The sequence below is a fragment of the Delphinapterus leucas genome, chromosome 9, assembly GCF_059928025.1.
Source record: "Delphinapterus leucas isolate spDelLeu-1000000601 "Yukka" chromosome 9, BTC_Dleu_Yukka2, whole genome shotgun sequence".
In the NCBI taxonomy this organism is placed as follows: domain Eukaryota; kingdom Metazoa; phylum Chordata; class Mammalia; order Artiodactyla; family Monodontidae; genus Delphinapterus; species Delphinapterus leucas.
The window spans coordinates 56427788-56494065 of record NC_143137.1 but is presented as its reverse complement, the minus strand read 5'-3'; the positions used below and the strand labels follow the sequence as shown (position 1 = coordinate 56494065).

At 37.8% G+C, this 66278-nt stretch overlaps 1 protein-coding gene across 12 annotated transcripts; it reads left to right on the top strand.

Moving 5' to 3' along the window:
* The first annotated feature begins 7385 nt into the window (after positions 1-7385).
* Positions 7386-55092, top strand: LOC111180960 (sterile alpha motif domain-containing protein 9-like). 12 transcript variants are annotated; one of them, XM_089917639.1, is made up of 9 exons: positions 7513-7698; positions 17629-17801; positions 18180-18247; positions 21360-21436; positions 22881-23013; positions 25126-25455; positions 30666-30747; positions 32259-32348; positions 49015-55092. In XM_089917639.1, exons 7-9 carry the CDS (start codon positions 30672-30674, stop codon positions 53772-53774), a joined length of 4926 nt encoding a protein of 1641 aa, XP_089773765.1. In that variant the 5' UTR covers positions 7513-7698; positions 17629-17801; positions 18180-18247; positions 21360-21436; positions 22881-23013; positions 25126-25455; positions 30666-30671; the 3' UTR covers positions 53775-55092. The 12 variants fall into 12 exon arrangements, 11 of the variants coding, with proteins under 11 accessions (XP_089773765.1, XP_089773763.1, XP_089773766.1 ...); XM_089917637.1 differs by having other exon boundaries at positions 17624-17801; XM_089917640.1 differs by lacking the exon at positions 18180-18247 and having other exon boundaries at positions 17624-17801.
* Positions 55093-66278: the final 11186 nt, after the last annotated feature.

The window sequence follows — 66278 nt, the reverse complement described above, 5'->3', positions numbered from 1 at the left end:
ATAGGAACATACATATCAATAATTACCTTAAATATAAATGGATTAAATGTTCCAACCAAAAGACATAGACTGGCTGAATAGATACAAAAATAAGACCTGTATATATGCTGTCTACAAGAGACCCACTTCAGACCTAGGGACACATACAGACTGAAAGTGAGGGGAAGGAAAAAGATATTCCATGCAAATGGAAAACAAAAGAAACCTGGAGTAGCAATTCTCATATCAGACAAAATAGACTTTAAAATAAAGACTATTAGAAGAGACAAAGAAGGACACTACATAATGATCAAGGGATCAATCCAAGAAGAAGATATAACAATTGTAAATATTTATGCACCCAACATAGGAGCACCTCAATACTTAAGGCAAATACTAACAGCCATAAAATCGACAGTAACACAATCATTGTATGGGACATTAACACCCCACTTTCACCAATGGACAGATCATCCAAAATGAAAATAAATAAGGAAACACAAGCTTTAAATGATACATTAAACAAGATGGACTTAATTGATATTTATAGGACATTCCATCCATAAACAACAGAATACACTTTCTTCTAAAATGCTCATGGAACATTCTCCAGGATAGATCATATCTTGGGCCACACGTCAAGCCTTGGTAAATTTAAGAAAATTGAAATCATATCAAGTATCTTTTCTGACCACAACGCGATGAGACTAGATATCAATTACAGGAAAAAATCTGTAAAAAATACAAACACATGGAGGCTAAACAATACATTATTTAATAAGCAAGAGATCACTGAAGAAAACAAAGAGGAATTCAAAAAATACCTAGAAAAAAATGACAATGAAAACACGATGACCCACAACTTACGGGATTCAGCAAAAGCAGTTCTAAGAGGGAAGATTATAGCAATACAATCTTACCTGAAGAAACAAGAAACATCTGAAATAAACAACCTAACCTTACACCTAAAGCAATTAGAGAAAGAAGAACAAAAAAACCCCAAAGTTAGCAGAAGGAAAGAACTCATAAAATCAGATCAGAAATAAATGAAAAAGAAATGAAGGAAACGATAGCAAAGATCAATAAAACTAAAAGCTTGTTCTTTGAGAAGATAAACAAAATAGATAAACCATTAGCCAGGCTCATCAAGAAAAAAAGGGAGAAGACTCAAATCAATAGAATTAGAACTGAAAACGGAGAAGTAACAACTGACACTGCAGAAATACAAAGGATCATGAGAGATTACTACAAGCAACTCTATGCCATAAAATGGGCAACCTGGAAGAAATGGACAAATTCTTAAAAATGCACAACCTTTCAAGACTGAACCAGGAAGAAATAGAAAATAGGAACAGACCAATCACAAGCACTGAAATTGAAACTGTGATTAAAATTTTTCCAACAAACGAAAGGCCAGGACCAGATGACTTCACAGGTGAATTCTATCAAACATTTAGAGAAGATACAGCACCTATCATTCTCAAACTCTTCCAAAATATAGCAGAGGAAGGAACACTCCCAAACTCATTCTACGAGGCCACCATCACCCTGATACCAAAACCAGACAAGGATGTCACAAAGAAAGAAAACTACAGGCCAATATCACTGATGAACATAAATGCAAAAATCCTCAACAAAATACTAGCACACAGAATCCAACAGCACATTAAAAGGATCATACACCATGATCAAATGGGGTTTATCCCAGGAATGCAAGGATTCTTCAGTATATGCAAGTCAATCAATGTGATGAACTGTATTAACAAATTGAAGGAGAAAAACCATCTCAATAAATGCAGAAAAAGCTTTTGACAAAATTCAAAACCCATTTATGATAAAAACCCACCAGAAAGTAGGCATAGAGGGAACTTACCTCAACATAATAAAGGTCATATGTGACAAACCCACAGCCAACATCGTCCTCAATGGTGAAAAACTGAAAGCATTTCCACTAAGATCAGGAACAAGACAAGGTTGCCCACTCTCACCACTCTTATTCAACATAGTTTTGGAAGTTTTAGCCACAGCAATCGGAGAAGAAAAGGAAATAAAAGGAATCCAAATCAGAAAAGAAGTAAAGCTGTCACTGTTTGCAGATGACATGATGCTATACATAGAGAATCCTAAAGATGCTACCAGAAAATTACTAGAGCTAATCAATGAATTTGGTAAAGTAGCAGGATACAAAATTAGTACACAGAAATCTCTTGCATTCCCATACACTAATGATGAAAAATCTGAAAGTGAAATTAAGAAAACACTCCTATTTACCATTGCAACAAAAAGAATAAAATACCTGGGAATAAACCTACCTAAGGAGACAAAAGACCGGTATGCAGAAAATTGTAAGACACTGATGAAAGAAATTAAAAATGATACAAATAGATGGAGACATATACCATGTCCTTGGATTGGAAGAATCAACACTGTGAAAATGACTATCCTGCCCAAAGCAATCTACAGATTCAATGCAATCCCTATCAAACTACCACTGGCATTTTTCACAGAACTAGAACCAAAAATCTGACAATTTGTATGGTAACATAAAGAACCTGAATAGCCAAAGCAATCTTGAGAACGAAAAACAGAGCTGGAGGAATCAGGCTCCCGGACTTCAGACAATACTGCAAAGCTACAGTAATCAAGACAGTATGGTACTGGCACAAAAACAGAAATATAGATCAATGAAACAGGATAGAAAGCCCAGAGATAAACCCATGCACATATGGTCACCTTATCTTTGATAAAGGAGGCAAGAATATATAGTGGCAAAAAGACAGCCTCTTCAATAAGTGGTGCTGGGAAAACTGGACAGCTACGTGTAAAAGAATGAAATTAGAACACTCCCTAACACCATACACAAAAATAAACTCAAAATGGATTAAAGACCTAAATGTAAGACCAGACACTATAAAACTCTTAGAGGAAAACATAGGCAGAACACTCTATGACATAAATCACAGCAAGATCCTTTTTGACCCACCTCCTAGAGTAATGGAAATAAAAACAAAACTAAACAAATGGGACCTAATGAAACTTCAAAGCTTTTGCACAACAAAGGAAACCATAAACAAGACAAAAAGACAACCCTCAGAATGGGAGAAAATATTTGCAAACGAAGCAACTGACAAAGAGTTAATCTCCAAAATTTACAAGCAGCTCATGCAGCTCAATATCAGAAAAACAAACAACCCAATCCAAAAATGGGCAGAAGACCTAAATAAACATTTCTCCAAAGATATACATATTGCCAACAAACACATGAAAGAATGCTCAACGTCATTAATCATTAGAGAAATGCAAATCAAAACTACAATGCGATATCATCTCACACCAGTCAGAATGGCCATCATCAAAAAATCTACAAACAATAAATGATGGAGAGGGTGTGGAGAAAAGGGAATCCTCTTGTACTGTTGGTGGGAATGTAAATTGATACAGCCACTATGGAGAACAGTATGGAGGTTCCTTAAAAAACTAAAAATAGGGGGCTTCCCTGGTGGCGCAGTGGTTGAGGGTCTGCCTGCCGATGCAGGGGACGTGGATTCGTGCCCCAGTCCGGGAGGATCCCACATGCTGTGGGGTGGCTGGGCCCAAGGGACATGGCCGCTGAGCCAGCGCGTCCGGAGCCTGCGCATCCGGGGCCTGTGCATCCAGAGCCTGTGCTCCGCGACGGGAGAGGCCACAGGAGGCCTGCGTACCGCAAAAAACAAAACAAACAAACAAAAAAACTAAAAATAGAACTACCATATAACCCAGCAATCCCACTACTGGGCATATACCCTGAGAAAACCATAACACAAAAAGCGTCATGTACCACAATGTTCATTGTGGCACTATTTACAATAGCCAGGACATGGATGCAACCTAAGTGTCCAACAGATGAATGGATAAAGATGATGTGGCACATATGTACAATGGAATATTACCCAGCCATAAAAAGAAGCGAAATTGAGTTATTTGTAGTGTGGTTGATGGACCTAGAGTCTGTCATACAGAGTGAAGTAAGTCAGAAAGAAAAAAACAAATACCGTGTGCTAACACATATATATGGAATGAAAAAAATATATATATGGTCATGAAGAACCTAGGGGCAAGACAGGAATAAAGATGCAGACCTACTACAGAATGGACTTGAGAACATGGGAAGGGGGAAGGGTAAGCTGGGACAAAGTGAGAGGGTGGTAGTTTATATATGGACATATATACACTACCAAATGTAAAATAGATAGCTAGTGCGAAGTAGTCGCATGGCACAGGTGATCAGCTCGGTGCTTTGTGACCAGCTAGAAGGGTGGGATAGGAAGGGTGTGAGGGAGGGCGACGCAAGAGGGAAGAGATATGGGGACATATGTATATGTATAACTGATTCACTTTGTTATAAAGCAGAAACTAACACACCATTGTAAAGCAATTATACTCCAATAAAAACGTAAAATAAAATAAAATAAAGTCTATTTTATCTGATATGAGTATTGCTACTCCAGCTCTCTGTTGATTTCCATTTGCACGTAATATCTTTTTCCATCTCCTCACTTTCAGTCTGTATGTGTCTCTAGGTCTGAGCTGGGTCTCTTGTAGACAGCATATATATGGGTCTTTTTTTGTATCCATTCAGCCAGCCTGTGTCTTTTGGTTGGGGCATTTAATCCACTTACATTCAAGGTTATTATCGATATGTATGTTCCTATTACCATTTTCTTAATTGTTTTGGGTTTGTTTTTGTGGGTGTTTTTCTTCTCTTGTGTTTCCTGCCTAGAGAAGTCCCTTTAGCATTTGTTGTAAAGCTGGTTTTGTTGTGTTGAATTCTCTTAGCTTTTGCTTGTCTGAAAAGCTTTTGACTTCTCCAAGGAATCTGCATGAGGTCCTTGCTGGGAACGGTAATCTTGGTTGTAGGTTTTTCTCTTTCATCACTTTAAGTATATCCTGCCAGTCCCTTCTGGCCTGCAGAGTTTCCACTGAAAACTTCGCCAATAACCTTATGGGGATTCCTTTGTATGTTATTTTTTGTTTTTCCCTTGCTGCTTTTAATATGTTTTCTTTGAATTTAGTTCTTGTTAGTTTGATTAATATGTGTCCTGGTGTATTTTTCCTAGGGTTTATCCTGTATGGGACTCTTTGCTTCCTGGATTTGGGTGACTATTTCCTTCCCCATGTTAGGGAAGTTTTCCACTATAATCTCTTCAAATATTTTCTCAGACCCTTTCTTTTTCTCTTCTTCTTCTAGGACCCCTGTAATTCGAATGTTGGTGCATTTAGTATTGTCCCAGAGGTCTCTGATATTGTCTTCAATTCATTTCATTCTTTTTTCTTTGTTCTGCTCCTCGGCAGTTATTTCCACCATTCTGTCTTCCAGTTCACTTATTGTGACTTGTGAAAGAGAAAATCCCACTTAGTGGGATTGTGTTCCTGTCTTACTGGTTGTTTGGCCTGAGGCTTCCAACACTGGAGTTTGTAGGCTATTGGCTAGAGCTGGGTCTTGGTGCTGAGATGAGGACCTCTGTGAGACCTCACTCCGATGAATATTCTCTGGGGTCTGAGGTTCTCTGATAGTCCAGTGGTTCAGACTTGGGGCTCCCACCACAGGAGTTTCTGCCCAACCCTGGGCTCTCAAATCAAGATCCTGCAGGCCGAGTGGGGTGGCCAAAAAAAAAAAAAAGAACAATAACAAAGTAAAAAATAAAATTAGACTAGCAAACTAACAGATGTGTTAGAAAGAACATAAAAATAAAAATAGAGATGAATCAACAACCAGAAAGTACATCAGTACCACAATAGTAAAATAGAGGAGGAGGGAAAAGAAAAAAAAAGGGTGGGGGGAGGGAGAGGCCTTGGCCATGGTGGGCAGGGCCTAAGCCAGGGCGAGGTTTGGACAGTGGTGGGGGGGGGCGATCCAATGCTTAGGACCCACAGGGCTGGAAAAGGCCCTGGGAGATGTGGGAGCTGGGGCTTAGGCTCAAGGAACAGAAGGGGCCCATGTGTGCCCCCACCCCTGGTCTCAGAGTGCAGGTGACATCACCTGGGAGCCCAGCAGGCTTCCTGGGCTAGAGTGGGTGAGGCAAATGCCTTCCTCTCCTCTCTTGCTCCTCTGGTCTGGGAGGACCCCTCCCACCTGCCTCTCCTGATCTCCCCAGCCTCCCTGCCATGCCTCCAAGGATCCATGCAACCTGGAGAGGGCTTTGGAGGGCAGGGGACCAGCCTGGGAGCTCAGCAGGCTCTGTGGGTCAGAGTGGGTGGGGCAGTCGCCCTCTCCTCCTCTCCCGCTCCTCTGGATGGCTCCTCCCACCTGCCTCTCCTGATCTCCCCAGCCTCCCTCATATGCCCCCCAGGTCCCATGCAGCCTGCACGGGGCTTTGGAGTGGGGGTACTGGCTTGGGAGTTCAGCAGACTCCCTGGACCGAGTGGGCCAGGTGATCACCCTCCTCTCCTCTCCCACTCTTCCCAGAGAGTCCCTCCTGCCTGCCTCTCCTGATCTCCCTGGCCTCAGGGGCACCGATCCTCTCTGGCTTCCACTTCCCCTCCCCCCTCAGTCCCCCATGTCCTACCAGTTCACTTTGGGGCTCCTCCCATCTTCAGTGTCAGAGCTCCCCACCAGCAGCTGGCAGGTGCCCCAGTTGTGGGGAGATGCTAACTCCACATCTTCCCATACCGCCATCTTGTGTGTGCCTCCCTTGTTGCATTTAATGATTTTTCTTTGTTTTTAATTTTTGTCAATTTGATTACTATGTGTCTTGGCATATTTCTCCTTGGGTTTATCCTGCCTGGGACTCTGCACTTCCTGGACTTGGGTTGCTATTTCCTTTCCCATGTTAGGAAAGTTTTTGACTATAATCTCTTCAAATGTTTTCTCGGGTCCTTTCTCTCTTCTCCTTCTGGGACCCCTGTAATGCGAATGTTGGTTCATTTAATATTGTCCCAGAGGTCTCTTAGGCTGTCTTCATTTCTTTTCATTCTTTTTTCTTTATTCTGTTCCGTGGCAGTGAATTCCACTATTCTGTCTTCCAGGTTGCTTATCTGTTCTTCTGCCTCAGTTATTCTGCTATTGATTCCTTCTAGTTCATTTTTCATTTCAGTTATTGTATTGTTCATCTCTGTTTATTTGTTATTTAATTCTTCTAGGTGTTTGCTAAACATTTCTTTCATCTTCTCGCTCTTTGTCTCCATTCTTTTTCCAAGGTCCTGGATCATCTTCACTATCATTATTCTGAATTCTTTTTCTGGAAGGTTGCCTATCTCCACTTCATTTAATTGTTTTTCTGGTGTTTTATCTTGTTCCTTCTTCTGGTACATAGTCCCCTGCTTCTCATTTTGTCTATCTTACTGTGATTGTGGTTTTTGTTCCACAGGCTACAGGATTGTAGTTATTATTGCTTCTGCTGTCTGCCCTCTGGTGGATGACGCTATCTAAGAGGCTTGTGCAAGCTTCCTGATGGGAGGGACTGGTGGTGAGTAGAGCTGGGTGTTACTCTGGTGGGCAGAGCTCAGTAAAACTTTAACCTGCTTGTCTGCTGATGGGTGGGGCTGGGTTCCCTCTGTTGGTTTTTTGGCCTGAGGTGACCCAGCACTGGAGGCTACAGGCTCTTTGGTGGAGCTAATGGTGGACTCCAGGAGGGCTCATGCCAAGGAGTACTTCCTAGAACTTCTACTGCCAGTGTCCTCGTCCCCGTGGTGAGCCACAGCCAGCCCCCACCTCTGCAGGAGACCCTCCAACACTAGCAGGTAGGTCTGGTTCAGTCACCTATGGGGTCACTGCTCCTCCCCTGAGTCCTGATGAGCACACTACTTTGTGTGTGCCCTCCGAGAGTGGAGTCTCTGTTTCCCCCAGCTCTGTCAAAGTCCTGCAATCAAATCCCACTAGCCTTCAAAGTCTGATTCTCTGGGAATTCCTCCTCCTGTTGCCGGACCCCCAGGTTGGGAAGCCTGACATGGGGCTCAGAACCTTCACTCCAGTGGGTGGACTTCTCTGGTATAATTGTTCTCCAGTTTGTGAGTCATCCACCCAGCGGTTATGGGATTTGATTTTATTGTGATTGCACCCCTCTTGCCATCTCATTATGGCTTCTCCTTTTTCTTTGGATATGGGGTATCTTTTTTGGTGAGTTCCAGTGTCTTCCTGTCGATGATTGTTCAACAGTTAGTTGTGATGTTAGTTCAACAGTTAGCTCTCGCAAGAGGAAGTGAGCACACGTCCTTCTACTCTGCCATCTTGAACCAATCTCCCTATCTTTTCTTATTTAACTTCTACATTTTTCATAATTTCTTGTTGTATTTGTGGATATTATCTCTTCATTTCTCTTTGATAATCCTAAACATGCTTATCAAAATTCTAATTATTTTTGTTTGGAATGTATGTATAGTTAATTTTGTTGTCCGTCTCTTTGACATTAGCTGCTTTCAGTGTTTTGGAATCTTGGTTTGTGAATTCATTTTAAGTGAACTCGTTCCCTCTCTCTCTCTCTGTCTCCCTCTATCTCTTTCTTCTCCAGCTTATCATTACCACTTTGGCAAACTTGCAGTTGCTTCCACCTGGCATCCAGAATCCCACTGTGGTGATAAAGTTGTCACTGATGGAGTCCTGGGCCAGTTGTGTTGGCTCAGTTCCTGGTTGGTTTCTGGTTATGAGACGATATCTGTGTTCTCCCAGTTCCCTGAGTAGGCTCAGCTTCACAGAGAGTCTGATCCCATCCCTGCCTTATGTGCTGTGGCTGTGCAATTACCTTGTGGCCTTTTCTTTCTGTGTGGGTGATTCTCAGTGTTAGCTAGAGAGTGGCCCATGGGATTTCCTCATAGCTCCCTGGTGGGAGTGATCTTGAAGAGTGGGCAATATAAACTGATCCCCCAACATCACCTCTTATTTATCAAGTCACCTCTTGGTGCTGGCACAGTGGAACCCTTTGCCAGCTCACTTCACAACGCTTGAAATTACAATCCCTTGGGGGCCAGAGCCTATTCCTTCCTGGCTATCAGCCCCATGCCCTGGGCTCTACTCCTACTATCCCAGGGAGTAGGAGGGAGCTTCTCCCTGCCCTTCACTCTCTCTCCTGAGATTGTCTCAGGAGATACTTTCCTCCAAACCCTTCTCTACCTTCTCCCATCCAACTCCTAGATATCCTTGATTCCAGAGAAGGGTAATTTCTAAAAAATGATTTGACCTGATGCCATCTAATTTTAAATTCTCAATAGTCTGCACTATCCTTTGAAGCCTGACACAGGAAAATTGAACTTTTTTGAACATTGAAGCTAAAATGAGTAGTACCTTTTGGTTGCGGGGTTCTAATAGTCACTGCCCTCAACATATGCTCCAGGGAAAATAGTGATAATGGATCCCCTTTCCTCCAAAAATCATGATTTGGCTGGGAAACATCCTTGGCAAGGAAGAAAAGTACAGTAGATCATTTTATTTTTCCAGTTATTTGTTTCTACATAGCTTAGCTTGCCATTTAAATAAAACATGCACAGAAACTCACATGAAAAGTTTGATACATGCCATGTTTAAAACTGTCATGTTTTCTGAGAGGGTATTAATACATTTATTTATTACATTTAAATCGTTGAGTCATCTGCAATTTAATTTAATGTAAGGAGATTTAAGTGATCTAATTTTATTTGGTCCTATATCAGGAAGCATGTTATGTAATGGACACCATACGGAAGGGGTACTATTAGCATAATTCTCTTAATCAAGTTAAGCCCAGAAACATTAATTCCAAGAGAGACCATCCCCATCTACCCTGAGATAGATTCCATAATTATTGTATTTCAAGTATATATACATATTTTTTTCAGAGTATTAGGTCACCTTTAAAGTGCCTTTTTTTTCACTTGATTCTTCATCAACTGCTCTCATTCTCTTCATAGACAAAGAGAGAAAAAGAGGTGAAACCTATAGATTATAATTACTGATCTGAACTGTGTGTGAAAAGATAGACTTAACAGAAGCTCTCCGTGTACCATACTTTCCAGTGTGTAATGCCCTCCGTGGATCTTACCTATTACTTTCCTTTTTCGGCTTTCATTGCTAGAGATATTTCACTGAAGTAAAAATCTGATTTTTCTGCCATCTCTTTACTCTCTGTTTAGGGTAAGGATGAAGACATTGAGATGATAAAAAAGGGCTTTTTCTGCATCATTCCTCTTGGTTGCCTGCTGACCTATTTGGTTCTCCATAGGCTAATGAAATTTTCCAGATTTATTTTACTCATTCTTCCCTCATTTTGAATTTTAAAAGTAGATGCCACATGTAAATTCTTTTATTATTGTCTCTTTCTCTTCATGATTAACACTTTAAGTTTATGGAATAAGCTTGTACCATTTCCTTTGTCTGTATGTGATTAGAGATTTTTCCTCTGATTTTTATTTTCTCTTACTCATTTTATTAAGCTTTGAAAAAGGAAAATTCTTTAATTTGGTTTAAAACTTCTATACACAAAATTAAAAGTCCAAAATAGCCAAGACAATTAAAAAAACACACACAAGCTAACAGGACTTTCCTTACCTGCCATCAACACATAAAGTTGTCGTAATAAAGTCAGTATGATTTTCATGCAGGGGTAGTCAATATACAATTGAACAAACTATGAAGCCCGGAGATAGGCCTACAAATATTTTGATACTTGAAATATGGTATGATTTTGCAGGTCAGTAGGAAAGGGATGGATTTTTAAAGATATGGTGCTGGGAAATTTTGTTAGCCACGTGGAAGTGAACCCCTTACTTCATGCCCAGTAGAAGGCAAAACTAGAAAGCATTTACAAAATAACATGGGAAAATATTTTATGACCTCAAAGTAGGGAAGATGTTCTAAATAAGACACAAAAAGCATAAGCCGCAGTAAAAGACTCATAAATTTAACCACATTGCAATTAAGAACTTCTGTTTATCATCACAAAGTAAGTGAAAAGAGAAACTAAAAGCTAGAATTAAAATTGCAACACATATAGTGAATAAAGGATTAGGATTTAAAACATCTGAAAACAAAACAAAACAAAACAAAATATGACCAAACTGATGTAAAAATGTGCAAAGAACAGGAATTAAGAGGAAGCATAAATAGCCCCAAACATATGAAAAGATTTTCAGCCTATTAGTAACGAGGGAAATGGAAATTAAAATCACAGCAAAATGCAGTTTCACACCCACTTGAATGACAAAAGTTAGAAAGTCTCATAATACCAAGAATTATCAAGGACGTAGAGTAAGGAGAACTCTTAATCCACTACTAATAGGAATGTAAACTGGTACAACTTTGAGAAACACTTGAGTATTATTTAGGAATGTTGATCGCGTGCATCAACCAGGATTCCCCTCCAGGCAATATTTTCTAGAATAGCTCTTGTTCATGTGCATCAGAAGACATGCACAAGAATGTTCAAAACTACATTATTCCACCTTAATATTCATCAACAGAAGCATGGATATGTCAATATGACAAAGTCAAACAATAGAATATTAAATAGCAATGAAAAAAATTAACTACAGTTACATCAATGTGGATGAATCTCAGAAGAAATGCTGAGTGCATGAATACATACAATCCAGTTCCAGTAGACAAAACTAAGCAGTATATTGTATGTGGATATTTTTATGGGTGGTAAAATCTCCAAAGAAAATCCAGGAATTCTAAACCTCAACCTATTTGCATACTGATGCGAAAGATGCCATTTAAAGTGAGAAATTTTAATTTGGAGTTAAGTCCCTGAGAGTGAAGGAGAGAATGAACTTCAGTTTACTTCTTTCTTTTATTGGGGATTATGAGTGTTATTATACAGGTGATAATTGTATGATTCCTTTTTTATTTTTAATAATCACCAACTTGTAACCCACCAATCAAAAACTTATAGATTGATAGGAAATGCAAGGACAACACTTTTTAATGAACAGTTGAGTAAGATATTGAATCACCCTCCAGTATTTCAGTGTGTATTTCAACAAACAAGGAAATTCTAGCCACAGTATAAGGAAAGCTAATCACAACACAACCATCCAAATCAAGATGGTTAACTTAAGATGGACACTTTTTTTTTTTTTGGTTTGGTTATATTTTATTTCTTAAAAGAAAAATCTGAAGCAAATAATGCAAAATGTGCAGATTTAACAAAGCTGGATTGTATTCGCTGTTAGTTATATAATTTCTGAACACTTGACACATTTATTTTCTTTTGAATGCTTTTTTTATTTAATTTATTTTTATACAGCAGGTTCTTTTTTTTTTTTTTTTTTTTTTTTTGCGGTACGCAGGCCTCTCACCGCTGTGGCCTCTCCCGTTGCAGAGCACAGGCTCCGGACACGCAGGCGCAGCGGCCATGGCCCACAGGCCCAGCCACTCCGCGGCACGTGGGATCCTTCCGGACCAGGGCACGAACCCGTGCCCCCTGCATCGGCAGGCGGACTCTCAACCACTGTGCCACCAGGGAAGCCCAATACAGCAGGTTCTTATTAGTCATCCATTTTATACACATCAGTGTATACATGTCAATCCCAATCTCCCAATTCATCCCACCACCACCACCACTGCCGCCCTCCCCACTTTCCCACCTTGGTGTCCATACGTTTGTCCTCTACATCTGTGTCTCTATTTCTGCCTTGCAAACTGGTTCATCTGTACCATTTTTCTAGATTCCACATATATGCGTTAATACATGATATTTTTTTTTCTCTTTCTGACTTCACTCTGTATGACAGTCTCTAGATCGATCCACGACTCTACAAATGACCCAATTTTGTTCCTTTTTAATGGCTGAGTAATATTCCATTGTATAATAACTTAGATATTAATGTTGCTTGCGTTCATCTAATCCTCACACTTCATTCAGGTTTCACCAATTGTCTCAACAATGTCTTTTATACAAAAAGACCCAGTTTGGAAGCACATGTTGCACTTAATCTCCTCCAGTCTGGAACATTTCCTTAACCTTTCCATGATATTTATGACCTTGACACTTTTTAAGATGACAGGCCAGTTATTTTGCAGAATATCCCTCAATTTAGGTTTGTATGATGTTCCAAGATTCTTAGATTTAAGCTATGCATCTTGGCAGGAATATCACAGGAGTGATGCTATGTACTCATTCCATCCCATTAGGTGGTACATTATTCTCATTTGTCCCATATTGATGTTGTTCACCTCAGTGACTTGAAAATACCACTGAAAAAAGAGCATACAGGCCAGACTTCTCCACTGTAAAGTTGTCTTTCCCCATTTGTCATTGGTGGAGAGGTAATTTGAAACTTTGTAAATACACTATTTCTTACCAATTTTCCATCTATTCATTTACTTATCTGTATGGACTCGTGGTTTTCCATTTCATTCAGTGAATTATCTGATTATTCAGTGGATAATCTGTTACTACACTATTTATTTTGATGCTCCAGTTGTCCTAGATTTGACTAGTAGGAGCTTATACAAGTTGACTAGACCTTTTAATGTTGTCCATATCTTTCTTTGACTTCTTCCTTGCTTTCTGAACAAAAGATGTTCCAAGCTTATCTAATACTTTCTCTGTCCCATCTCTGGAATCAGCTGCCTTTCCAAGGGGCCCTGGTTCTTCAAAGAGAAAAATGGCATTTAGAAGACACCATCTGAATTCTAGTTGTGTTCATTGCTATTGTGGTGTCTCTACTCCCTCTCAATCAGCAAGCCTAGACAATATATTCACAGCTATATTTATTTCTGTACCTAAACATATTAAAAAACCATGAGTTCACACATGTAACCATGAGTTACTCTCTTCTCATATTTGTAAGCCACTTCTCCAACAGTGAGAAATATGGCTTTCATTTCCTTATATATTTCCTTATTTGAGCAGTCCCTCTGTGTAATCTTCTATCTCAATGCCCAGCAGTCCCCTGCCCATCACAGGTGTGTTCCTCTCTTAACTCAGATCTGACTCTTGACCAAAGTGGCCTTTAACGATCCCCTAAGCTTTACTAAACTTTGGACAGGCATCTTCTAGATTATAGGTCCCTGACTAAAGGCCTCCCTTTCCTTAAGCATTTACTTTAGAAAATTTGTAATTGCAAATTTTTTCTCTGTCCCTTTAAAATGTACGTAAATCTCGGGACTTCCCTTGTGGTCCAGTGGCTAAGACTCCACACTCCCAATGCAGATGACCCAATTCGATCTCTGGTCAGTGAACCAGATCCCACATGCCACAACTAAAGATCCCACATGCTGCAACTAAAAAATAGCCCGTGTGCCACAACTAAAACCCGGTGCAGCTAAATAAATAAATAAATATAATTTTTTTTTAAATGTTAAAATGTATGTAAATCTTCTCCCACCCTGTTGCCAGTTTTATAACCCAGGATTGTCTTTCTCAAGCACCAGGGAACCAGGTATTTGAAATGTAAACATCAAAGAAGATAGCACCCCTGTCTCCCAGTATCAGTAGGAGGGTGGAAACCTGACTTGGATGCACATCAACTAGCAAACCCAGGTGACCTAATCAGAGAAAAACGTTTGCAAACTGAGGAGCAATCCATGCGCTTGACACACCCCACTGACCAACCTACCTGATGGTACTCCAGTTCTTTTCCACTAGTTCATTCCAGGGCTTAAAAACCTTCCCGGGCTTTCCTGGTGGTGCAGTAGTTGAGAGTCCGCCTGCCGATGCAGGGGACATGGGTTCATGCCCCGGTCTGGGAAGATCCCATACGCTGCGGAGCGGCTGGGCCCGTGAGCCATGGCTGCTGAGCCTGCGCGTCCGGAGCCTGTGCTCCGCAACGGGAGATGTCACAACAGTGAGAGGCCCGCGTACCCAAAAAAAAAAAATTCCCATGTTTTACTTCAGCTGAGTTGAGTTCAGTCTATCTCCCCTCTATTACCATAGTCTTGAATAAAGTTTTCCTTGCCTGTTTAACTTTGCTCAGTGCAATTTTTGACATTCTTCATTTTAGGATCTTCTCCCAGAAGAACATTGTCTTTTCTGCTTGACCTCTGATATCCCACACCAGGCCAACTCTCCATTTAGACACTTTGCTCACTGTGCTTGGGCTCTGACACCCACACCAGGCTGCCCCTGTACACCCTCCACGCCTCCTTCAGGCTCTTATTCCCAGCACTGGCTCACTGTTGCAGATGGATACTCCCTTCACACTGTCCAGGTTCTGACTCCTCACCCCAGGTCACCTCTCTGAAGGGCCACCTTCCTGGGCCCTGACTTCCCCACTCTCCCACCACAGACACCTACCTTTCTCTGCATATGTAATGATTTTAGGACGTAATTGTTTGAAAATGGAAGATAAATAAAAAGATAAGGGGAAGAGGAAGAGTTCATTTTATTCCAGACATTCTTGCCCTGTCTACATATTAGAGCTGCTTAGGAAGCTTTTAAAAATTTATTGATATTTGGCCCTATCCCTAGAGGTATATGATTGCCCAATAGCAGTCCTGGGCACCATCTGCCTTTTTATTTAAGTGTTTCTTTTTTTTTTTTGGTTGCGCCAGGTCTTAGTTGCAGCTGGCGGGCTTCTTAGTTGCGGCAGGAAGGCTCCTTAGTTATGGCATGTGAACTCTTAGTTTCGGCATGCATGTGGGATTTAGTTCCCTGACCGGGGATGGAACCCAGGCCCCCTGCATTGGGAGCGCAGAGTCTTAAACACTGTGCCACCAGGGAAGTCCCATCATCTGCTTTTTTTGAAAACTCCCCAGATGGTGTTATTGTGGAGTCTGAGTTGAGAACTGCTCTATTAGGTACAGAGAGGAGAGGAATGTAGGGGCACATGTGGGTTTAGGGATCTGGAGAATGGAGCATGTGAGAAAGCCCACCTGATACCTTCAATTTTGTTCATTAGGTAGGAAGAGTTGTCATCAGGTGAGAGTGATGGAGGTCAAAATTTTCAGGGGGTGGGAAGTGGAGAATCTAGGAAACTATGCTTATTGAGAGAGGGAGACAAACTGAAATAAGAACGAAAGACTCTGAAAATAATGAATTTGACAAAAACTGTAGCAAGAGTCTTACTGGGGTGAATTGTTCATCTTTAGAATGTTGTAGTACACAGGAGCATGCACATTCTGAAGACCCACGCCTCACTTGGCTTTTAGAACAGCCAGCCAGTTTGGTAAAACAACTGGGAGTATCAGTAGACATTACAGCACCTCTAACAGCTATAAAAATTATCTTCATTTAATAATGAAAAAATGTTCAAAACATTCTTAGAGAATTTTGTTTCTTAACAAGCTAACCAAGATTGTGCGTGTGTGTGTGATTCAGATTTTATTGCTTATTAATTATATCATTCCATACAATTTTAAGTAAACAGACTGAGAAAATAAACTGGGAGTATTAAACAGCTGATGGCAATATTGATGAGAATGTTCAAGTGTTTTACATAAGGTAGTAGGAGGCACCACTGTCACTATCACTCCCCCAAAATTTGTGCATTTCATATAAATGAGTAAAAATAATTCTTTGGCATTTAACTAGCATTATTCTTTGTAATCTATGCACCACGATACACCTGAACAATTTCAGAACTTCAAAGAAGAACAAAGCATTTTCTTCCACTAGCAGATGTAGTAGTTTGTTTCTTTAAAAAAAAAATTAACAAAAACTGTACACACAACCCCAAAACAAAAGTTGGCATATTCCAGTGGTCCTGAATTTTGATGTTCATATCATATTAATTCAAGAAATAAAATGTAATTCAGCTTTTACCTGGCACTGTTCACTACCTATTTGAAGTTATATGTTTCAAGGTTTGGTAAAATTTCCCAAATATTAAATTTATATATTTTTTAATGTATGAATAGAAAAAAATACAGTGGAAGATAGAGATTGCATTTGGATAATATAGTTCTCCCCGCTTCTTTCCATATTCTGTATTTCTTAAGTTTGAAAATGAATTTTAGTCATGTTCATAATGAAAAAACTAATGTTTTAATTTTCAAAAAATAATGAAATTAATGACGACCCAGCACACAGAAGTATTAGTTTGCTGGAGCTGCCATAATAAAGTACCACAGACTAGGTGGCTGAAAAATCAGAAATTTGTTTGCTTACAGAGGCTAGAAGTCCAAGATCAAGGATTTGGCAGAGTTGGTTTCTTTTGAGGCCTTCTCCTTGATTTATAGATGGCTGTCTTCTCCCTGTGTCTTCACCCAGTCTTGTGTATGTGTGTGTGTGTGTGTGTGTGTGTGTGTGTGTGAGAGAGAGAGAGAGAGAGAGAGAGAGAGCATGCAAGCACCAATCTCTTCTTACAAGGAAACTAGTCATATCTGGATTAGGGTCCACCCTAGTGACCTCATTTTAACTTAATTAACTCTTTAAAGACATTATCTCCAAATACAGCCACATTCTGAGATACCAAGGGTTAGGGCTTCAACATGTGAATTTGGGGGCGGGGCGCAATTCAGTCCATAACAGGCACTTGGATCACACTGAGTTTTTAATATTTTCCCAGTGTTTTTTTCTATAGGTGTTTTTTCACCTTGATTTCTTAACTCTTATAACTTGAAACTCTGGTGAATAGTTTCTCAGCAATGGTTCAACTTAATTGGTAATTTTTTGTGATGTTAATCTGTTAATATTTTATAGCCATTAAAATATATTTACATATATTATAAATACATTTTATAAACCTAGATAAATACATTCTGAAGCAAAACTGAAACTGTTCACATTTCTACTTCCTCATTCTGCATCAGCACAGGGGCAGGGCATCAGGAGACCAGAAAACTTCACAACTTAAAGGCTTATTTTTTAAAAAGGATCCTTACAATCATACATCTCCTACCCATTAGAAGAGGAATAAGAAAGCAAAGATTAAAAACCAACTATTTCAAGTTTCCGACATAAGAAGAGGAAGTTTTCAGAAAAATCCGGGTAAGTTTCTGAATCATTATGCTTTTATTTTTTATGCTTATGAGGAGACAGCTATTTTCATAAACTCCAGCTGTACTTTTTATAATAAAACATGTGTTTGTACATAAGCCAATTACTTGTAAAACTAATGAAAGTAATTAGAAATTTCAATGGGTTAAATACATATCAGTATATCTAACTGAAGCTAACTTTGTAAATGCTCTTCTGCAAAGAAATGGATCATTAAGTATATACATAAGGTGGCGAGAGTGTTTCTGGTCATGTAGGGCAGTGGGAAAAACGATACAGAAACAATGCAAAGAAGTTCAGGAAGTTAAGCATAAAAGATTGTAAAGGAACCTGTGGTTGTGTGCAATTATGCAAAATTCTGTCTTCCAGAACTTGAGATGTTACTAGAAGTTTTACATGTAATCAAAGATAACGTCCTCCAGAGGCTATTTTTCAATGTAAGTGCTTCCTTAACATCCATGTCATACAGCAATCTGGTTTAAAAATTAAAATAAAAACTTATCCTCAGGAAAATAAAACCTAACTTTGCTTATGTGTGGTTTCAGTTCATCAGACCATCAGAGGAGTGTGTGTGTAGCCTTCCTGGGCAAGAGCCAGGATTCTGAATTGTCTCTCCCCACTATCAGCTCGAAGTCCTGTGGAGCAGAACAACTCCTCAGGGCATGGATATCTGGGGTGCTACTGAGGACGCCCCTGAGATGAGGGTGGGTGGACTTACCCCTAAGAGTACTTGTCCCTAAGAGCTCTGCTGATTTGTTACTTCTTGTTTAATACCTCAAGAGAGAAAACTGGAAGAGTCACTTGAGAATGGCATCCTATAGCTCCTTTGCCAATAATTAGTTACTACTAATAAGAAGATTTGTGTTCGTGATTATTTCAAAACAGGAAGATGAGGGCCCTTAGGAAGCCAAGAGTTATATCAAGGCATTCTCAAAATTTGTCCAACCCAGTCATTTTAATCTTTATTTATCTCCAATAATATATATACATATGCTCTTTAAATTAATAAAGTATAAACTAGTTTAAAAGCATTCCTGATAGGACTTCCCTGGCAGTGCAGTGGTTAAGAATCTCCTGCCAATTCAGGGGACATGAGTTCGATTCCTGGTCCGGGAAGATCCCACATGCCGTGGAGCAACTAAGCCCATGCGCCACAACTACTGAGCCTGTGCTCTAGAGCCCGTGAGCCACAACTACTGAGCCCACGTGCCACACCTATTGAAGCCCGTGCACCAAGAGCCCGTGCTCCACAACAAGAGAAGCCACTGCAATGAGAAGCCCACGCACAGCAGCAAAGACCCAACACAGTCAAAAATAAATAAATAAATAAATAAATTTTAAAAAGCATTACTGATAGAATACGTTCAAATCTTTATATGTTCACAACAGCTATCATGTGGGGAGAGGCGAGTTGAGCAACTCTTGACATTATAATCAGTCCAAGGATATTATTGAAGTTTAGTATATAATATTGAGACCAGGTATTCCTGATGTTTCCATTTAACAGAAGAAAAGACTCCATACTTGAGGAATAAATGTCAGTGACCTTATTTGAGAAGAATATTTCTATTTCCCTGGTATCTATTGGCAGAATCAGAACAAAAGGAAGTAACAGAAAACTGTCACCTGTCAGATGGCACAAAGTTCCCTTTGCAACATCCCCTACGTTAGACACAGCACACAGTCACTGGTGGTATGAGGCCAAAGAGCTGTAAGAATAAGGGGCAGACTGCAGAGGGAAATTCTTGATGCGCTGCTTCATTTCCAGAAGGTTGGGCCCTATTGGAATTTTGTAGTCACTGGTTAAACCAAAAGAGAATATCTGGAGTCTGTCCTCTCAGTCTTTAGGATATGCAGAGAGAGGGGGATGGTTAAATTACTGAAAGAAGACTCTGGCTAAGAGAAGGTATTGCATCAGACCTAAACAGAGTGTGTCAGTGGAAAGGGGCAGGCCCCTCACCTGGAGATCAGCTTCCCAGAGCAGAGGCAGGAGATTAAAACAGCAGAGGTGCTGAGGACCTAGAGGAAAAAGGAACCCATGCCGGGGAAAACCTGGTATGACAAATGGCTTCATTTGGGGACGGAGAATGACAGAGCAGAAAACTGATATGGGCTATTATGGAACTGGGGTACCTAGAAGGACTGGGGGAGGAAATATATTCATTTTCTTTTCCTTTTGATAAAAACTTATTTTTCCTTTTTTTTTATATCTTTATTGGAGTATATTTGCTTTACAATGTTGTGTTAGTTTTTGTTGTACAACAAAGTGAATCAGCTATAAGTATACATATATCCCCATATCCCCTCCCTCTTGAGCCTTCCTCCCATCCTCCCTAATCCACCCCTGTAGGTCGTCACAAAGCATGGAGCTGATCTCCCTGTGCTATGCGGCTGCTTCCCACTAGCAATCCATTTTACATTTGGTAGTGTATATATGTCAATGCCACCCTCTTGTTTCATCCCAGCTTCCCCTTCCACCCGTGTCCTCAAGTCCATTCAATAAGCCTGCATCTTTATTCCTGCCCTGCCACTGGGTTCATCCGTACCGTTTTTATAGATTCCATATATGTGCGTTAGCATACGGTATTTGTTTTTCTCTTTCTGACTTACTTCACTCTGTATGACAAACTCTAGGTCCAACCACCTCGTTAAAAATAACTCAATTTCGTTCCTTTTTATGGCTGAGTAATATTCCTTTGTATATATGTGCCACATCTTCTTTATCCATTCATCTGTTGATGGACACTTAGGTTGCTTCCACATCCTGGCTATTGTAAATAGTGCTGCAATGAACATTGTGGTACATGTCTCTTTTTGAATTATGGTTTTCTCAGGGTATATGCCCAGGAGTGGGATTGCTTGGTCATACAATGGTTTTATTTTTAGTTTTTTAAGGAACCTCCATACTGTTCTCCATAGTGGCTGTATCAATTTACATTCCTACCAACAGTGCAGGAGGGTTCCCTTATCTCCTCACCCTCTCCAGTATTTATTGTTTGTATGTTTCTTGATGATGGCCATTCTGACCAGTATGAGGTGATACCTCACTGTGGTTTTGATTTGCATTTCTCTAATGATCAGCGATGTTCAGCATCTTTTCATGTGTTTGTTGGCCATCTGTATGTCTTCTTTGGAGAAATGTGTATTTAGGTTTTCCACCTATTTTTGGATTGGGTTGTTTGTTTTTTTCATACTGAGCTGCATGTGCTGCTTGTATATTTTGGAGATTAATCCTTTGTCAGTTGCTTCATTTGCAAATATTTTCTCCCATTCTGAGGGTTGTCTTTCTGTCTTTTTTATGATTTCCTTTGCTGTGCAAAAGCTTTTAAGTTTCATTAGGTTCCATTTGTTATTTTTGATTTTTATTTCCATTACTCTAGGAGGTGGGTCAAGAATGATCTTGCTGTGATTTATGTCACAGAGTGTTCTGCCTATGTTTTCCTCTAAGAGTTTTATAGTGTCTAGACTTACATTTAAGTCTTTAATCAATTTTGAGTATTTTTGTGTATGGTATTAGGAACTGTTCTAATTTCATTCTTTTATATGTAGCTGTCCAGTTTTCCCAGCTCCACTTATTGAAGAAGCTGTCTTTTCTCCATTGCATATTCTTGCCTTCTTTGTCAAAGGTAAGGTGACCATATGTGTGTGGGTTTATCTCTGGGCTTTCTATCCTGTTCCATTGATCTATATTTGTGTTTTGGGGCCAGTACCATACAGTCTTGATTACTGTAGCTTTGTTTCAATCTTTTGTGACTAGATGATTGAAGCTAGAGTTAGTTCTGGCCTAACAGGTAGCACAGAAAAGAAAGTTCCCCAGATTTCAGTCTGGGATTCAAGCCACATAAAATAATTGACCTAGTGAAATGAGCAATATCCCTTGACCCACAGACACTGCTAACTCAAGGGTTTTCAAAAATTCATTATTTTTTACTACTCTAAGAAAATATGTTATTTATTCGACAAATTTTTGTTAAGAAGCTACTATGTGTTAAGCACTGTGAAATAAGTGAACAAAACACACAAAAATGTTTGTCCTCATGAATCACACAGAATAATGGGTGGGGCAGAAAATAAACAAGGCAAACACGTTAAAATATATGGAATGGAATAGTTGATTGTGGTAAGTCTTAACTAGATTTTTTTAAAAGCCAGATGAGGGGTAGGAGACCTTGGGAGTTGGGATAGTTTTCAGTAGGCTGGCAGAGCAGTGCCTCCGTGAGAAGGTGGCACTTGATAAAAGACCTGAAGGAAGTGAAGGAGTGAACCCTGCAGGTGTCTAAGGACATTCCAGGGAGAGGAAACAAGTATAGTGCTGGAAGCAGGAGCAGGTGCCACATGTGAGGAGCAACAAGGCAGCCAGGGAGCTGTACCAGATTTAGAGAGAGGAAAAATAAAACTAAGATGTTATATCAGAGGGGTAACAGGGTGCCAGGTCATATGAGGCCTTGTAGTTCCTAATAAGGAGCTCAGCTTTCACTCCAAGTCAAACGGAAAGCCACTGGAAGGAGTGAACCGAATATTGGTGTGTTATTTACATTTGAAAGGATCACTCTAGCTGCTATTTTGAGAAGCTCCCAAAGGGATCAATAACAGCAAAAGGGAAACTCGTGAGACAGCCACTCCTATAATTCAGGAGAGAGACATGGGGACTTGGACCAGCTGGTGGGAAGTGGTAGCTGGTAATCAGATGCTTGTTTTGAAGCAACCTATAGGATTTTCTCCACATTGAATGTAGAATGTGGGAGAAGAGAAAGAGAAAGTATGCCTGCAACATATTTTGAATGTTTTTTTTTTATTAAAAGTATCAGTATTTAGGAATATAGGAAGAGATGCCATCTAGCTGAAGGATGTTCTTTTAAATCTTCTATGTTCGAAAATTTTTATAGTAGAAAGTTAAGGGGAAAATCTGTCCTGTAAACAATTTCTAAGCAACAGTCCAATCAACTACATTTTAATTTTGCTGTGATATCTTTTTTTTTTTTTAATGTAGTAGATTCTCAACAAATATACCCTCAGGTAAAACTAGGAAATGACCAGGTCTATTCTTCTCACATATCTACTTCCTCATAGATGCTTTCTGGGATGTGACTCCTGAAAATTCACAAGAAAATGCAACTCATCTAACTGCTGGAGATTAAAGAACCTCTTGAAGAACTATTTCAAGTTGCTGATATGAAAAGAAGAAGTTTTCAGAAAAGCTCTGGTAAGTTTCTAATCATTAAATATATCTGTTTCATCAACTTTCTTTGAAAGCTATCTTTAAAATCTAATTCTAAAAACTAAAGCAGAACTTTGGAAATGAATATACTTCCAAGTGTACATAAGCCATTTCTAGCAAAATGGTTCTAAAAGGAATGAGAAATCTCAGTGCTTTCATATACATATCGCCAGATGCCACTTGTGCTGACTGCAGAGTTCTTCAAAAAAAGAAATCTTCCAGCAAGCAAGGTGCAGAATGTTTCTGATGGTGGAAGGCTCTGGAGATGAAGCTAGAAGACCTAAGTAAAATGTAGTTCAGAAGATCAGGAATTCAAGCATATGAAACTGTGTAGAAAATTGTGACCACATGCAGCTATGCAAACTTCTGTCCTATGTAACTCAAGATGATATCAAAAGTTTACATCTAGTTAAAGATGAAACCCTCCAAAGTTTAATCAACATTTTATTTAAGGCTTTCCTTCACAATTAGCTTGTACAGAGACTATGAGAAGAATTACATAATTTTAATGTAGTTAAATATAGTTCCAGAAAATGAAAGTAGCTAGGTTTGTAGTTTCAGTCCCGAAGAACATTAGAGCCGGGCATAAGCCTGCTGAGCTCCAGCCAGGACTTCGAGCATCCTTCCCTGGAGGTATGACTACCTGCATGCTGCCAAGGCCCAGCCTCCTAAAGATGGGGGTGGGCACTGGTTCTCACCCTGAAAGCTGCTAGTTTGATCCTTCCTTCTCACCCCGCAAATGGAGAAAGTAAAAGTCCTTAGGGAATGGATCCTGAAAGTAAGTACTCATAAGGAGACCTCTAGGGTTCAAAATTTTCCCAGAACAGAATAAAGAAGGTAAAGTGTAATTCTTCCCCCAGTTCCAACCAGAGCAGTTCCACCTTTACCCATTTAGACACAGAAGTTTCATGTGCATTTCTTTTGAAGAAACAAAACAAACAACGAACAGCACTGGTTCTGGTCCAATTCCCCTATACGCACAATGAATGGGAAAACAGGTTGGCTGAGAGGACACATAATTTAATTATGACACAGTTTTCCTGATCACAACTCCTCCCCCTTTACTTACACTATGCAGCTTCTTGCCAAACATAAAGGTCCCTCATGTTAAAAAATATGCCAACACTCCAGAACATAAATCTGATCAGATAATGTTCATGAAAGGACTTGGTAAGCCTCAGAACAGTGAACTATATTAAAGTTCTTTATAAATATTAAGAAACCATCACTGAAAAAAAGGTTGAAGACACTGATGGGCCAAGGAGTTATGTCAAAGCATTATAACCTTTTTGCTCAAATCATTCTCACCTTGAATTAAATACATAGCTCCAAACCGAACATAGATCAGAGACCAGATAAATTGCTCATGTAATTGACAGAGTACAAAATTCATCTGAACGGGTTACCAAATGTATAGTAGCTTCAGATCATTATATATCTTCTCAGCTCCCATCATAGGAGTGGCAGCTGAGAAATTTTTTAATGTTATAAAGGGTCTTCATCTTTGAATAATGGGGGAACCTTTGAGATAAGGTAGAGATAAAAAGACAGGCTTGGGCTTCCCTGGTGACGCAGTGGTTGAGACTCCGCCTGCCGATGTAGGGGACACGGGTTCGTGCCCCGGCCCGGGAAGATCCCACATGCTGCGGAGCGGCTGGGCCCGTGAGCCACGGCCGCTGAGCCTGCGCGTCCAGAGCCTGTGCTCCGCAACGGGAGAGGCCACAACAGTGAGAGGCCTGCATACCGCAAAAAAAAAGACAGCCTTGCGGAGAACAGATGTCAGTCACCCTATTTCATCTCCCTGGATAGAATTCCTCGGAGAATTGAAACAATAAAGGAGAAAGCAAGAAGGAACCTGTTCCCCTGTGAGATGGCACAAAGACAAGCCCTCCCACCACCTCCATGTTACACACGGGCACATGCGTGTGCCCGTGGGCACGTGCGCGTACGCACGTACAATGTCTCTGGGCAAGTATAATAATAGCCGGTAAGCCGGAAGTCCTTCATATGCTGTTTTTTGTAGAATGCTGAGCTCGGGGGCAATTGCTGCAATCACTGGCTCAAACAGGAGAGAAAACCTAGAGCTTCTCTTTACAGTCTTTGGGGCGCCCATTGGAGCCGGTGGGTAGCTTACCGAGAGAAGACTCTGGCTAAGAGAAGATAGTGCCTCGGACCTGGGCAGAGCAAGTCTGTGGAGAATGATAAGAGCATCTCCAGAGGAAAGTCCGTTTGCCTAGGACAACCAGAGCAGTTCAAACGGCAGAGGATAACGCAGAGACCCTGTGAGTCGAGCTCACTGAGGACCTGGAGTATAGAACTCTGAAACAGGGTGAACCAAGACAGCCAGTGGAAGAAGCTTATACTGAGAAAATAGGCTTACAATGCAAGCCCACCTGTGCCAGTCATCCATAAAGTGAGCGTACACAGGTAAGTTAGAACCCTGTTTTCTCATTTGTCAAATGATAATAAACTTTGTTTGCAGGTGTCTGATGAGGATTAAATTGGCTAGCATAAGTTACATATCTGGCACTTGGTAGGTTCTTATTAGGAGACAAATTTATTGAGATAATTCACATACCATAAAGTTACACAATTCAGTGGTTTTTGGTGTATCCACAGAGTTGTGCACAATCAATCTTAGAACACTCTCATCACCCCAGAAGAATTCCTGTACGCATTAGCAGTCAATCACCATTTACCCCATCCTCCAGCCCCTGGCAACCACTAATCTACTCTCTTTCTCTATGGAGTTGCTTATTTTGGACACTTCATGTAAATGGAATCACACAATATGTGTTTATTTGTAAATGGCTTCTTTCACTTCGCATAATGTTTTCAAGGTTCACCCATGTTGTATTATCATGATTTCATTTCTTTTTACTGTCAAACAAATTCCATTATATGGATATACCACATTTTGTTTATTCAGTCATGAAAGGCAATTTATTTTTATGAAGCACTAAATGAATATTGCTTTATTGATCTAAGATGGGTGTGTTTTACCAAGTTTGCTGAGGCCTTCTTGAATTTAAATAATAGCTGTCCTTGTCACTCCATGTCAGTCTTTGGTTAAAGAAAGTTATTCACTGACACTCTAGTTCAAGCCCTTTCCCCTAAACATACAACATTAGTTTTCTCAAACTGTATTGTTTACCCCTTTTCCAATACTCATCTTCACATGTAGATATGTTGCAGTACATCAGTTTATATGATTTTAAATAAAAACAATATTTTCCAAGTAGTTGGAAAACTAATTATCACATTGGAAACAGGGAAATGAACAACTGGATGAAAAAACAAAAAACAAACCCATAGGGATTTTTTAGTTCATTACTCATACCTAAATTAAGTATAAAATGAAAAAACAAATATACCCCAGAATGTTTCTTCAAACCATTTAAATTTTTATTTTTTCATTTTTATTTGAGAAAATAAATATCATTCCTGAATATCAAATATGCATGAGTTATCTAAGAGCCAGAATATCTTTAAACATGGTTGGCTTCTACTGAGCACTGTGAAGCCATGTTACAACACTTCCTGAAGGATGGATAAATACAGGCCCTTTGGATCAGCAAATCCTTTAGGGAACAATCATTCTATTTTCCAATATTAACAATACTTCCAATGTTTCTGCAAAACACATGACTAGATAAACAAAGAGACTGGATTAGAGAAAAACTTACAGTAAGCTTGGTATCACTCTGAAGGGTTAACTGGTATATTAGTTTGGAAATACCTATAATAAGAAATGCACGCCCAATGTGGAATTTTAAATCATGTAAGTAGTATTTTAAGTTACCAAAAAGACTCTTAGCAAAGCGATATGTAACAAGAGGCAAGAAAAAAATTTTTTTTGGCTGCACCACATGGCTTGCGGGATCTTAGTTCCCTGACCAGAGATGGAACCCAGGTCCCGGCAGTGAAAGCACCGAGTCCTAACCACTGGACCTCCAGGGAATTCCCAGGAAGAAATTTTTTAACAGACATCAAAGATCAAAGGTCTCTGCTTAAAGCTGAGTAACCCTTCAGTAAATAAAGCATACCTATATGCTCTGAGTTTAACCAATTTTTTTTTTTAACATTTTATGGAATAGAGACTCTGTTGTCCAAACATGCCTAGTCCCTGTGGGAAAATTGGGCCTTCCAGGTGGACAGGTGGCAATGCGTTATCTATTGCTCATAGGATATAAGCCAGTTCCTGAATGGAGTCAGCTCTTCAAGGAGCTTCATGTGTCCAAAAGACTGAAGATGTGTATTGGGTATAAATAGCCACAGGAAGATTCAATTTGTTCTTACAGTCTTAGAAAAGTGGAAAGTAGCATTCAAATGAGTCATGGCATACAATTTATAAGTCCATCCAGAAAGAAAAAATTAGTAATAGTTAGAGAGTTAATAGGAAATATCCATGTGGTCTGCAGTTATTTAAAAGATATCCATTGTGTGCAAAGGAGCAAGAACTACCTAGTAGGATACAATATCCATATGTGACCCTTATAATGTCACTTTACTTTGTTCTTTCAACCAATTGTATTAAATTTCCATCTGCCTGCTCAATATGTATAAAGCAGATTCGCTTTGCTGGCTCATCTTGGAAGTCCTGAAATGATGTTCATTACAGCTATTGTAAAAATATAAACATTGACTAATGAGTGCCACATCTGACCACTCCTAAGATGGTGAGAACATATTAGACAGTTCTAACATCAGGCCAGATATTATGGGTACCAATTAAACTAAAGCCCTTGTACTCACAGGTGTTGTGGGGTAAAATTGTGATGTCTGGCAGCCTTAGACTTTTGATATGGATGTGCCAAGTATCATTATTTCTTTATTCCTAAATTTGCCAGGTGAGATTACACCAGTTCCTTATTTCAGTTTGACTGATAGAGTCGCCTGATACAAAGACTCACCATGCCTTAAAGAGTATTGCTTCTGGTACCAGTTTGGACAAAGGCTTAACAGTTTTTCATAAAGTTAAACACGCACCTATTTGATCCAGCAATTCCTTGCCAAGGTTATTTACCTAAGAGAAATGAAGATATATGTCTGCACAAGACTTGTACAGAAATAGTCATAACAGCTTTCTGTGTGATCGACAAAAATGGAAATAACTCAAATGCCTATTTAAGGACATTAGATAAGTGTGGTATGTTAATAAAACAGAATACTATTCAGCAATAAAAAGAAACAAACTATGGATACATGCAACATTTAGACCAATCTCAATGACATTATGTTGAATAAAAGAAGCCAGTCACAGAAGAGTATATTCTATATGATTCCAGTATATCAACACTTGGATCAGGTAAAGCTAATCTATGGTGAAAAAAAAAAAAAATCAGCAGAGTGGTTTCCTCTGGAGGGGGTTAGGAGTAACTGAGAAGGGACATGGGGTAACAGAAATGTCCTATATCTAGATTGGGGTGGTTTGTCAAAATTTTACATTTAATATATGTGCACTCCAGTTTTACCTCAAGAGTAGCAGAATGTAAAAAAGAGAGAATAGCAGAAAGCTAATAGCTTTGAAGCTGAGTGATGACTACATGGGGATTCATTATGCTGTCCTGTTTACTTTGTTTGTATTTAAAATTTTCCAAAAAAATTATGCCATAAAAGTCTATTTCATGATGTGGGGAAACAGAAGCTATATTTTGCTAAGTAGAAGAACAAAACAGTATAAGGCATATGCTTCTACTATTGGGCAAATATTTATCTGAGAGATTATCTATAAAGGACCGAGAGATTGTATACCAAAAATGTTCATAACAATGAATGGGGGATGGGATTCAGATAGAGCTTGTTTTTCTTCTTTTTTCTAGTTGTTTCTGATGTTTTTAATTGAACACATATTAGCTTTTTAACTAGAAAAATATACTGTAAATATTACTTTCTTAAAAATGAACAATAATAACAACCAAAAAAAAAAAAAGACTCAGTCCTAATTACTCTGAATCAATAACAACAAGGGAAATGTGCTCCGGACACTTGCAAAAATCCTGTCTCATGGACTAAGAGGCTTCTTGGTATTATAATGTGGCAATACTTCCTTCATCTGAGAGAAAGAGGAACATGATCGAATGTAAAACTTTTGCTGGTTCTGTTCCTAGGAGAAATTTTATAAAAAAGAAGGAGAATGGAATGAAAGCATGAGATATTCTACAGAGTGTTTCTAGATCATGACACATTTTTCTGTGCTTGCTACATTATAATAATTTTATTAGAGCATAAGGACCCCCAAATGAGTTGAAAGAGAAACATTGATCAGATAGTATCCAGGGAGCTTAACTTTGAACACTCTTCTCTTAAGAAAGGGATCCTCACTCTTTGGATTATTGAAATAATTTAAATAAAAGAGTTTAAAAGAAGGCCTGGAAAAGAGAAGGAACTTCCCCTGATCTTCACCAGAGAATTCCTCTCAAATATAGGATGTGTCCTCTAGTGAGACAGCCCACATCCCAGGATTATTCAGAGGCTTACTTGAAGGAGAGGGCTGATGGGTGAAGAACCAGACTGAGATCCTAGAGCACAGGAGGAGAGGGGGAGCTAGGCAACATCAGAATTCACCAGCAGAATCCATCCCCTCAGGTGGAAAGGCATAACTGGTTTCCCCTTTCCATAGGACCGTTTCAGGAAACAGTTGGCCCAAGAAGTTCGTATGCAATAGCAGGACTGAACCAACATGGTGGGTGAAGTAATGAGGAATCCAGGCAAACAATATGTGCAAGTCTAGATCATGCATTCTCAACTGGGACACTATCACCTCCAAGGGAGTAAAAATTTGTTCTTGGAAGCAAAAAAAAAACAAACAAAAAACCTTTCTTTAAAATAGACTTTATTTTTTTAGAGCAGTTTTAAGTTCATAGCAAAATTGAGAGGAAGGTACAGAGATTTCCCATATACCCTCTGGGGGAGAGGGTATATATTTTCAGAGTGTTCAAAGTTAATCTCCCTCACTATCAACATCCCTCACCAGAGTAGCACATTTGTTACAATTGATGAACCTACACTAACACATCATCACCCAAACTCCATAGTTCACATTATAGTTCACCCTTGGTGTTGTATCTTCTATGGGTTTTGGCAAATACATATATAATGGCATCTACCATTATAGTGTCATATAGAATAATTTCATTGTCTTAAAAATCCTCTATGCCCCACCAGTTCATTCTTACCTCCTCCCTAACTCCTGGCAACCACTGATCCTTTTGCTATCTCCAAAGTTTTGCCTTTCCCAGAATATCATATAGTTGGAATCATATAGTATGTAGCCTTTTCAGATTGACTTCTTTCACTAAGCAATATGCATTTAATATTCCTCCACATCTTTTTATGGCTTGACAGCTCAATTCTTTTCGGCACTGAATAAAGATTCCATTGTCTGGATATACCAGTTTATTTATCCATTCACCTACTGAAGGACATCTTAGTTGCTTCCAAGCTTTGACATTTATGAATAAAGCTGCTATAAGCTTCTGTGTGCAGGTTTTTGGTGTGGACATAAATTTTCAACTCCTTTGGGTAAATATCAAGGAGTGTGATTACCAGATCATACGGTAAGAGTAGGTTTAGTTTTGTAAGAAACCACCAAACTGTCTTCGAAAGTGACTGTACCATTTTGCATTTCCCCCCAGCAATAAATGAGAGTTTCTGTTGCTCCATATCCTCACCAGCCCTTGGTGGAGTCAGTGTTCTGGATTTTGGCCATTCTGATGGGTGTGTATTGGTATCTCATTGTTTTTTTGCGGTACGCGGGCCCCTCACTGCTGTGACCTCTCCCGTTGCGGAGCACAGGCTCCGGACGCGCAGGCTCAGCGGCCATGGCTCACGGGCCCAGCTGCTCCGCAGCATGTGGGATCTTCCCGGACCGGGGCACGAACCCGTGTTCCCTGAATCGGCAGGCGGACTCTCAACCACTGCGCCACCAGGGCAGCCCGGTATCTCATTGTTTTAAGTTGCAATTCCCTAATGGCATATAATGCTCTTTTTTATGTATAAAGCACAGATATACATAAACAGATATACAGCATATCTGTAGTATTACAGTTTCAAGGGAGGGGACAACTAGGTTAAAATTCCCCTCCTTAAGGGGGAAATAGTCTAATAAAGAAATGGAAAAGCACTGTCTGGGTGGTCAGAGAGGCAGCGTGAGGAGGGCGACACAGGATAGAAGAGAAAGGTTGCTCATGCTGAAGATCTGGAACCTGGCCTCACACAGGGAATGTGAGCAATGAGATAAGCTAGGGGAATAAGACTACTCTGAGACAGCAGAGAAGTTAATTTTTATAACCTGTTTGTATTAGGGTTCTCCAGAGAAACAGAACCAGTAGTACATATTGGAGAAAGAGAAGGAGGGAGGTAGGGGGAGAGAGAGAGATTATTTAACGTCTCTGCACCTCAGTTTCTTTAGCTGTAAAATGGAAATAATAATAGCATGTACCTCAGAGGATTGTTGTGAAGAGTAAATAAATTAATATAAAGCACTTGGAACAGTGCCTGGTACATAGTATGTGCCCAATAAATGTTTATAAAACATATGAAGCCAGTGTGAATCAACAGTGGAATGTGGAAACCAAATGCTAACTGAGCACACACAATAAATTTTAACACTTGATATCAATTTTTTAAATGCTCACTATTTTCTTCACTCTTCGCTCAGGCTGTTCTGTGCCTGTCCCTGAGGCTGACATTAGAAAAGAAAATCCCTGCAATGTGGCCACTAGGGGTCCCACCCTGGTCTGCCCTGCAGAACTAACCCAGAGGAATTTAGCATTTATAGGGAGCTCCAAAAAGTCCCCGAAAGCCATTCCTTTACATTATCTTTAGGAAAACAGAGATGGATGGACAGTCCACCCAGGAAAGCCAGTGAAATGCCAATATAAGCTCTTCCCTACCCAAGTTCTGGGCTCTCTGCAGCCCTCAAAACTCTCAAGCAAAGAACAGATTTTAAACCTTTGGCTTCTAACCAATCACACCAGAAGGTGGAAGAATAATGGCTTACCAAAAAAAAAAAAAAAAAAAATCATTTCAGAGAGAAAAGTCATATCTAGGAAAGCGAAACTGAAATCAATTCTGCAGGCTTCCTCCTCCCCCACCTTCCAGTTTCGGCACACCCATTACTGAGAAACACTGTCCTTTCTGAGCCGATTAGAGTTCAGATTGAAGTGGAAGCAGAGGAGAAACTGTCATAAAAGCTGGAGTGAAAAAAGTATTTTTCTCTAACACAGTAGGAAGAAGAACACAGATGTTTGTTTCCTGCACTGAAATACATGGTTTTTCCCTCGTTTGTGTAGAAGAACTTGGCAAGAAAAATCTGGGTAAGTACAATATCTGTTATTTATAGTATTATTACTCTCTATAGCAGCATTTTATTGACTAGGAAGGAATCTACTTCTCAATTAGAAAATTGAAATATACTCCAAAAATAATATTTTAAACCTAAAAATATTTTAAGCCTAGACTGTTCATTGCTGTGACAGAGTCTGCTTTATATTAGTTGAGGAAGGAGTCATAACATTCCATAAAAGATGCATGCAGTGGAAAACTAGAGGCACTTTTATTGATGAAATCCCCCAAGGCGTTAGGAGCATCTTCAGAAAGAACATATAATGAAAATTTAAAGATGTACTTTACATTAATCAAAGATCCCTTCCACCATCTACTCTAAGGAGTTGCCAGAAAATAAAATTCCCTGATAACTTCTCAGATATTAATGTCAAATTATATGTATAAGAGACAGACAGACAGACAGACAGAGACAGAGACAGTGACAGAGATGAAGACAGACTACTACAGGAAGTACTTGAAATTATAACAGCTTTCTTATTTCTTCCTAAAAATCCTGGGTTTACGTCTGATTTCCCCCAAAGTAAGGAACAAGGTAATACAAAGATTTGGGGGAAATACAGTTTAGATTAAAGGCCTGCTCCTCAACTTCCTTTAGTAAAGCTAACAAGCCCTACAGTTAACCCTACAGTTCATAAATATATGTGGATTTGACCAATCATGTAACAAATTATGTTTCCATTTTTTATGGGGTTGCTAAGAAGCTCAGAACGAAATTTTCAGGCCAATTCTAGTCAAGTATATAGAATTGAAAAGTTATTTTAGGCACTAACTTTACTCCATGGCTTCACCTTCTTTCCTCTTCTACCCATATTTAGCCTTCTCCCTGATTATTTTTCTGACTTTTTAATTTCTTTCTTCCAGTTTATTAAGATATAACTGACATATCTTATATGTCATATAAGTTTAAGGTATACAGCGTAATGATTTGACTTACATGCGTCATGAAATAATGAGCACAATGAGTTTAGTGACATCCATTATCTCATGTAGATACAAAATAAAAGAAAAAGAAAACAATATTTTTTCCTTGTGATGAAAACTCTCAGGATTTACTCTCTAAACATCTTTCATATATAACATACAACAATGTTAATTATATTAATCATGTTGTACATCACATCCCTAGTACTTATTTATCTTATAACTGGAAGTTTGTACCTTTTGACCACCTTCAAGCCACTTTACCCATCTCCTCTGGTAACCAGAAATCTTATCTCTTTTTCTATTAGTTTGTTTTTGAAGTATAATTAGTTCCTGGTACACAACATAGTGATTCAATATTTCTATACATTACAAAATGATCACCACTGTAAATCTAGTCAGCAAAGATATTACTATTGATATTATTATTGACTATATTCCCCGCACTATGCATTTCATGCCCAACACATTTATTTTGTAACTGGAAGTTTGTACCTCTTAATCTTCCTAACCTATTTCACTCATCCTCCCACCCCTCTCCCATATGGCAACACCCATTTGTTCTCTGCATATATGACTCTGTTTCTGTTTTCTTATTTTTGTTCATTTGTTTTGTTTTATAGATTCCACATGTAAGTGAAATCATATGGCATTTGTCCTTCTCTGACTTATTTCACTTAGCATAGTACCCTCTAGGTCTATCCATGTTGTCCCAAATGGCAAGATTTCATTCATTTTTGTGGCTGAGTAATAGTCCATTGTGCGTAGGTGTATGTATGTACATACCATATCATCTTTATACATTTATCTATTGATGGACACTTAGGTTGCTTCCATGTCTTGGCTATTGAATATAATGCTGCAATGAACATAGGGGTGATTATCTTTTCAAATTAGTGTTTTTGTTTTCTTTGGGAAAATACCCAGAAGTGGAATTGCTAGATAATATGGTAGTTCTATTTTTAATTTTTTAAGGAACTTCCATACTGTTTTCCACAGTGTGTGTACCAATTTACATTCCCAGCAGTAGTGTACAAGGGTTCCCTTTTCTCCACATCCTCTTCAACACTTGTTATTTCTTCTTCATAATAACTGTCCTAATTGGTGTGAGGTGTTATCTCATTGTGGCTTTGATTTGCATTTGCCTGATGATTAGTGATGTTGAGCATCTTTTCATATGTCTGTTAGCCATCTGTATGTCTTTGGGAAAATGTCTTTTAAGGTCCTCTGCTATTTTTTATTTGGGTTGCTTGTTTTTTGATATTGAGTTGTATGAGTTCTTTGTATATTTTGGATATTAACCCCTTATCATATATGTCATTTGCAAATATCTTCTCGTATTTAGTAGGCAGACTTTTTGTTTTATTGATGGTTTCCTTCACTGTACAAAAGTGTTTTAATTTGATTCTCATTTGTTTATTTTTGCTTTTGTTGCACTTGCCTGAGGAGGCATATCCAAAAAAATATTACTAAGACTGAGGTCAAACAGAGTATTGCCTATGTTTTCTTCTAGGAGTTTTATGGTTTCAGGTCTTTCATATAAATCTTTAAAACATTTCAAATTTATTTTTATATGTTGTGTGAGAAAGTAGTCCAATTTTATTCTTTTGCATGGAGCTGTCCAGTTTTCCCAACACCATTTATTGAAGAGGCTATCTTTTCCCCATTGTATATTCTTGTTTCCTTTGTTGTAGATTAATTGGCCATATAAGCATGGGTTCTCCTCTGGGTTCTCTCTGTTCCATTCATCTATATGTCTATTTCTTTGCCAGTACCATACTGTTTTGATTACTGTAGCTTTGTAGTATAGTTTGAAATCAGGGAGCATGACACCTCCAGGTTTGTTCTTCTTTCTCACGATTGTTTTGGCTATTCAGGGTCTTTCATGGTTCCACACAAATTTCAGAATTATTTGTTCTAGTTTTGTGGAAAATGCCATTGGTATTTTGATAGGGATTGCATTGAATCTGTATATTGCCTTGGGTAGTATGGTTATTTTAAAAATATTAATTCTTTCAATACATGACCACAATATATCTTTCCATCTGTTTTTGTTTTATCAGTGTCATATAGTTTCCAGTGTACAGGTCTTTTACCTCAGATTTATTCCTAGGTATTTATTATTTTTGATGCAATTGTAAATGGGATTGTTTTCCTAATTTCTCTTTCTGATAGTTCATTGTTAGTGTATAGAAACACAACAGATTTCTGTATATTAATTTTATATCCTGCAACTTTACTGAATTCATTTATTAGTTCTAACAGTTTTTTGGTGGCATTTTAGGATCTTCTATATGTAGTATTATGTTATCTGCAAACAAGGACAGTTTTACTTCTTCCTATCCAATTTGGATGAATTTTATTTCTTTTTCTTGTCTAACTGCTGTCACTAGGACTTCCAATACTATGTTGAATAAAAGTAGCAAGAGTGGGCATCCTTGTCTTGTTCCTGATCTTAGAGGAAATGTTTTCAGCTTTTCATTACTGAGTATGATGTTGACTGTAGGTTTGTCATATATGGCTTTTATTATGTTGAGGTATGTTCCCTCTATACCCACTATGTTGAGAGTTTTTATCATAAATCGATTGTCTAAAGCTTTTTCTGAATGTATTGAGTTGATCATATCATTTTTATTCTTAAATTTGTTAATGTGGTCTATCACATTGATTGATTTACAGATATTGAACCATTCTTTCATCACTGGGATAAATCCCACTTGATCATGGTGTATGATCCTTTCAATATATTAGTGGATTTGCTTTGCTAATATTTTGTTGAGGATTTTTGCATCTATGTTCCTTGGTAATATGGGCCTGTAGTTTTTCTTTTGTTGTGGTATCTGCCTGATTTGTTATCAGGGTGATGCTAGCCTCATAATTCAGAAGCACTCCTTCCTCATCAAGTTTTTGGAAGAGTTTGAGAAAGATAGGCATTAACTCTTCTCTAAATGTTTGATAGAAGTCACCTGTGAAGCCATCTGGTCCTGGGCTTTTGTTGTGAGGGTTTTTTTTATTACTGATTCAATTTTATTACTGGTAATCAGTCTGTCCATGTTTTTTCATTTCTTCCTGATTCAGTCTTGGGAGATGGTATGTTTCTAGGAATTTATATATTTCTTCTAGGTTGTTCGTTTTATTGGCATATAATTGTAGTAATCTCTTATGTGGTATGTTTCTAGGACTTTATACATTTCTTCTAGGTTGTTCATTTTATTGGCATATAAATGTAGTAATCTCTTATGATCTTTTATATTTCTGTGCTGTTGGTTGTAACTTCTCCTTTTTCATTCTGATTTTATATATTTCACTTATCTTTTATTCTTGATGAGTCTGGCTAAAGGTTTATCTATTTTGTTTATCTTTTCAAAGAACCAGCTCCTAGCTTTATTGATCTTTTCTATTGTTTTTTAGTCTCTATTTCATTTATTTCTGCTCTGGTCTTAATGATTTTTTCCTTCTATTAACTTTGGGTTTTGTTTGTTCTTTTTCTAGTTCCTTTAGGTCTAAGGTCACGTTGTTCATTTGAGATTTTCCTTGTTTCCTGATGTAGGCTTGTATTCTATAAACTTCCCTCTTAGAACTGCATTTGCTGCATCTCACAGATTTTGGATTGTTGAGTTTCCATTTTAATTTGTCTCCAGGTATTTTTTATTTCCTCTTTGATTTCTTCAGTGATCCATTGGATGTTTAGGAGCATATTGTTTACCTACCACCTGTTTGTGTTTCTGCAATTTTTGTCTTGTAGTTGATTTCTAGTTTCAGAATGTTGTAGTCAACAAGATGATTGACATGATTTCAGTCTTCTTAAATTTATGGAGACTTGTTTTGTGGCATGGCATGTGATCTATCCTTGATAATGTTTTATGTGCACTTGAAAGGAATGTGTATTCTGCTGCTATAAGATGAAATGTTATATATATATATAAAGTCCATCTCACCTAGCGTGTTGTTTAAGACCAGTGTTTCTTTATTGATAGTCTGTCTGGATAATGCGTCCATTGATATAAGTGGGATGTTAAAAGTCCCATACTATTATTGTGTTAGTATCAATTTCTTTCTTTATGTTTGTTAATATTTGCTGTATGTATTTACGTGCTCCTATGTTGGGTGCATATATATTTGCAACTGTTATATCTTTTTGTTGGATTGATCCCTTTATCTTTTTTTTTTTTTTTTTTGCGGTACATGGGCCCCTCACCGCTGTGGCCTCTCCCGCTGCGGAGCACAGGCTCCGGATGCACAGGCCCAGCGGCCATGGCTCACAGGCCCAGCCACTTCGCAGCATGTGGGATCTTCCCGGACTGGGGCACGAACCAGTGTCCCCTGCATCGGCAGGCGGACTCTCAACACTGCGCCACCAGGGAAGCCCCCCTTTATCTTTATATAATGTTCTTTTTTTGTCTTTTCTTACAGTCTTTCTTTTAATGTCTACTTTGTCTGATATAAGTATTGCTACTCCAGCTTTTTTTTGTTTCTATTTCCATGGAATACCATTTTCCTCCCCGTCACTTTCAGTCTGCCCATCCCCCTTCCCCACTCCAGCACCTGGTAACCACTGTTCTCTGATTTCAACTTTGGGTTTGGTGGGGGGTGGCGGGGGGGAGTTGTTATTTAGAGTCCACATATAAATGAGATCATACGGTATTTGTCTTTCTCTTTCTGGCTTATTTCACTTAGCATAATGTCCTTCAGTTTGATCTATGTTGTCACAAATGGAAGGATTTCCTTCTTTCTCATGGCTGAATAATGTGTGTGTGTGTGTGTGTATCACACCTCCTTATCCATTCATCCATTGACAGACACTTAGGTTGTTTCTTTATCTTGGCTATTGTAAATAATGCTACAATAAACATGGGAGTGCAGCTACCTCGTCAAGATACCTATTTCATTTCCTTCTGACATATAGTCAGAAGTGAGATTGCTGAATCATGTAGTAGTTCTGTTAAGTTTTTGAGGAATCTCCATACAGTTTTCCATAATGGCTGTACCAATTTACATCACCAGTAACAGTCTACAAGGGTTCCGTTTTCTCCACATCCTCACCAAATCTTGTTATCAGTTTTATTTTGGATGCTCACCTTCTAACAAGTGTGAGGTGATAATCTCATTTTGGTTTTAATTTGTATTTCCCTGATGATCAGTGATATTAAACACTTTTTCCTATATCTGTTGGCCATTTGTGTGTCTTCTTTTGAGAAATGTCTATCCAGGTCCTTCGCTTATTTTTCAAATAAGTTTATTTGTTTTCTTGCTATTGAGTAGTTTGAGTTCCGCATGTGTTTTAGATGCTAACTCCTTATTAGATATGGTCTGCCAATATTTTCTTTCATTCCATAGGTTGCCTTTTCATTTTGTGGATTGTTCTTTGTTGTGCAGAAGCTTTTTAGTTTGATGCAATCCCATTTATCTATGTTTTCTTTTACTGCATGTGCTTTTGGGGTCATATCCAAAAATCATTGCTCAGACCAATGTCAAGAAGCTTTTTCTCTATGTTTTCATCTATAGTTTTTTGGTTTCAGGTCTTAGATTTAAGTCTTTAATCAATTTTGAGTGGATTTTTGTATATGGAGTGAAATAAGGGTCCAATTTCATTCTTCTGTTTATGGAAAATCAGTTTTCCCCAAATTATCTAAAGAAGAGACTGTCCTTTTCCCATTGTGTGTTCTTAACACCTTTGTTGAAGATCAATTGATCATTAACCTGTGGATTTATTTCTGGACTCTATTCTGTTCCATTGGTCTGTATGTCTGTTTTTATGCCAGTACTATGCTGTTTGAACTATAGCTTTATAGTATATGTTGAAATAAGGTAGTGTGAGGCCTCCAACTTTGTTTTCCTACTCAAGATTGCTTTGGTTATTCATGGTCTTTTGTAGTTCCATATGAATTTTATGCCTATTTTTTCTATTTCTGTGAAAAATGTCATTGGAATTTTGATAGGTATTGCATTGAATCTCTAGATTGATTTGGGTAGTATGGACATTTTAGTAATATTCTTCCAATGCATGAACACAGGATACCTTTCCGTTTATTTGTATCTTCTTCAATTTCTTTCATCAATGTTTTATAGTTTTCAGTGTACAGACCTTTCTCCTACTTGTTTAAATGTATTCCTGAGCAGTTTTTATGCTATTGTTAAGTGAGACCGTTTTCTTAAATTTTTTTTCAGATAGTTTGCTGTTAGTGTATAGAAATGCAACTTTTTAATATTGATTTTTTTTTTTTTGCGGCACATGGGCCTCTCACTGTTGTGGCCTCTCCTGTTGCAGAGCACAGGCTCTGAACACGCAGGCTCAGCAGCCATGGCTCACGGGCCCAGCCGCTCCGCGGCATGTGGGATCTTCCCGGACCAGGGCACGAACCTGTGTCCCCTGCATTGGCAGGCGGACTCTCAACCACTGCGCCACCAGGAAAGCCCTTTAATATTGATTTTTTTTGTATCCTGTACCTTTACCTAATTTGTTTATTAGTTCTAACAGTTTTTTGGGGGGTTTTTTGGTGGTGGTGTCTAAGGTTTTATGTGTATAATATCATTGCAAACAGACAATTTTACTTCCTCTTTTTCCTTTTTGGAGGGCTTTTATTTCTTTTTCTGCTAATTGATCTGGCTAGAACTTTTAGTTTTATATAGAATAAAAGTTGTGGGAGTGGGAATCCTTGTCTTGTTCTTGTTCTGAGAGGAAAAGCATTCAGCTTTTCACTGCTGAGTATGATGCTAGCTGTGAGCTTGTCATATATGGCCTTTATTATGTTTAGGTACATTACTTCTGTACTTAATTTGTTCAGGGTTTTTGTCATGTAATAGTGTTGAATTTTGTCAAATACTTTTTCTGGATCTATTGGGATGATCATATGATTTTTATCCTTCATTCTTTTAATGTGGTATATCACATTTATTGATTTGCATATATCAAACAATCCTTGCATCCCAGAGATAAATCACATTTAATTATGGTATAAGATCTTTATAATCCTTATAATGTTCTTTTGAACTTGGTTTGCTAGTATTTTGTTGAGGATTCTTGCATTTATGTTCATCAGTGATATTGGTCTGTAACTTTCTTTTTGTTGTACTGTCCTTATCTGGCCTTGGTATCAAGGTTATGCTGGCCTCATAAAATGTGCTTATAAGTGTTCCCTCCTCTTCTATTTTTTGGAAGAGTTTGAGAAGGATTCACATTAATTCTTCTTTAAATATTTGGCAGAATTCACTGGTGAAGTCATGAGGTCCGAGGCTTTTCCATCTTGGGAGGTTTCAGTTACTGATTCAGCCTCCTTACTCATTATTGGTCTGTTCAGATTCTTTATTCATGATTCAGTCTTGGTAGTTTGTATATTTCTAGGAATTTATTTATTTCTTCTAGACTGTCCAGTTTGGGGGCATATAAATATTCATAGTACTATCTTATGATCCTTTGCATTTCTGTGGTATCAGTTGTAACATCTCTCTTTCATTTATAATTTTATTTATTTGAGTCTCTGCTCTTTGTTTCTTAATCTAGCTAAAGGTTCATTAATTTTGTTTACTTTACAAAAAACAGCTCTTAGTGGTAAGAGAAGATGGATGCCTTGGTCATTAATTTGGCTGGTCTCCTTTTCTTTCTGCAGTGTTATTTCCTTCATGCCCAACTGCTCTGAGATACAACTATTTTTAAGAAACTTGGTATGAATGGGAAGGTCTTCTCTTGAAGAAGGTGGAGTAGAAGGACCCTAAGCTCATCTCGTCTCAAGAGGACACCCAAATCACAACAGTCCGCAGAACAACCATCATTGAAAAAGATAGAAACCTACCAGAAAAGATCCTCTACGACTAAAGACATAAAGAACCACAGTGAGACTGGTAGGAGGGGAGGACTAGTGATATAATCAAACCCCATCCCCCCCAGGTAGGAGACCCACAGACTGGAGAATAATTATATTACAGAGGTTCTCCCACAGGAGTGAGAATTCTGAGCCCCATGTCAGGCCTCGCAGCCTGGGGGGTCTGGCACCAGGAAGAGGTGACCTTTTCTATTGTTTTCTATTTAATTTATTTCTGCTCTGATTTTATTATTTCATTCCTTCTGTGAACTTTAGGTTGAGTTTGTTCTTGAGGTGTAACATTAGGTTGCTTATTTGAGATCTTTCTTTTTTCTTAAAGTAAACATTTATCACTATTAACTTCTGTCTTAGAACTGTTCTGCATTTCTTAAATTATGGTATGTTGTGTTTCCATTTTTGAAAGTCTCAAGATACTTTTTGATACCCCTTTTGATTTTTTCTTTGACCTGTTGGTTTGTCAGAAGTATGTCATTTAACTTCCACATATTTATGAATTTTCCAATTTTCCTTCTATTATTGATTTCTCATTTTATATCATTGTGGTCAGAAAAGACATTTGATATGATTTCAAGCTTCTTAAATTTGTTAAGAGTTCTTTTGTGGGCTAATATATGATCTATCCTGGACAATGTTCCATGTGCACTTTGAAAGAATGTGTACTCTGTTGCTATTGGATGGACTGTACTGAATGTGTCAGCTAGGTCTATTTGATCTATGGTGTTGTTTAGGTCTGCTGTTTCCTTATTGAATTTCTGTCTGAATGACCTATCCATTGTTAAAACTGGGATATTGAAGTCACCTACTCTTATTGTATATGTCTGTTTCTCCCATTAGTTCTGCTAATATCTGCTATATTTTTAGGTACACTGAAGTATCTAAGTTTGGGTGCATTATATATTTACAATTGTATATCATCTTGATGAATTGACCCCTTTATCATTATGTAGTAACCTTCTTTGTCACTTTTGACAATTTTTGACTTAAAGTCTATCTTGTCTAATTATAATCACTCCTGCTGTCTTTTGGCTACCATTTGCCTGGAATATGTTTTTCCATCCCTTCACTTTCAGTGCATGTGTGTCCTTAAATCTAAAATGAGTCTCTTGTAGGCAGCATATTACTGTTGGATCTGATTTTTTTAATCCATTCAGCCACATTGTATCTTTTGATTGGATAATTTAATCCTTTTACATTTAAAGTAATTATTGATAGGTAAGGATTTAATATTGCCATATTGTTCATTGTTTTCTGGCTGCTTTATAATTCCTTCATTTTCCTTTCTTCCTTTCTTGCTGTCTTCCTTTGTGATTTGATGACCTTTTGTAGTGATATGCTTTGATTCCTTTCTCTTTATTGTTTGTATATCTGCTACAGGTTTTTTATTTGTGGTTACCATGAAGTTTACATTATTCATCTTATAGATATAACAGTCTGTTTTACATTTATAACAACTTAAATTCAACTACATACAAAACCTCCACACTTTAACTTAACTTCTTTCACATTTTATGTTATTAATGTCACAGTTTACATCTTTTATATATGTTGTATCCATTAACACATTATTTTATTTTACCTATAGTTATTTTTAATACTTTTGTCTTTTACTTTTTTTAAAAAAGATTTTTTGTAATGTGGACCAATTTTAAAGTCTTTATTGAATTTGTTACAATATTGCTTCCGTTTTATGTTTTGGTTTTTTGGCCACAAGGCATGTGGAATCTTAGCTCCCCAACCAGAGATTGAACCCACACCCTCTGCATTGGAAGGTGAAGTCTTTAACCACTGGACCGCCAGGGAAGTCCCTATCTTTTACTTTTTACCAGAGTTAAGAATGATTTATCTACCACCATTACAGTATTAGAGTGTTCTGAGTTTGACTATATTCTCACCTTCACTATGTTTCATACTTTCATATTCTTTTCATGTTGTCAGCATACTTTTGTTACAACTCAAAGACATCCCTTTAGCATTTCTTGTAAGACAGGTCTAGTGGTGAAGAGCTCTACAACATTTTTGTTTGTTTGTTTGTTTGTTTTGGTCTTGGAAAGTCCTTATCTCTCCTTCATTTCTGAAGGACAACTTGTAAGGTTCTTAAGTATTCACGGTTGACAGTTTCAGAACTTTGAATATATCATCCCACTCTCTACTGGCCTATAAGGTTTCTGCTGAGGAATCTTGATAGTCTTATGAAGGTTCCTTTGTATGTGGGAATTTTTTTCTCTTGCTGCATTTAAAATCTTTGTCTTTGATTTTAGGTAGTTTTATTATTATGTGTCTTAGAGAAGATCTTTTTGTGTCGAAACTTTTGGGGCACCTATGAGCTTCAGGAACTTGGATGTCCAAATCTCTCCCCACATTTGGGAAATTGACAGCCATGATATCTATAAATAAGCCTTCTGCCTTTTTCTTCCTCTATTCTCCTTGAACTCCAACAATAGTAGATTTTACTGTCAATGGTATCCCATAATTCACATAGGCTTTCTTCACTCTTTTTCATTCTTTTTTCTTTTTTTGCTCCTCTGAATGGAGAATTTCAAATGTACTGTCATCAAGTTCACTGATTCTTTTGCTTGGATGAATCTGCTTTTGAAGCTTTCTGTTGAATTCATCAATTCATTCACTGTGTTCTGCAATGCTAGGATTTCTGTTTGTTCATTTATATGTTTTTAATGTTTTCTGTTTCTTTGCTGAACCTCTCATTTTGTTCATGCATTGTTTTACTAATTTTGTTTAATTGTATATCTGTGTTTTCTTGTAGTTCACAGACTTTCTTTATGAAGATTATTCTGAATAATTTGTCAGGTAGTTCATAGATCTTCATTTCTTTAGGGTCATTTATTGGAGCTTTATTAGTTTCCTTTGATGGTGTCATGTTTCATTGATTATTGGTAATTCTTCTGGCCTTGCATGTTTCATTGATTATTCATAATTCTTCTGACCTTGCATTATTGTCTGCACATTTGAAGAAGTAGGAACCTCTTTCAGTCTTTACAGACTGGGCTTAGGCCAGAAAAGCCCTTCACCAGTCAGCTTGTCCAGAGATTGTGGGTGAATTGTCTGGTAGATTCTGAGGATGAGCTTGATCCTCAGGTGGGAAGGTCTGCTGCCTGGGTCAGTGTCTGGGCTGGACTAGTGCTTGGGTCTACAGAGGTAGGCTGGCATTTGGGTCCATGGGGTGGACCTGGCCCCTGAAGTGCTGGTGGTGGGCCTGGATTCTGATGCCCACAGGAGTTGGCCTATAGCCTTGGAGTACAGGTGCTGTCCTGAAGGTTGGATTCATGAGGTGTAGCCTGACAGTGGGGCTGGCCATGTGCCTGGGTCCTCGGGAGCCAACCTGGAGGCTGGGGCAAGCCAGGAGCCTGAGTCTATAGGAACCAATCTGGAGTCTGTGTCCTTGGAGCCCAACCCAGCACCAGGGCAGGCAAAGAGCCTGGGTCTATGGGAGCTGGCCTTGCACTGGAGTGAGGCAGGAGCCTGGATCTGCAGGAGACTGCTTTGAGCCTGGGGCCTCAGGGACTGGCTTGGCACTGGGGCAAGGCAGGAGTCTTGGTCCATGGGAGCTCACCTGAAGGCTGGGTTTGCAGACGCTTTGCTAGTAGGGTAATACGAGCTTCATAAAATGAATTGGGAAGTATTCCGTCTTTTACTGTGTTCTAGAAGAGATTATATAAAATCAGCATTAATTCTTTAAATGTTTGGTAGAATTCTTCAGTGAATCTGTCTGGGCCTGGAAAATTTTCCTTGTAGGGAGATCTTTAAAATTAAAAATCCAGTTTTCTTTAAAGTATGGGACTATTCAAATCATCTGTTTCATACTGAATGGACTGTGGAAGTTGGTTTTTTGAGGAATTGTTCTGTTTCATTTGAGTTGTCAAATTTGTGTGCGTGAAGTTATTCATACTACTCCCTTGTTCCCTTTTGATGTCTATGCAGTTCAAAATTATACCCACTGTTTCACTTCTAATATTGGTAAGTTGTGTCTTCTCTTTTTTATTCTTTGCCAGTTTTGCTAGAGTTTTGTCAATTTTACTGATCTTTCAAGGAAGCAGATTTTGTTTCATTGATTTTCTCCATTGTTTTCTGTTTTCAGTTTAATTGATTTCTGCTCTTATCTTTATTATTTCTTTCCTTCTGCTTGCTTTGGGTTATTTTACTTTTCTTTTTCAAGGTTTTCTAAGTTTTTGAAGTAAGATCTTAGATTATTAATTTGAGACGTTTCTTCTCTAACGTATGCATTTATTGCAACAATTTTTTCAATACTGCTTTAACCATGTACCACAAATTTTGGTATGTTGTATTTTCATTTTCATTCACTGCAATGTATTTTTTTAATTTCACTTGAGACTTTTCTTTGGCCCATGAATTATTTAGGAGTGTAGTTTTAGTGTTTAGTGAGTTTCCTCTTATCTTTCTGTTATCAGTACCTAATAAGATTCCATTGTGGTTGACAAACATATTCTGTATGATTTCAATTATTTTAAATTTGTTGAAGCTTGTTTTATCATTTAGTTTATGGTCTATTTTGGGCACTTAAAAAGAAAGATCTTCTGCTGTTGTTGAATGGAGTGTTCTATAAATGTGGTTTGGTACCTGTTGGTTGATGGTGTTGAGTTCTTCTGTAACCTCACTAACATTCTGTCTAATTTTTCTTTCAATTATAGAGAGAAAGGTGTCAAAATATCCAGCTATAAATGTGGATTTGTCTAAAACTGAAAAGTTCTGTCAGTATTTGTTTCAAACATTTTGAAACTTTCTTGTTTGGCACATACACTTTTAGGATTGTTATGTCATCTTGTTGAATTGAACATTTTATCATTATGTAATATGCCTTTGTCTCTGGTAATTTTCTTTTCTCTGAAGTCTACTTTATCTGACATTAACATAACCATTCCTGTCTTTATTGATTAATATTTGTATTATATATATTTATCCATACTTTTCTTTTCAACCTATTTATATAATTTTATTTCAAGTGAGCATCTTACAGGCAGGATATAGTTGGGTCATGTTCTTAATCCACTTTACCAATTCTGTCTTTTAACTTCTGTATTTAGGCCATTTATATTTAATGTAATTAATTATTTATATGTTAGGACTTATGTTTTTCAATTTTCTTTCTTATTTTCCTGATGTCCTGAGGGTTACTTGAAAGTTTTTTTACAATTCCACTTTTATCTAGTGGAATTGAGTATATCACTTTTGAGTATATCACTTTGAGTGTATCACTTCATATGGCTTTGTTATTGATTGCTCTAGATGTTTCATTATACATACATAACTTATGACAGTCCAATAGTGTTTTTTTTACCAGTTTGCGTGAAGCATAGAAATCTTACTTCCCTTCATATCCCTTTACCCTATCCACATATAATGGTCTTAAATATTTTCACTACATACATTTAGAACCATATCAGCCAGTGCTTCAAAAATCAAACGTAATTTTGAAAACCAAAGAGGAGAAGTCTATTATATTTACCAGTATTTTTGCTTACTGTGTTCTTTTTTCTTCCTAATGTACCAGGATTCCTTCTTTTATTATTTTCTTTCTGTTTAGAAAACTTCCTTTAACCATTCTCTTAAGGTAGGTTGTGTAGGTTGCATCATTTTACATTCCCACCAGTAGTGCACAAGGGTTCCTCCAATTTCTCCACATCATCTTCGCTAATACTTGTTATTTTCTGGGGTTTCTTAAAATAGTAGTCATCACAGTAGATGTGAAATGATATATCACTGTGTTTTAGGTTTGTATTTCTCTAATGATTAGTGATATTGAACATCTTTTTATATGTTTGTTGGTCATTTGTATATCATCTTTGGAGAAATGTCTAAATCCTTTGCTCACTTTTAATCAGGTTATTTGTCTTGTCATTGAGTTGCAGGAGTTTTCTAAAATATATTTTAGATATTAACCCCTTATCAGATCTATGATTTGAAAATATTGCAAATATTTTCTCCCATTCCATAAGTTGCCTTTTCATTCTGTTCATTGTGTCCTTCAATGCATAGTTTCTAAGTTTGATATAGTCCCACAAAAGGGGCTTACTTTAAAAAGTAGTACACTTAAAGCAATTTCCCACCTCCACTCTTTTCTCTCTCCCCAGCTTATTTTAAATTTGAGCTTCTTAATCTCTACAGGCCAAATAACTGAAAGAAATTTCACCTAGTTCACTTTTTTTAGAAGGCATTAAATCTCCATGGTTTCTGATTGTCATAGTATTGTAATAGAGTAAAATTTCCATCAGTTGTGCATATCTTTGCCTATTTTTGTTTTAATGTAGCTGTAAGGTATATCTTTTATTCACTTAATATGAATGCAGGAGTTACTAACCAAAAAATAATAGCTTTAACATTGGACAATTGCTCTGGCAGCTTTATGTCTGGATGGGAAGGTAAATCCTAACCTTGATCTTTTATGTACCACTGGTAGGTAATATTCCTGTGTATTATTTCATGGAAGTGTGCCTATATAGTCTATTTTCCACTATTCTCCAGGCTTATCTTCTCTGTTGATTTGATTTCTCCCATGGTGATTTTATAGGAATGGCTCACATTATTTGAGCCATTTTTGGATTGTACTTAAAGCTGACTATTATTATCTGGATTCTATTGTGTTTTTTTCTAACCATTGCTATATTTCTGCAACCCAGATTGCCAATAATTTTTCCAAATAGTAGTCTTTCAATCTGAATACCAAATAGTAATGCCATTTGTTACTGCCCAGGAATTAGCTATTACCAAATATTATGTGAAAATTTACATGGATATAATAGTAGCCCCCAAGTTCACTACCCAGCAAGCTATCCCAGAAGTCATGGAACAGAATGGCTCACAGATCAATTTAAGGTATTTGAGGCACATCTTTATTAAATCAATTAAAATACACAACAAAAAGCAGGGGGAAAGAGATGGGTAACACACTTTGGATAAGGTACAAGAGGGGTGGAAGGATCTCATTACCTGAGTTATACAAGTTCATATATCCTCTCTCTCCCTCTCTGCAGTATCAGCATTCTCCACTGATTGTGTGATTTTGAGAACCAGAGTTGAGGTCTGTCCAAGAGCAATCAACAGATACAAGACACCTGTGTCAGTGGCATACACTTGCTCCAATCAGAGAGATGCAGAGGGGCATATATGCCTGACCACAGCTCTAACTCATCAGTTAGCCTGATAAGCTACTCTGGATTTTATTTATGTCTTTTAATTAGAGTATACAAAGGATCAGAATGGGTGTCAACAGTAGGTGGCCCAATTAAGATGTCAAAAATATAAAGTGCTTCAAGTGTGCCGCATGAATATTTAATATCTATTTGGCCCTTCTTTCTCTTCCTAACTATGTTTAACGCTCATATGCTCTATTTACTTTATCTATGTCTATCATAACATGTTTCACAAACTACTTGCTTCTATAGCTTGTTTCATGTATCCTCCTCATATCATAATCCTTCTCTCTTTAGTTTCATATAGCCTCCTTTGGTTTTCTTATTTTCTATAGCAGAATTGAATATTTATAAACAATAGAGCTAACACACATTATAGAAAACAACCATTAAGAAGGATGAAACATCTCTCTATATATATATATTGACTGGAAGCATCCCCAAGATACAGTTAGTGAATAAAGCAAGCAAAGAGAATTGAGTATAGTATGTTGCCATTTGAATGGAAAAAAGTGTATATGCTTTTGTATTTGGTAGTATTTCTCTGAAAGGATATAGAAGAAACTGATAATGGTAATTTCCTCTCAGGAGGGTAATTAGATGGAATGTATATCCTTTTGAGCTTTTTCAGTTTTATAAGACATGTACATATTGTCTATTGAAAAATTAACTGATTATTTTTTAAATTTACTTATAAAAATACTAAATAATTTTTCTTTTTCTATACGTAGGTATCAGAATGGCAGCACAACTCAACTTACCAGATAATACAGATGAATGGACAAAAGAGGATGTAAATCGGTGGTTAGAAAGTCAAAAAATTGACCAAAAACACAGGGAAATTTTGACTGCACAAGATGTGGATGGCACAAACTTGAAGTACTTAACTACAGATCACCTTGTTGCTATGGGCATAACATTTGGACCAGCTATCCAAATAGAACATCTCTTCAAAGAGTTGCTGGAAACATCCTCTGGAGATCCTTTTCAGACAAGTAAGAGGGGGAAAGGCAGTAAAAATGTTCCTAAAAAACAGGAGAACAATGGAGAAACTTCAGAGCAAAAACAAAAGGAGAAAGAGAAATCAGACATGGTTAATGACTCTACAATGAGTACAGTTACTAAAGGTTCTAAGTCACTAAAACATGAGTTCATGAACGATGAAATAGATGACACAAAGGAAGAGCAGCCATCCATAGAACCAACATGTGTATCATACCCTTTTGATGAATTCAGTGATCCATATCGTTACAAATTAAATTTTAATCTACAGCCTGAAACAGGACCACTCAATCTCATTGATCCAATACATGAATTCAAATGCTTCACAAATACAGGAACAGCCACAGAAGAGGATGTTAAGATGAAATTTAGCAATGAGGTTTTCCGGTTTGCTTCAGCTTGTATGAATTCACGTACCAATGGCACTATTCATTTTGGAGTCAAGGACAAACCCCATGGAAAAATTGTTGGCGTGGAAGTCACCACTGTCACCAAGGAAGCCCTCATTGACCACTTCAATCTGATGATCCACAAATATTTTGAAGACCATCAGGTCCAAAAAGCAAAGAATTGCATTCGAGAGCCAAGATTTGTAGAAGTTTTAATGCCAAATAGTATTCCATCTGACAGATTTGTTATTGAAGTGGATGTTGTTCCAAAATATTCTGAATGTGAACATGATTATTTCCAGATTAAAATGCAAAATTTCAGCAAGAAGACATGGACACAAAGTCCAAAATTCTCAGTCTTTGTGCGCGATGGGGCCAGTTCTAAGGACATCATGAAAAATAATGCATATTTCACATCATTTAAATTAGATTTAAAAAGACTGGCAGAATCTAGGAAAGAAGCAGAAGAAAAATGCAGAGTAAAAACAAATAAAAAAGAGAGTGAGGGACCAAAGCTTGTTAAACTTTTGACAGGAAATCAGGATTTGTTAGATAATTCCTACTATGAATGGTACATTCTTGTAATAAATAAATGCCATCCAACTCAAATAAAACACTTAGATTTCCTAAAGGAAATTAAATGGTTTGCTGTGTTGGAGTTTGATCCTGAATCTGTGAGCAAGGGTGTGGTCAAAGCTTACAAAGAAACCCGAGTAGCAAACCTTCACTTCCCAAGTTTATATGTGGAAGGGAAAACTACAAATGAGAAGATTACTAGTCTAAATCTTTATCAACAACTCAGCTGGATTTTCTGCAATGGCAGGTTAGACCTTGACAGTGAAAAATATAAACCCTTAGATCCAAGTTTCTGGCAAAGAGAAAAAGCGTCTGAAGTCAGGAAACTGATTTCATTTCTTACACAAGAAGACATAATGCCAAGAGGGAAGTTTTTGGTGGTATTTCTATTACTCTCCTCTGTGGATGACCCAAGAGACCCCCTCATTGAGACCTTCTGTGCTTTCTACCAAGATCTCAAAGGAATGGAAAACATATTGTGTATTTGCACACATCCACGCATATGTCAGGGATGGAAAGATCTACTTGAAGCAAGATTAACAAAACAGCAAGATGAATTATCAAGCCAATGTGTTTCTGCTTTAAGTCTTGAAGAGATAAATGGAACTATTCTTAAGCTAAAATCTGTGACTCAATCTTCAAAGAGATTTTTACCATCTATTGGTTCATCTACTGTCCTTCTGAAAAAAGAAGAAGATATCATGACTGCTCTGGAAATTCTCTGTGAAAATGAATGTGAAGGTACACTCTTAGAGAAGGACAAAAAAAAATTACTTGAATTCAAAGCATCAAAAGAGGAAGACTTCTATCGAGGTGGCAAAGTATCATGGTGGAACTTCTACTTTTCTTCTGAAAACTATTCTTCCCCTTTTGTCAAAAGGGATAAATATGAAATACTTGAAGAAATTATTCAAAACTGGGCAGATTCTTCTAAGCCAACATGTGTCAAAATTATTCATCTGTTTCATCATCCAGGCTGTGGTGGGACTACCTTGGCCATGCATATTCTCTGGGAGCTAAGGAAGAAATTCAGATGTGCTGTGCTGAAAAACAAGACAGTGGATTTTTCTGAAATTGGAGAACAAGTGACTAATTTAATAACCTATGGGACAACAAATAATCAGGAATACTTACCTGTACTACTGCTTGTTGATGATTTTGAAGAACAAGATAATGTCTATCTTCTGCGGGCCTCTATTCAGACAGCTGTAGCTAATAGGTATATTCGATATGAGAGACCTCTAGTGATCATCCTAAATTGCAGGAGATCACAGAATCCTGAAAAAAGTGCAAAGATCTCAGACAGTATTGCCCTAATACAAAAACTATCTCCCAAAGAACAGAGAGCTTTTGAGCTTAAACTGAAAGAAATTGAAGAGCAACATAAAAACTTTAAAGATTTTTATTCCTTCATGATTATGAAAACCAACTTTAATAAAACGTACATAGAAAATGTGGTCAGGAATATTCTGAAAGGACAAAATACTTCCACCAAGGAAGCAAAGCTCTTTTCTTTTCTGGCTCTTCTTAATTCATATGTGCCTGATACCACCATTTCACTATCACAGTGTGAAAAGTTCTTAGGAATCACAAACAAGAAAGCTTTCTGGGGAACAGAAAAGCTTGAAGACAAGATGGGCACCTACTCTACAATTCTAATAAAAACAGAGGTGGTAGAATGTGGGAACTACTGTGGAGTACGCATTATTCACCCTTTGATTGCCATTCGCTCATTGGAAGAATTGAAGATAAGCTATGACTTAGATAAAAGTCAAATTATGCTGGCTATGCTAACAGAAAATGTGTTCTATGATACTGGTATAGGAAAAAGCAAATTTTTAGAAGATATGCAAACACTGCTGCTCACAAGACAGCGCAACGAACATGAAGGTGAAACAGGAACTTGGTTTTCCCCATTCATTGAAGCATTACATAAAGATGAAGGGAATGAGGCAGTTAAAAAGGTATTACTTGAAGGTATTCGTCAGTTCAACTCAAATGCATTCATTTGCCAAGCCTTGACAAGACATTTCTACATTAAAGAGAAGGACTTTAACAATGCTCTACGTTGGGCAAATAAAGCAAAAATGATAGAACCTGACAATTCTTATATCTCAGACACACTGGGTCAAGTGTACAAAAGTAAAATTAGATGGTGGTTAGAGGATAATGGAAGAAACAGGAACATTTCAGTTGATGAGCTATCTGATCTTTTGGATTTAGCAGTGCATGCCTCAAATGCATTCAAAGAATCTCAACAGCAAAGTGAGGATAGAGAGTATGAAGCAAAGGAAAGATTTTATCAGAAGTCGAAAAGGCGGTATGATACTTACAATATAGCTGGGTATCAAGGGGAGATAGAAGTTGGGCTCTACACAATCCAGATTCTCCAGCTCATTCCTTTTTTTGACAATAAAAGTGAACTATCTAAAAGAGATATGATCAATTTTATATCAGGAAATAATGATATTCCTGGAGATCCGAGCAATGAATTTAAAGTAGTCCTCAAGAACTTTATTCCTTATCTAACCAATTTGAAATTTTCTTTGAAAAAGTCCTTTGATTTTTTTGATGATTACTTTGTCCTTCTAAAACCCAGGAACAATATTAAGCAAAATGAAGAGGCCAAAACTCGGAAGAGGGTGGCTGGATGTTTTAAGAAGTATGCAGATATATTCGGTCCCTCAGAGGAATCACAGAACAAAGATCTTGGACCAAAGCTTAGTTTGCCACTTCAAGTAGAGGTGTATCGGAGAAGCCTAGAAGTTCTAAAAGCAGACAAGTTTTCTGGGCTCTTGGAATATCTTATCAAAACTCAAGAAGATGCTATACGCACCATGGAAGATATAATTAACAAATATACTTTTCTCTTTGAGCAGTGCACTGTCAGAATCCTGCCAAGGGAAAAGCAAAATTTCATTTTGGCCAACATCATTCTCCACTGTATTAAACCTACCTCCAAAATAGTGAAGCCAATTAAAAAACTGAAAGATCAGCTTCGAGAAGTCTTGCAACAAGTAGGAATGAATTATCGATTTTCAGAACCTTATTTCCTAGCCTCCCTGTTATTCTGGCCAGGAAACCAACAACTAGATCAAGATTCTAAACAAATGGAAAAGTATGCTCGGTCACTGGAAAATTCTTTCAGGGGGCAATATAAGCATATGTATCGTACAAAGCAACCAATTGCATATTTCTTTCTTGGGAAAGGTAACAATATGAACAGACTTGTTCACAAAGGAAAAATCGATCAATGTTTTAGAAAGACAGCTGATATTAATTCCTTGTGGCAGAGTGGAGATGTATGGAAGGAGGAAAAAGTCCGAGAACTTTTGCTTCGGTTAAAGGGAAGAGCTGAAAATAATTGTTTATACATAGAATATGGAATAAATGAAAAAGTCACAATACCCATCACACCTGCTTTTCTTGGTCAACTTAGAAGTGGTAGAAGCATAGAAAAAGTATCTTTTTACCTGGGGTTTTCCCTTGGAGGCCCACTTGCTTATGACATTGAGGTTATTTAAGAGTTTGATCTTCTCCCTCCAGGAATGTGGACGCAAAAGCACTTAATTTTTTTAGACCCAAGATCTATACTTTAAATTGGCAAATTTATAGATACAGCCTCTGACTTTTCAGCCCTGTACATACAATATTTATATTTCCTCTTAAGCATGTTGTGAGTCTCAAATAGACTGTGTTGGAAAAGGAAGGAATGAGAGATGTGGAAACTATCAAATATCTACCTTGGCTTGGACAACACCATCAAGGGCAAAATAAGGAGCTATGGATGGAATTAGGAGCGGTGAATGTAATCATTCAGCCACACAGAATCCTACCACTTCCCTCAATTAACCAACCAAGGCATGGATTGAGGAAGACTGTCTACTTTCTTCTTAAATGTGAAAATTTTTCAGAATTGAAAAACAATAGTTATGGTACCAAGACGTTACAATATCTGGGAAACCGTCTCACAAAAACAGATGAAAACTCTCAACATAAACATTTATTCCTACCAGGCAGACCAGAAAGGTACCATGTACTTGGCACTGAAGGGTCTTTCAAAGGAGAGGACCAACCAGTTCTCTGAAGGTCATACCCATAGAGGTCTGCAGATCTTACCAAAGTAAGTAGGCTGGAGAATTAGGCTTCCTTTTCATGCAGTAGCAGGCAGTTGAGCAAAAATGAATTTTGTTTCTACAGCTGACAAACTCATAGACCTCCAAACAAACAAAAATACACCAGAATTCCAAAGCTAATGAATAAAAAGGACTCTTGTGAAAAGACTAATGAGTCTCCAGTCCAGGGGATCCCAGTGTTCTAGCATGTATACATATAGCCTATGCACAACCAGTGAGAGGTAATCAAAATGTAATTTTTCCTAATAAAATTATGGATATGGGAAATCATCAGTGGTTGCTAAAACTGATAAAAAGCTGATAAAGAACTATAACAGATGAATCAAACTGTCCTAAATCCTGATCAATATTAGCATTGCTGAGAGAGAACCAGACATCATGGGCCTGGAAGTCCTGTAGGAGTGCACACAACACCTGTGAGAGTCTCACCAAATAATTGAAACTGAATCTGATCAAGCCTCTGGATCCTACTTCCAAGTTAAAGGAAATACAGACATTGGATATGCTTCAAAGTAATTCTGTGTATGGGGTATGGGGATGGTGAAAGGAGAGTAGATGGGCAGTATAGTTGCAACAAGATTCGACAGGAGTTAATAATTGCTGCATTATGAGGACATGGGAGTTCATCAGACTCTTCTCTCTTCTTTGGACTGTGCTTTTGAAGTTTTCTGTTATAAAATATTTATAAAACAAAACAAACAAGAAATGCTATTTGTTTTGTCTTTACAATCCCATTCAAATTTTTTCACTGGAGGAGGTTTTTCCTTTGCTCCTGCATGAAATTTCAGCTTCATAACTTACCAATTCACTCTTGGCATAAAAAAATCCTCTGCTCAAACACAGCCTCAATTTAGAGATGAGAATGTCCAGTTGCATTTTTTTCTCTGGGGCCACTTCCCACTCTGCTCCAGGTTTCGTTCTACTCTAAAGAGAATGGTCTCTGTTGGAGTCCTCTTACCTTCCCAGGTGATCCTTTTGAACTCAAATTAAACCAGCTTAGGCAGATGCTCTCTCCCCCATGATCTACCTGGGGTGCGTGAGAAACACTCATGGATGTTTGTTCTACCATTGGTAGGGAGTGCAGCTAACGTCGAGTCTTGGGAACAACATGACCCATAAAGTCAAGAGGATGCATCAAGCACTGCACGTGGTCCTCTTGAAGCCCCCCTCTCTAGGCTCAGGATGAGGTTCTCATGGTGGTTGGGAGAACTTTCACCAAAAGAACCTCTTCATAAACCCTCTCTTCCTCAGTGCCAGCAGTGGGCAAACTACAGCTCGTAGACCAAATGCAGCCTGTCTTTTACTTTTAAATACAGTTTTATTGGAACACAGCCACACTCATTTTTGTAAGTATTGGCTTTGGCTGCTTTTGCATTGCAACAGAGTTGAGTAGTTGCAACAGAGACCATACAGCCACAAACCTAAAATATTTACCATCTGGCTCTTTACAGAAAAAGGTTGCCAACCCCTGCTTTATGCTATCAATGCTTTTATGTCTTTATTGTAGGTCAATTGTTTCTTGGACATTTACTTTGAAAGTACACATTTTGGTGTATCACCTAACTTTGGTATTTCTATCATTTTAGGGCCAAAGTTAAAATTTAACAACATTTTGTCTCACTGAATCTGTTTTTCACAGATAAATCTGATTATTCTTCAGGCAGGGGCTCTGTCTGTATGCCTTACTTGTCCACCCTCAGAAAGTCAGAGCCCCAGGCCAGCCCCATGCTACTGCCTCTCCCTGTTTTGGAATTGGGAGGTGGCCCTGCCAGTGCATCTCTCCCTTGCAAGAAACTCTAGATCATCTCTGGAGAGCAAATGGCTATGATGGGGTGGGGTGGGGTGGGTTGGGGGCTTGTAATGATGTGCCAACACATCTGCTTTTTAGGCTGCTATTTACTGAGGTGGCTTTGATGGACCCTCCCTTGCAGCTGCAGTAACTCATGGTCCTTATCGAGGTGGTGGTCTTGGGGTAGAATCCCTCTTTTATTTTACCACTTGATATAAAACATTTATTTTTGACTAGGCCTGTGGCTTCCATTAGCAATATGTTTCCTTCCCCTAATATGCAGATACTGGCTTTATTTGCTCAGTTTTGTGAGTGCTTTAGAAGTTAGATGATTGTATAACTCAAGAAGATCACGATCACTTTTTTATCTTGCTCAAAATAATAATGATGGTAATCATCATCATCACCCAAGCCCACTTTACCAAAAGGAACAGCAGAGTAATAAGTGTGTCAGTTTTTCTTTTGCAAATAAAGCATAGCTGAACTATGCTGGATAAATTTGACAAGCATATTGATTTATCATAATTCTCTTTATTTAGCTTTATATTTTCCTTAGGTCCGTGGAATTTGGTCTTGAAAAATAGAAATTTGGAATGTAAGGTTTAAATATTAATAATTTACTATTCATAAGCCAGCAGTTCTCAGCTGAACAGAATTCCCCGAGAGGTCTTTCCAAATTACCTATTCTGTCTCCCAATTCAGATAGAGCCTACCTAGAGTGAGAAGGCATCAGATATTTTTTTAACTTGAGAATCATCGATTAGGTCATTGTAATACAAAAGTTTCACAACTCAGTGTTCAAAAGGAAATGTTAATCAACACTCTCAAAACAAATGGTGACCAGAACAAATGAGCTTTGGAAACTGCATGGGATTCTGCTTCTGGCTATTTGGAATGTGGATTAGCAAAGAAAACTCTCAGAAAGTAATCCCAAAGGGAAGTTCACTTATTGTATAGACTAAGTTATTTCTCTTAAAAAATTTTATTTTCTCTCTTTTTTTTTTTTTTTTTGTGGTACGCGGGCCTCTCACTGTTGTGGCCTCTCCCGTTGCAGAGCACAGGCTCCGGACGCGCAGGCTCAGCGGCCATGGCTCACGGGCCCAGCCGCTCCGCGGCATGTGGGATCTTCCTGGACCAGGGCACGAACCCGTGTCCCCTGCATCTGCAGGCGGACTCTCAACCACTGCACCACCAGGGAAGCACCTCACTTATTTTTATATTTCTTGCTCCTTCAAAGGTCTTCCTGCTGCACAACTTAAAACATACTAGAAAAGAGTTCATATGCACTGAAATATTTATAGATTTTTCACCTTCTCTACTGTCAAGAAGCCCAGCTCTAATTAAAGTATGTGTACTATAATTCTCTGTTCTTTTCTGTATTTTTAAAACTTAAATATGTATGTATACCATCATCATAACGTTGTATACGAGTTTCCAATTCCAAGGCAGGCTTTACAGCCTGAGAGTCCTATGTTACCACTGAATACATTCCAAGTAAGTAAAAACTTGCATCTTCTTTCATTAGTGGAAGGAGACAATTGTTCAGTTTGAAATCCAGAAATTTACCCTTTAGGGAAATGCTATCATCATCTCATCCTTGTTGCCGAAAATATAGTTTAAGCCTGTATTTTAGTGATTTACTTAAGATGTGTGTCAGTTGGCTAGGGCAAGGTACCCAGATATTTGGTCACCCACATATTATATCAAACAGCCATCTAGATGTTGCTGTGAAGGTAATTTTTTAAAATAAGTTTATTTATTTACTTATTTATTTATTTTTGGCTGCGTTGGGTCTTTGTTGCTGCGCGCAGGCTTTCTCTAGTTGCGGCGAGCAGGGGCCACTCTTCATTGCGGTGTGTGGGCTTCTCACTGCAGTGGCTTCTCTTGTTGCGGAGCACGGGCTCTAGGCACGCAGGCCTCAGTAGCTGTGGCACATGGGCTCAGTAGTTGTGGCACACGGGCTTAGTTGCTCTGCAGCATGTGGGATCTCCCCCAGACCAGGGATTGAACCCATGTCCCCTGCATTGGCAGGCAGATTCTTAACCACTGCGCCATCAGGGAAGTCCAAAGTTTTTTTTTTTAAAGATAATGTTAACATTTAAATCAGTAGACTTTTGAGTAAAGCAGCTTGCCCTCCATGATGTGGGTGAGCCTCATCCAATCAGTTGAAGGTCTTAAGAGAGAAAAGACTGAAGTCTTCCAAGGAAGAAGAACTTCTAGAGAGGCTGCCTTCAGACTCCAGCTGCAACATACACACACACACACAAACACACACACACACACACAATATGTGAGTGTGGAGTGTGTGTGTATACATCTCTCTCTCTCTATATATATATACATCCTATTGGTTCTGTTTCTCTGGAGAACTGACTATCACAGTCCTTAAACCAAAAACCAGCCATCAGGAGTCTCAGATATCCCAGAAACCAGCCTTCCTTAGTATTCTTGCTTTGATAAATCATTGGCTGCAAGAAGCCCATGGAATTTGCCTTGGTTCAAATGTAGGAATGGATTTCAAAGCACAGCAGCAAAGGCCCTTGGTCAGTTAAGCTCCCTACGGTTAGAGATCTGCAAAGTGCATTCCCATGGCTATCACAAACACCAAACTCAAATAAAACAAAATTAAAGCAGTTCCAAGTCCTAGATAAAAACAGATCCCATTTACTAAACTAAGACAATCTGATTTCTGAATGTCTACAAAAAGAGATGTTTCCAAATATAAATATCTGTAGAGAAAGCTCCAAGTGGGCTAAGTGTTTAAAAATAATTTAGCATTAATTCAAAACCATGATACAGAAAATAAAAGCATTATAGCTAGTTTATTGGATAAGAAAGAAGTTGATCTGCACGTAGTTCAGATTCACTGGCCCATGGTAATGACTAGATATAGGATAAGAGTGATCATATAAAAAAAGGAAAATTAGCCATTCACAGAAATGGGCTGCTTACTTCATTCTGTTAGTGTGTTTCATTCAGCATTATATTCTGCGATCTGAAGTAGGGCTTTAGGATTTCATTGGTTCTTTGAACAAATCCAAACACAGGATCAGCAAAAGAAAAATGATAAACAAAAAGGTAGAAATTATGTTCTTTTAATTTATTTTAGCCTACATTAAATATGGCATCAATAGTTCAGGTATCTTTAGAGTTAGTGAGAAAATCTGTTGCAGTTCACGTTCTTCTGAAAGCAGACTCAGACACGTTTTACTGATGTGACCAGTCCCCGAGTCGTCAGAGTGTTTATCTCCCATCCTCTGGGGCACTTGTTTCTTACCAAACCTTCTAATGTGCTGGCCAGCTTGTGCTCATCTGACTTGATTAGCATGATGTTGTCAACATAAGGGATCACAGTGATGTTCAGCAGGATGTCCAGATATGTGCAACTGGTATCATGACAGAGGGACCAAGAATTTATGTAGTCCTTGGGCAAAACTATTGACTGTATACTCCTGTCCATTTCTGATCCTTTTTTCTGATAGGGTTAGAATATAAGGCATTGGTTAAAACAGCGCCCTCATACCATGTGCCTGAGATCATTCTAATCTTCTCTAGGAAAGATACCACAGCTGTCAATGAAATTGCAATTACGGCTACTAGTTGGTTGAGTTTCTGGTAATTTATTATCTAGAGAGGAGGTCTTATCAACTTCAAACAATAAACATAAGCGATGCACATTCTTGGACTATAATGCAAGGAAGTCTGAAGTGGATAATAAAAATAACTAAATAGAAACACCCTTATATATTTGGAAATTTAAAATCAAACCAAAAAACTTATACGCTAAAAAAAGAGGAAATTTTAAAGCACTTATAACTGAATAAAAATTAAAACATTACATTTCAAAACTTGTGAGATGAGGCAAAAGTGTTGCATGGAGAGAAATGTATGACCTTAATTGCTTATTCCAGACAATAAAACATAAAATCAATTAGGTATAAACTCAGGAAATTTAAAAAATAGAATATCTCAAAGAAAAAATTTAAATATATTACAATAAAGGTAAAAGCAGAAATTCATGATATAAAAAAGAAGAGGGCTTCCCTGGTGGCGCAGTGGTTGAGAGTCCGCCTGCCGATGCAGGGGAGACAGGTTCGTGCCCTGGTCCAGGAAGATCCCACATGCCGCGGAGCGGCTGGGCCCGTGAGCCATGGCCGCTGAGCCTGCGCGTCCGGAGCCTGTGCTCCGCAACGGTAGAGGCCACAACAGTGAGAGGCCCGCGTACCGCAAAAAAAAAAAAAGAAGAAAACAGAAGAGCTCAATAAACCAAAAACTGGCTTTTTGAAACAAACTAACAAAATACACAAACTTCTGGTATGATTGATCATAAAATAATTAAAGAAAAAGAAACGTAATTACAGATAAAGCTAAAAATAGAGATTTCAGCTTTTATGAAGATGGGTAGGTATATTTTCCCCTATTCTTTTCACTAAGTACAAAAGATGTCAAAAGATGGCTTTTAAAGGTAGAGAATGGAAGGTAAAGTAGCTAGGGACCTAGAGATCAAAAGAAACAACATGATGCAGGGTGTTATCAGCACCAAATGGGAAACCAGAACTCTCACCCTTGTTCAGTAGTAATGCCCCACTCAGGTGTTAATGGAAATCAAGTGGGAAAGCTGGATTTTTATCCCCAACTGGGAGGAACAAGGCAAAGGGCACCGCCATTTTCCCTGACAGAGTGATGTCACAAAAGCCAATTAAAACAGAAGCTTTAAATTAGATTTAGATCCTCATAACAGAGTACCCAAAACTTACAGGTTTCAATAAAAAAAAAAGTCACTCATCATACCAAGAACCAAAATTTTAAAAACCTCAGAACGAATGAAAAAATACAATTGATTGATGCCAACACCAAGATGCCAGAGAGATTCGAATTCTCTAACAAAGACTTTAGAACATAATAAAAGTGCTTCAGTGAGGAACTGTGAAGGCACTTGAACCAAATGAAAAAAGAGTTTCAGCAAACAAATAGATTCAGCAAACAAATAGAAGATGTAAAGAAGAACTATATGGAAATTTTAGAACTAAAAGCACAATAATTAAAATAGGCAACACAAAGGATTGACTCAACAGAATTCAGGGGACAGAGGAAAGAATTAGTGAACTTGAAGATAGAATAATAGAAATCACCAGTCTGGGGCTTCCCTGGTGGCACAGTGGTTAAGAATCTGCCTGCCAATGCAGAGGACACAGGTTCAAGCCCCGGTCCGGGAAGATCCCACATGCCGCAGAGCAACTAAGCCCGTGTGCCACAACTACTGAGCCCGAGTGCCACAACTACTGAAGCCCACGCGCCTAGAGCCCATGCTCTGCAACAAGAGAAGCCACCCAATGAGAAGCCTGCGCACCACAACGAAGAGTAGCCCTCGCTCGCTGCAACTAGAGAAAAGCCCCTGCACAGCAACAAAGACCCAAGACAGCCAAAAATAAATACAAATAAATAAATTAAAAAAAAAAGAAATCACCAGTCTGAAAAAATGCAGAGAGATTCAGGAACTGTGAGACCATAAAAAAAAAAATCTATTATTCATTTAACAGTAATAGTAAGAGTGGAGAAAGAGGGTGGGACTGAAAAATTACTGGAAGAAATAATGGCTACAAACTTCCCAAAGTTGGCAAAATATATAAATGTACAGATTCAAAAAGCTGAGCAAAGGAAATCTCACTTGAATAAACCCAAAGAAAGCCACACCAACACATACTAGAGTCAAAGATAAGAGCAGAATTCAGTGAAATTGAAATCAGAACAATAGAGAAAATGACCTTCTAAAAAGCTAGTAATTAGAAAAGGTCAATAAAATTGACAAACCTCTAGCAAGACTAACAAAGAAAAAAAAGAAAATTACCAATATCAAGAATGAAACAGGGATATCATTATAGACTCTGAAAACATTAAAAGGATAATAATACTATGAACATCTCTACACAGATAAATTTTACAACTTAGATAAAGTTGACCAATTCTCAGAGAAGTACAAACTACTATATCTTATCCAGTGTAAATTAGATAATTTGAATAACCTTATAACCCCTAAGAAAATTGAATATATAATTTTTAAATTCCCAAAAATGAAGTCCCCAGGCCCAGATACTTTCACTGGAGAACTCTACCAAACAAGTAAAGAGAAATTAATGCCAATGATATACAATCTCTTCCAGAAAATAGAAGAACCATTCCTAATTGATTTTATAAATCTAGAATTACCCTGATGCCAAAACCAGACAAAGAGAGTGCCTCACCCAAAGAAAAGACCAATATCCCTCATGAACATAAACACAAAAGATCCTTAACAAAACATAAGCAAACAGAATTCATCAATATATAAAAGAATTATATACCATAGCAAGTGGAGTATATACCAAAATACAAGGGTGATTCAATATTCAAAAATTAATCAACTACCATATTAACAGGCTAAAGTAGAAAGTTACATAACATGCCAACTTATAGAGAAAAATCATGTGACAGTATTCAGCATCCATTTGTGATAAAATCTCATTGAAAACTAGGAATAGAGGAGGACCTCCTCAACTTAATAAAGAGCATCTACAAAAAACCATATAGTTAACATCTTACTTAATGGTAAAAGACTAATTGTTTATACCCCAAGAATGAGAACAAGGCTAAGATGTGTCCTCTTACCACTTTTATTCAACATTGTACTGGAAGTTCAAGTTAATGCAATAAAGCAAGAAAGGAAATAAAAACATACAGATCAGAAAGGAAGAAATAAAAACTGAAAATTATGTGATTTTCTACATACGAAATCCTATGGAATCTACCAAAACAACTAACCTAGAACTTATAATCGAGTTCAGCAAGGTCACAGTATACAAAATTAACATACAAAAATAAATAGTCTTTCTGTATATGAGCAATAAACACATGGACACTAAAATAAAATATCAATATCTTTGATAATCACTCAAAAAAGTGAAATAGTTCAATTTAAGTCTAAAAAAACATGTGCAAAACTTTTTTTTTCTTTTTTTAACATCCTTATTGGAGTATAATTGCTTTACAATGGTGTGTTAGTTTCTGCTTTATAAAAAAGTGAATCAGCTATACATATACATATATCCCCATATCTCTCTCCTCCCTCTTGCATCTCCCTCCCACCCTCCCTATCACTCTTATATTGAAAACTACAACATGCTGATGAAAGAAATCAAAGATTGACTAAATGGAGAGACATACTATGTTAAAGGATTAAAAGACTCAACATAATAAATGTATCCATTCTCCCCAAATTTTACATTTTTAGTGAAATTTCTATTAAAATTCCAACAAGGTTCTTTGTATAGACAAAATTGTTGTAAAATTTATATGGAAAGGCAAAAAAAGTAGAATAGCTAAAAGAAATTTTTAAAGAATTGAGAGGAGTCGACTTACCTGATTTCACGTCTTATAAAATGGTCAAGGCTGTGTGACAGAGAAAGAGACACATAGGTCAATGGGACAGAATAGAAGGCTTATAAATGCTCAACTGATTTTTGACAAAGCTGTAAAAGTAGTTCAATGGAGGAAGGATAGTCTTTTCAACAAATGGTGCTGAAGCAATTGATCTTCCACAGGTTTTAAAATGAACTTAAACCTAAACCTCACACTTAATGCAAAAATTAACTCAAAATGGATCACAGGTTTAGATTTAATTATAAGTTTTTTAAATTTTATAAAATTATAAGACTTTTAAGAAAAAACACAGGAGAAAGTATTTGCTATCTAAGGCTAGGCAAAGAATTCTTAGACTTGACACCAAAAGCACCATAAAAGAAAAGTTAATAAATTGGACTTAATCAAAATCAAAAATTTTGTTCTGTGAAGATCCTATTATGAGGATGAAAAGACAGATACAGAATGGAAGAAAATATTTTCAAACCACATATTTAACAAAGGATTATTATCCTGAATATATAAAGAACCCTAAAATATCACCTGTTAAAAACAAAAACACCCAATCCAATCAGAAATGGACAAGGGACATGAAAAAACATTGAGACATTTAATTAAAGAGGATATATAGATGGCAAATAAGCACATGAAAAGATGCTCAACATCATTAGCCATTAGGGAAATGCAGGCTCAAGAGAGAGGGAATATGGGGATATATGTATACATATAGCTGATTCACTTTGTTGTACAGCAGAAATTAACACAACATTGTAAAGCAATTATTCTCCAGTAAAGATATTTCTAAAAAATCAAAATGTGTTATCACTTAAATGCTTATCAGAATGGCTAACATAAAAAAGTAGTGCCAACACTATATTTTGGAAGGAAGCAGAGAAACACATGTATTGTAGATGGGTTATAAAATGATATAGCCAATCTGGAAGATGGTTTGGCAGTTTCTTTCTTTTTTTTAATTTAAAAATATTTATTTATTTAAAACTAATAAAGTAAACCCATTGCATATTAACATGTTTTTATGAAAAAAATTATATTTTCCAAAATAAAGTAGGGCGAAGCATGGTATTATTTTACATTTTTGCAAATCTCTTTGATGTTAGTTTTATGAGAATCCAGATGGGTTTTTGGGTTTGTTTTGTTTTTTTAATAGATCTTTATTGGACTATAATTGCTTCACAAGACCGTGTTAGTTTCTGTTGCACAACAACGTGAATCAGCCATATGCATACATGTGTCCCCATATTCCCTCCCTCCTGAGCCTCCCTCCCATCCTCCCAATCCCATCCCTCTAGGTCATCGCAAAGCGTCGAGCTGACCTCCCTGTGCTATGCTGCTGCTTCCCACCGGCCAACTATTTTACATCCGGTAGTGTGTATATGTCAATGCTATTCTCACTTTGCCCTCCCATCCATGTCATCAAGTCCATTCTCTATGCCTGCCTCTTTATTCCTGCCCTGCAACTAGGTTCATCAGTACCATTTTTTTTTATATACATTCCATATATATGTGTTACCATACGGTATTTGTTTTTCTCTTTCTGACTTACTTCACTCTGTATGACAGACTCTAGGTCCATCCACCTCACTATAAGTAACTCAATTTCATTTCTTTTTATGGCAGAGTAATATACCATAGTATATATGTGCCACATCTTCTTTATCCATTCATCTGTCAATGGACATTTAGGTTGCTTCCATGTCCTGGCTATTGTAAATAGTGCTGCAGTGAACATTGTGGTTCATGTCTCTTTTTGAATTATGGTTTTCTCAGGGTATGTGCCCAGTAGTGGGATTGCTGGGTCGTATGGTAGTTCTATTTTTAGTTTTTTAAGGAACCTCCATACCGTTCTCCATAGTGGTTGTATCAATTTACATTCCCACCAACAGTGTAGGAGGGTTCCCTTTTCACCACACCCTTTCCAGCATTTATTGTTTCTAGCTTTATTGAAAATGGCCATTCTGACTGGCATGAGATGATATTGTATTTTTGATGTGCATTTCTCTAATAATTAGTGATGTAGAGCATCTTTTCATGGGCCTCTTGGCCATCTATATGTCTTCCTTGGTGAAATGTCTATTTAGGTCTTCCGCCCATTTTTTAACTGGATTGTTTGTTTTTTGATATTGAGCTCCATGAGCTGTTTGTACATTTTGGAGATTAATCCTTTATCTGTTGTTTCAGTTGCAAATATTTTCTCCCATTCTGAGTGTTGTCTTTTTGTCTTTTTTAAGATGTCCTTTGCTGTGCAAAAGCTTTTAAGTTTAATTAAGTCCCATTTGTTTATTTTTGTTTTTATTTCTGTTACTCTAGGAGGTGGGTCAAAAAAGATCTTGCTATGGTTTATGGCAAAGAGTGTTTTTCCTATGTTTTCCTCTAAAAGTTTTATAGTGTCTTGTCTTACATTTAAGTCTTTAATCCATTTGGAGTTTGTTTGTGTGTATGATGTTAGGTAGTGTTCTAGTTTCATTTTTTTACATGTAGCTGTCCAGTTTTCCCAGCACCACTTATTGAAGAGGCTGTCTTTTCTCTGTTGTATGTTCTGCCTCCTTTGTCATAAATTAGGTGCCCATATGTGCATGGGTTTATCTCTGGGCATTCTATCCTGTACCATTTATCTATATTTCTGTTTTTGTGCCATACTGTCTTGACTACTGTAGCTTTGTGGTATAGTTTGAAGACAGGGAACATGA

Excerpts from the sequence above, each read along its gene's own strand:
- LOC111180960 (XM_089917639.1), top strand. The coding sequence starts at position 30,672 with ATGAGAGTTTCTGTTGCTCCATATCCTCACCAGCCCTTGGTGGAGTCA. Across the intron at positions 30,748-32,258 it reads GATTTTGGCCATTCTGATGG|TAGGAAGAAGAACACAGATG; the intron begins GTGTGTATTGGT and ends TCTCTAACACAG. Across the intron at positions 32,349-49,014 it reads ACTTGGCAAGAAAAATCTGG|GTATCAGAATGGCAGCACAA; the intron begins GTAAGTACAATA and ends TTCTATACGTAG.